The following is a 72,089-nucleotide window of genomic DNA, read 5'->3' as shown; positions in this document are numbered from 1 at the left end:
AGCTCTGGACCAAAACATACCTGAACGAACAGAAGGGACTCAAGCAACCACATCAAGGTCAAATTAGATAGGGGCTTGGGCAACCTTGAGTGGAGGAATCTGTTCCCAGAGGCTAATGTCATGGCTATGTCATCCTATGGGTCTGACCATCTCCCAATCTGTCTTGACACTAACCCCATTAGCTTTAAAATCAAAAGACCTTTTCAGGTTTAAAGAGGTGTGGCTCTCTCACCATAAATGTGCAGATCTAATCAAGGATATTTGGAGTGGTAATAATGAGTCCTCTCCTTTATTTATAACTAGGAAATGTGAAAAACTGAAAAAAAAAAAAAAAAAAAAAAACTTGAGGAAATGGAATAAAGAGGATTTTGGAAAGGTTCAGGTGTGGATTGAGAAATTGAAACAGGATTTGGAGGTAGAGTAGCAGAAAAAAGGGTTTAACTATGACCAAAACAAGGTGGAAGAGATTGAATCCGAGCTTGATGGTTGGCTAAAAAGGGAAGAGAATTTGTGGGCCCAAAAATCTAGGGTTAATTAGCTAAACTATGGGGATAGAAATACCAAATGCTTCCATAATTCTACAATCAAAAGAAGGGCAAAAATAGGACCCTAAAGCTAAAAATGAGAATGGTGATGGATAGAAGGTCATGGAGCAAATTAAAAATATTTTGGTGAATCATTTCCATGGCATTTTCACCACCTCATCCCCCTCTGGAATCCCTCAAGCTCTAGAGGGTGTCATTAGACAAATTAACGAGGAAGACAAGGAGATACAACGGCAAGTATCCGAAGAGGAAATCAAACAAGCCCTCTTCCAAATGGTTCCCACAAAGGCTCCAGGCCTCCTCGATGGCTTTTCCAACCTGTTCTTTTAGAAATTCTGGAAAGTCACTAAAGAGGATGTGGTGAGAGAGATTTCCCTCTTTTATAATGAAAGGATCCTTAACAAGTCATTGAATTCAACCTTCATTGCCCTGATCCCCAAAGTCAAGAACCCTGAAGATGCCTCGCACTTCAAACCAATTAGTTTATGCAACACTATGTATAAGATAATAGCAAAAATCTTGGCCAATAGATTAAAGTCAATCTTGGAAAGCTAATCTCAAAGACCAAAGTGCTTTCCTATCACATAGAGCCATTTCAAATAATATTCTAATATCCCATGAACTACTGCACTTCATGTCCAATACTATAGACAAAAAGTGTTTCATGGCTGTGAAGTTAGATATGAGTAAGGCTTATGACAGAGTACAATGGGAATTTTTAAAAGCAACAATGGAAAAAGTGGGCTTTGGAAGTAAGTGGGTTTCTTGTGTCATAACCTTTGTATCCACAATGTCTTACCAAATTCTGATAAATGGTTCCCCCTCAAAAATATTCTCTCCCCAAAGGGGCCTAAGGCAAGGTGATCCTTTATCACCCAACCTATACCTGCTCTACTCTACTCTGCTCTGCTCTACTCTGCTATGATGTTTTCTCAACCATAATGAGCCAAAAAGTGGTTAGAAAAGAGTTTATAGGGATACAAATTTGCATAAGGGCTCCAACCATTTTTCACCTGTTCTTTGCAGATGACAACTATTTTTTCTCTAAAGATGATCTTAGAAAGGCAAGCTCTTTGTTGGAGGCCATCTTTGTCTATGAAAGAGCTTTAGATCAATAGGTAAACTATAAAAGATCTGAACTTTTTTTAGTAAGAATCTGCACTTTAAATTCAAGAGGATGGTTTCAATTTGCTTACATAATAAAAAAGTGGGTAGTCCGTCAATCTATTTGGGAGCCCACCCTTTCTTGGGGAGGAAAAAACTCCAGGCCTTTGAATACTTAGTTGAGAGGGTCTCAAAGAGAGCCAAAGGCTGGAGGGGTTCCCTTTTATCTCAAGGGAGTAAAGAGGTACTCCTCAAATCTGTCCTTACAACAATCTCAACTTATTCTATGTCCTATTTCTTGCTCCCAAGAAAAACCTGCAATTCTATAGTTAAAAGTCACAAAGCTTTTTGGCGGGGGACAATGAAGAATAGAAAAAAGTGAGATGGGTAAGTTGGGATCAAATCAGCAAAAATAAGTCTAATGGCAGCTTGGGTTTAGAGACCCCCTAGCTTTCAATATGGCTCTTTTAGCTATGTTAGCTTGGAGATTGTGCTCTGATACTTCTAGTCTTTGGGCTAGTCTTCTAAAAGCTAAGTATTTCCAAGACTCAAAGTTTCTTCAAGCAAAACTGAGGAGCAGACCCTCTTGGGGATGGAGAAGCATCTTGGCAGGGAGAGAGATCATTAAAAAGGGTATTTGTTGGGGAATTTGTAGGGGCACGGAGGTAAGCTTCTGGGATGACCCCTGGATTGGTAGCCTAGAGGGGTTTAAATTAACAGGTTCTAGAGATAAAATCAACTAAAATTTAAGGGTAGACGAGTTTATTGATCCAGAAAGCAGGACTTGGAATGCAAGGAAAATAAACAAGCTGGGCCTAGCCCGTGTTAGGCTGGGCTACAAGTTGGGCCTTAGGCTTGGGCCAAACCGAACCAAATTATTTTTTTATTGGCACTTTGATTTTTTTTATTTTTTTGTTAAGTAAATACTAAAACTAAAATATTTCACTTTCCTTAATTACTTTAAGCTTTGGGAAGAAATTGGAAAAATAAAAAATCTAATAAAGAAATGAAAAAAATACTTAAATACTTAACAAAATACAAAATGGACAACAAATTGGAAAAAAAATGGGAATTTTATTTCTTGAATTTGAACAATATAATGTTTAATGGATGAATGAAATATAGAAAATGGAATAAAATATAAAAAATATAATGCAATTATAAACTGAAAATAAAAAATTACATTATTGAAAAAATAACAACTAATTTAAATAAAATTGAAAAAAAAAACTTACAGTAATTTTAAAAATTGAAAAAAAAAATACAACAATTGAAATATTGAGTATACAAAAATAAAAAATAAAAAATATTGACTTCATCATTTTTCTTCAAGTTCCACCTCCACTTGCATCTTCATTTAATCATCTCCTTGATTTTCATCATCTGTTTCAGGTGTAATGCCATGCCCTCCTTTGTCTTGTAATCTATCATTGGCATCCAACCAATCTTTAAGACAAATGCACATCTCCAAACTTTCATCATTCATGTAACTTCTCTTGTCGTCTAGCACCCTACTACTTGCACTAAAACAAAACTCTGATGGAACTATAGCACCCTATTACCTGCACTAAAACAAAACTCTGGTGCAACTGTAGACACCAAAGGGGTTAGTAGATCACGTGCCATGGCGGTAAGGACTACATAGTTTTTTCATGTCCTCTCCAATAAGCTAAAATATCAAAATTATCCCATCCCTCCAAGTCAAAGAAATCAACTAAAGTAGAAATATTTGCATGTAAATAAAAATTAAATTCAATAAATGAACTTATTGATGAAGTGGTAGTAGATTTTTGCCTCTTATTTATTAGAGACCGAATTTTGTCTTTTCCACTACTGGAACTAGCTATTTCAAAAGTGGAACTTGCATCCATACAAGATTTCCTATGCCCTACCATTTGAGAATCATATAAACTATACATTTCAAGCAATAAACTATTAACTTCTTTTTTATTTCCAATTTTTGTATTCATATTTTCACAATATGATTCAAGTAAAACTTTTAAACCATCTTTCCTAATCCTAGGATCTAATGTTATAACTAAGCAATAAAAGGGAGAAATTTTCTCCTAATACTTTTTAAATTTATTTTCCATTATTTCAATAATATTTTAAAATTATGAATTTTTCTATATTTTGCAAAACATTCATTAATTATAAATAATTGGTCAACTAAAAGACAACTAGTTGAGTGATAAACACCAAAAAATTCATAAGTTGCATCATAAAAAAATTGTAAAAAGTCTTTTATATAAATTATCATTTCCAAATCTTCCTCAAGTACAATATTGTGTGGCATTTTTGCATTATAAAAATTAGTAAGAATTTGTTTGTAAGCAATACAACTTTGTAACATAGAATAAGTAGAATTTCATATATGTTGAACATCTAATACAAAATGTTTATATTTTAAACCATAATTTTTATATAAATATTTAAATTCTTGTTTTCTTGTTCCAAAACTTTTAATATGTATTATACAAATTCTAATTTTAGAAATATGATGAGAAATAATATTTAAAACCTCTTGAATACATAAATTTAACATGTGACATGCACATCTAATATGAAATAATTTACCATCTAAACATGGTTTTAATTGAACTTTTCAAATATTTATTATTGAATCATTATTATTAGCATTATCAAAACTAATAAAATAATTATTTTCAATTCCATAAATATATAAAGTATTTAAAATACTTATAGCAATAATTGGGCCAATATGTGGCCATTCAAGCCTAGTAAAACTTAAAATTCTTTTTATGTAAAAATTAATTTTTATCAATAAAATGGCATGTAACATAAATATAACTTATATTAAATCTTGATGTCCAAATATCAAAAGTAATTGCAACTGAATTAAGATTTGATAGCATAGAAATTAAATTTTGTTTATATGAATAAAAAAATTAAAGCATATGTTCTAATAGTCTAGTAGCAGTACTAGGGGTGAGAACGTTAGCAATATTAGCAACATCCATATTAGTGCTAACACTATCATATTGTGACTAAACATCAACATCGTTAACGTTGACCATGTTGGGAAATTGGTGTCGAGTGCAAGAGGAGGATTCAGCCATTTTTTTAATTATAAAAAAATAAAAACTAATTTAACTGCACTTATCCGGATTGCCGTTTTGGAATCTCAACTTGATTTCAATGGTTGAAGCCTCCAAGTCTCCCAAAATGCCAACTCGAGATACAAACAAGCCTTTTTCTTATTGAAACTTGAATCAAGTTGAGAATTGGTGAGTAGAGAGAGTATGTGAGTAAATGTGAGAGTGATGTATGAGGGATTGAGATTTAAGAGAGTCTAAGAGAGTATGAGAATGGTGGAGGATAAGGCTATTTCCCAAAATAGTCGTTTTTTAGTTGTTGGGAAGGGTATTTTGGTCATTATAAAGCCATTTATCACTTTACCTAAATACCCCCTAAACTAGTTGTTATATAGTTGTTGGGGGCCATTATTGTTATTTTATCTCCCCCCAAAGCCAAAATACATAAATACCCCCATATAGTTGTTGGGGGGTATTTCTGTAAACACCCCCCCCCCAAAAAAATTTGAAACTAGCCATTGGGGGTCTCAAACAGCTAGTTCTTCAGGTGGGCTGTGCTCAGCCCACTACAGACCTATGGGTTGGGCCATGCTAACCGCGGGCCACGAGTGGCATGGCATGATAGTGCAGGCATGCCAACCCAGCCCACAAACCTAAAACCTCAAGCCCGACACGACCCATACAATTGTGCCATGCCGCGACATAACCCGTCAACCATTGGGTCAGGCCAGCTCAAAATCATGCAGGCTGTGAGCAGCACGGCTCAATTTACACCTCTACCCCTACCCCCAACACTGTGTGATAGTGGAACTTGATCATAATGCTACAACCAACTAGAGATTTTACCAAGCAAGCAAGAGTGGAATCCCGATTTTTTAGGGTCCAAAAGCTAAAACACATGGATGGGGTGGGGAAGGGGGCAGGGGTAAATTGTTCTATTATGTTAATAGTATAAATGGGGATTCTGCAGAATTTTGAGGCATAAGGGGACCCATAAGGATTGGTCCCTACAACCAAACCACCATCATATCGATGTTTGGAGAACACTGGTGTGCCCATTCGTGATTGTTTACATCAGATAAGCTATGCACATAGCATATCCTATTTCTTAGTGTGTCTATCTCATAGTATAAGCATTCAGTGTATATACATGTAATAGGGCACTTGTCATAGACTGAATAGTAAGTGCAAGAAAAAAAAGTGTTTTCAATCTGTTGGTGATTTAGGTTAAATTTGGCATTCCTTATTTTTAAGGACTTGTCTCTTTTTTGTAGTTAAAATTCCCCTACGAACACTGAATTTTTAACAGCCAAAATGAGATAAGTGCTTAAAATAAGGAATGACAAATGCAGTCTTAACCGGTCAGACCCAAGGTTCAAAATTTAGATATGTATTGGGTTGTATCAAGGGCTGCTCCTACATGGGGTGTTTCAGGGTTTAACCTAGTTCAAGGGGTAGATAGGTCTTAAACCGACCCCTATGAATCGGATAAAAAAAAAAAAAACTATAAAAAAAAGGGGAATGAGCCCCAATACAGTCTAATACGTTACTACTGACCATATATTTTGAACCTTGGTCAGACCATAGATTTTGATCACAATTCCAATTTGGATCAATCTTTAACCCACTATATTACAAAAAACAAAGTGCCTTGATCAACAAAACCCAAACGGTTGAACCATCAATCCATGAGTACATAGTAGGATAATCAACTTGAATAAAAAGGCTTGGAGCCAAGGATGGCTGCCACTAGTGGATACAAAAGAGTCAAAAAAAACAAAAAACAAAAAACCGAGTATCTTAATTGACGAGCTAACTCATGAATCACCTTATTCGCTTTTCTGATAGCAAGGTTCAAATAGATACGATATCATATCATATTGGTGGGGTTTTCGATACAAGAAATAAAGGAATTCAAATTGGCACCCCACAGAGTTTGCCCCACACGTACCCCACAAGGATATCTCACCATGCATTGAAAATATCTCTTATACTTGTCATAGGAATATGTTTCCAATACATAGTTGGGATGTGTCGTGGGAAGTTGATGTAAATTCTAAGGAGGTAAGACAAATCCCTAACCAAATTAAAAGAAAAAAAAAGCTAAAACACTCGATATGTCTGTTGGTACATATCAAGTGTATCGACACTTTAAATGTTGTCTGATAGTACGAGTGTACTGACCACTGAGCATGGAAACAATTAACCAAAAACTTAGGGTCATAAACTAAGACATATTCCACATTGTATTCATTTAATTCATTCTAGATTAGCCTATTTACAAGACTCTATCCACACAGAAGAAAGTATTACAGGGGAGAGATATCTCTTAATGGAATTGGAAAACTTGCTTGAAATGGAAGAAACCCATTGGAGGCAGCGCTTGAAATGTCATTGGTTGAGCTCGGGTGACAAAAATACTAAATTTTTTCACTCAGTTGCTTCTAATAGAATGCGTAAGAATAATATCGAGTGGTTACAGTTAGGGGTGTCCATGGTTTGGTGAATCAAATCATGGGTAATTTTTGTAAACTAAACCGGCACCATAGGTTTTTACATTTCTCCAAACCGATACATTGGTTAACCGGTCCAACTGTTTTGGTTTTTTACCGGTTTGACTCTTCAGTTTTTTGGTTTTTATATTTATAATATATATTATAAATAATAAATGATATATAATATATGTATATATTGATATATATATATATATATATATATATAATGAATATATACCGATCAATTCAATTAACTGCCGGGTTTTTTTGTAGGTTAACCAAAAACTGAACCTGTCCTTTACTTTTTCAAAAATACCAAACCGAAATGACCGGTTCGGTTAACCACATTTTACGATTTAGTTTCTTGGTTCGGTTCGCTTTTGCATGGACACCCTTGGTTACAGTTTCTAGATGGAACCTGGACTGATGGCATGGCTTCAATAGAAAGGTTGATATGTGATTATTACTCTAATTTATTCTCCTCCACAAATCCTTATCTTTCTTTCTTAACAGATGAAGTGGTGTCGAGTGACATTTTTTATTCAGATAATTCCTTGTTGTCTGTAATTCCAATAACTAATGAAATCCGTGTAGCTTTATTTGACATCAGCCCTATGAAAGCACCAGGCCCTTATGGAATTTCCTCTCTTTTCTACCAAAATCGAGTCGTGTAGCATTGTCCTATGGCATATTTGGACTGCAAGGTGTAAAGTCGTTTTCAAATATGTCAATCCAGAAGTTCATAGAAGCATTAATCTCATCTTAATGTGCTCAACTTAATGACTTGGAAGCTCATCTTTTAAACTCTGAGTCAAGTTCTTCCCTTCCCTCCTCTTTGGACACTCCAGTTGAGACTATTCCTCTTGTTTGGAAATGTCTCTTTCTAATCATACAAAAATTAATTTTGATGGAGCTACAAATGCAAATTTTGTACAGGTGCGGGAATTATAGAACGTGATTCCTCTGGTAATTTGATAGTGGCTAGATCAATTAAACATGGCCCCTGCGCTTCTCTGGAGATAGAAGTTTTGGCCCTTCTAGATTCAATTATCTATTGAATTCCAGTTTCATCATGTTTCTTTTGAAGGAGATGCTCTACAAGTTTTAAACTCCCTACACTGTTGGGGTCTTCCTCGCTAGTCCATTGGTGGATTCTCTCAATCATTGTAGATTGCAGGGTAATACTTCAGCAAAACTCCCATTCCTCAGTTCATTTCGTTGGCCGTTCAGATAACCATGTGCCTCATTTGATAGCAAAACATGCTCTTTCTATTTCTTCTGTTTACACTTGGGAGGCATTCTTTTTTTTGGATTTTGAGAGGGGGAAAGTTGGTCAATGGGTTTTTGGTTCCCATTGACCAAGAATCCCATGTTCGTTTTTTGGATTTATGTGGGGATCATGGAAAGTTTATTTTATGAGTATCACTTACCCAGATAAGTAGTATCCATCTCCTAAGTGGGTAAATAACTTTCTCACCTAGGGGGACAGTTGTTAATACTTGAATGGGACAAAAATGTCCCTTTTAATAATGGATTTTTATAGCTAAAATGGTTATCACCTTATTTACCTAGGAAATAAAAGAACATGGGTAAATGCACTTACCTGGGTAAGTGTTTCCCAGCAAGTACCTGGACAAGTAACTTACCAAAAAGCGAATGAGGCCTTGGCCTACTCCACCTTACTTCATTACTAATGCTTTATATTTTGATTGTATTTTGAATTGAGGATGATTGCTAGCTTTGCCTTTTTAGCGTAAAAAATAAAAGGATATGGCGAGAAAGAGGAAGTTGCATCAGGCCTAGAGATAGCAAGTTCTTGATTCAGGTCTGAGAGTCCGATTCAAAAATCACCTTGATGAGACTCACCTCGCTACTACTGATGCTTCCAGCTTTAACGCCAAAGCTTTGAACATCTCCGCAGATTTACATCAAACCTTTTCCCCTCCTTATATCACAAGTAAAATGTCTCCATTCTCTTCACCAAAAAATACAGCTAAGGGTCGCATAATGGTCTTAGCTTTAAAAGCTGCATCACCGTCACCGTTATCGGTGATGACATTATAGATTAACTTAAAACAACTGCTATTAGAGATCATATTCCACCGGATTCCCATTTGAAGGAATGGCCATTCTCTCTCCCTCCCTTGGGAATAAAATTCCATTCCAATTGATTCTAATTCTCATTCTAATTCCTATTTGAACCAAACAAATTATGAGAATAGATTATTCTAATTTTAATTGCAACTATGGACCAAACGACCCTAAAACTCTTTTTTTTTGTGTCCTGATCAATGGTTTCTCTTAATATTTTACATAGCAACACTGGAGAATTCTTTGGGCTTAAAGGAGCAGACGTGATCAATATCAATCCAGCCCTCAAGGCCCGATTCTTCAGGCCTACACAATAGCCTGAGTCTAAAACTTTTATGCCCAACAAACCCAGCCTGGCCCAGTCAAAAATAATATGATAAAATATGAATTTTAAGAAAATAAGATATTATATAATATCTATATTATATAGTGCTCATACTTGTCTTAATTTGCATGGGAGACATAAAAATTAAATATTTTAATAGTACAATATCATATAATATGCATACTTTGGTATCAATAGCAGCAACCCCTTTTACCAAAGGCGAGCCTTCTCTACTAGAAGAAATCTCTATTTTTCCTTGGATTCATTTATAAAGCAATGTTTAGAAAATCGGACCGAATATCTACCCAAAAAAGGGGAGAGGTTCATGGGTCAAAGGTTCAATAGGGTCCAACCAGAGGTTATATATAATATATAATGTGCACAATTATGATATATAATTATGTATATAATAATATTAATTATATGCATATATTCAAAATATGTAATTATATTCTTCTATAACACATTTTTTATTTTAGTTTCAATTTTTATATTAAAAAATAATATTTGAAGAAAAAAGGCATTCTTTAGCAAAAATAATGGGGCAAAACACCTTTTTCACCTTCGGAAAATGTAGATCTTGAAAAGTTACCCAAAATAAAATAAATAAATAAAAAGATCACCCCAATCAGACATCTGAGCATAAAGTTATGGCCTTTAGAAATTTGCATTTATGTGTTAAAAAAATTATCAAAAAATCGGCCAGTTTTCTAAAACTAGGACTAGGTCACTAGTTTTCCGGTTTGACCATCAAGGTCACCAGTTTTGACCAATTTTTAACAAAATACAGTTTTGGGTGTATGATCGAACTGGCCAAAGGCACGAGTCACGGTTCAACCAGTCCAATTGAATGGTCCTCTCTGGTTTTCTGAACACTAAACATAAGATAAAACGTGACATAGCATCATAGGCTACATTCGCATTCACGTATGAACCATTTTTTTTTTCAAAGGGAAAATCTATGATGCGAAAAATATATGGTATGGGAAGAGTTTTAACCAATCAAAACCCACCCATGAACTTTGATAAATAACACCTAATTAGCTACCACGCTTATGATTCCAATTGACTAGCCAGAAGTTTTTCTGATATCATATCTTTTCCATATCATAGTTGAACCCTTTTTCAAAAGGAGGGATGCCAATTTACCAACTGAATTACTCAACAAGCACAAACATAAAAGGTTAATCATCATCATCTAAGCGTTGTCCCAATTATATAGGGTTGACTATATAAATCTTGTTTCACCATTTTGTTTTGTTTTTTGCCATATCCATTGTTAAATTAAATTCACCCAGGTCATTTCAATATATGCCTGAATTGCCCCTAATTCTTCTAATCCTTCAACTTGTAAATGATGTTGTATATGGTTTTTCATGCATGTGACCAAATCATCTCAATCCTTTTTTTTTTTGCACAAAATATAATGGAGAATATTCTTGTGATCTTAAATAATAAGCAGCACTTGGCTTGTTTTGTGACCTTCCTACACAAATGTTGTATTTCCCAATCCCATAATTGTTAACAAATAGAGCAACTAATGCAACAGCTCAAGCCTGATGTGAGACCAAATATCCTACACTCATTTTTCTTGCACTTCCTACAATAACCGGTTTATTCCCCAGCTTGAAATTTTACATGTGTTGGGCTTGGATTTTTGGTCCTCGGGTCGAGTTTGTGCCCAAACTCTGGACTTTTTTTATTTTTTGGGTTAGGCCCGGACCTAGATCTTAGGTAGCCTAAACCTGGCCTGAGCCCAACCCAAACTTGTCCCAACCCAAGCCTGGCCCAAATACACACACACAAATAAATAAATATATACATACATATAGATAGAGAGAGAGTGAGTGAGTGAATTCAAAAATACATACATACATGGATAATTTTAGAGTGAATTTATTAGCCAACCTGAGACCAGTCTTGACCAAAGCCCAACCCGAATACATCAAATTACAATGCAGATTAGACTCGGAGGATTGAGAAGAGCAGTATTATCCTTGGGCTCGGTCTGGGCTTGGGCCTTAGGCCCAAATCTTAGGGTTGGGCTGGGTTGACCAAAATCCTGGCCCAGCCCGCCCAATTTGCACCCCTAGCCACAGCCAGTTGGGGAGTAGGTCAAACTGGTGGCCGTTACACCATCTTAGAACACATATATTATCAAATCAATAGACCAGAAGTTTTATATTCATTAATTTCTTGGTTTCAGCTCTTAAGATTGGCAAATATGAGAAATTGAATGATTAATCCCAAGTTCACATTTGACTGTATTATCGATGGTAATCAAGCATTCATGGGTGAAGCAGCTTAATTATTAGGAGATTACACACTAATAAATTTAATCTCTGCTGTGGCTACATTATAACCCATAAGATTACATAACCAACATGGCTTAGTCTAAAGAGAAAGGACAAAGAAATTTAAAAAGATATATATACTTTATTTCTAAAATAATCAACATCTAAGATCACCCTTATAATCTGAATCCACCTTCACATGCAGTAGAAGAGAAGCTGCATTTTCCACTGCTTTAATTTACTAAATTAAAATCCCCTCTCAATCTCTACTTGTCAATATGAAGAACTCTCCTTAATACACCCAACAGCAAATGATAAGCTGTTAGATGAGGAAAATGGCCTTCTGAATCCAAAATCTTTACATTGGTGGTACCACCAAGCATTTTTGCCATGTAAAATGCAACCCATTTTGGAACAACAATGTCCTTCTCAGATTGAATGATGGTGCAAGGTACCCCAACTTTTCTCAGAACCTGTCTGTAGTCACTCAAGAACACAGTTTTTGCTGCATCATAGGCAACAGTAGGTTTCATTCTTCCCAAAGTGGATTCAAACGCTTTTATAGCAGCCTTGTCATTCACCCCAATAGCCTTTGGAGCAAAATTTGTGACCCAGTTTGAGTAATTCTGTTTTATGCTTTCTAAGGTTGCCTCAATATCTGATCTCTCAAAGCCCCCATAATATCCTTTGGCGTTGAGGTACCTGTGGACATAAACATAAATCAGTGACAACAGAAGCTCAAAAGAGAGAGATCTAGAGAGAGAGAGAGAGAGACCTTGGAGAGCCACCCAGTAAGATGAGTTGTTTGAAGAGGTCTGGCCTCTGTGTTGCAGCTATGCATCCTATCATGGCAGACATGGAATGACCCAAGAAGATAGACCTGGTCACGTTGAGCTCATCCAGAAGACACTGTAGATCTTGTGCATAGGAATAGTAACTTGAATATCTTCTGGGACTGTAGAGATGAGGATTGACGCTCCCTGAGAAGACCATATCAAAGACCACCACCTTGAAGTAGCATGCAAGGTAAGGGAGAATGTAGTGCCATGCAGTCTGGTCTGAACCAAACCCATGAGACAGAACCAGGGTTTCTGTGCCATTCCCATACACTCTAGCATTCAGAGCTTCCACAAGGCCTCCACGTTCATATAGTAGATCCATTTATACCCACAGAAAATCTTAAATGAGAAATTGTATACACTGTAGACATGTCTGTCCAGCTGCAGTGAAGCCATTTATATAGCCTCTGAACAACCCAAAATGCAGTGTGTCCACTTGTTCTCCTGTAATTTTCTCTCTTTTTAAACTTAAAAAGTATGAAAAATTAAAGCTGTTCATCATCTCTGAAACCCACAAATTCTTATTAACTCAGCTTTGTTGTAAGCTTTATCAAGATAAGATATTCACTTTTTGGTTTCTCTTCTTGATGGATACCTTGGACCAAACTGTTTGTAATTGAGTTATAACTAGAAATTTCTTTTTGCATCTGAATCCATTATTGCGCAATGAAAATGAAAAGGCACACAAACATCTTTCCATAAAAAAGAGTTGGGAATTATGATCATTTCATCCGTTTGGACAATGACTAATTAGCATCTATTTTCTGTTAATTTGTTACTAGACAATTCACTATCTGGAAGTAGCTTGTCCTCAACAGTCTTCAAATGCTGTTCTTTCTAATCAATGTTTTTTCCAATCTGGTTCATCTAATGCATCTAGACCAAGCTGTTGGCCTTTAACTTATGTGCTAAGTCAAAGCAAAATTGCTTGATTTTTTTTTTTTTGAGGATATGAGAAATGACTCTGCATCTCTTCTAATAGCACGATAAATCTTATATTTTTAGTGACCAAGAGCAATTTAATGTAGAGAAACTTCCTTAATTCACATTTCTTTCCTTCTGTAACCAACGCCACAAAAGACACATAATAAGCATCCCAAAACTTTTATGTATGACAGCTTCATGAATAATCTTCTAGTTTAAATGTTTAGGCTGCGTTTTTTTAGGGATGGTTCATATAAATTTTGATCTGAATGGTTCATATAAATTTCATGTATAAAATGGTTATAACTCAATAAAGTTGGTTTAGTTTGTATTGACAAAGTTTCATGAATAATCTTCATGTATAAAATTTAGTTTGTATTGACAAGGTTCATATAAATTTCATGAATAATCTTCATGTATAAAATGGTTCATATAAATTTCAAAGTTGGTTTAGTTTGTATTGACAAATTTACCTTCTTACCAAAGAGACTTTTAGCTGTAATGGATGCAAACACGAATTCCAATAAAGCATAGTTTTTTTTAGGGATTTTTGGACTGCAATCCCCCTCGGAGATATTTTTTGCAGCCTATAAACCACATCCTGCCTGTGAATTTGACATCAATCCATGGGCAGGATTCAGTCCACCCCTAGGACATCCTAGCTCCACCTAGGGGAGAACTGAATCATAAAAGCCCCTTTTTTTTTTATCAAAAGCCCACTTGAATGCAAATTTACTTCTTTTTTATTAATATACTTTTACATCTTATTATCTATGTAAATATGCATTGGTATGTAATTTGTCAATGCAAAAATGTAATATTGTCAAACACAGTCAAAAATGAACCAGAGTGCAGATTTACCCTGAATTGGGATTTACACTCTATTTACATCGTTTCCAAACGCAGCATTAATGAATGTTTAACTGAACAAATGCTTTCATTGATTTTTTAAGAGAAATTTTGATTGAGTTTCTTAATACCCATCTGACATAAATAGATCCTATATGCACTTCCTTATCCAAAGTTAGAACTAGCAAAAATGTAGAGTTAGACTATTGTAACTCCACTTTTTGCTATTGCGAGGATACTTTTAGTAAATTTGATGTTTCTACCATGACTTTAAAACCGAACCGGTCAGGGGTCCAGTTACTGGTTCAAACGGTCCTACCGTTTGATCTGAATGGTCATCTCGTTTTGACAAAAAAAAAATTGAAAAACGGTCAAAACCGTTCGAACGATTCAAACAATTAACCAGTCGGTTCAGCGATTTACTGACCAAAATCAACGACTTTGAGGAAAAAAGTGGTTTTGGGGGAAAACGGAATTGGTCAGGTGACCAGTTCCCGGTTTTTCCGGTTCGATTTTGAAAACCATGGTTTCTACAATAGGATTCATGCAAGAACTTTTGAGCATAAAATAAATAAATAAATATAGTTTTTGGCCACAATGTTGACCTGGCCAATTATTTCAACCCAATAATAGATAAACACCCCCTTACAATTAACATGGAGGAGCAGCAATAGAAACACCCAAAATATATTTGTTCTCACAAGGCACAGCCAAACCAAACAGGGAGGCAGTGAAAGGGGCTGCTTGCTAGACATCATAAATGGCAGCTTAACTGGTGAAAAAGCTAAATCTAGCTTTTAACTTACCAGTTCAACACTGACATTGTTCAGGGCAGTCCCCAGAAAACCTACACTTGCTTAGTCATATGGTTCCCTAACCCTTGGGTCCAGCCGGTTGTTTAGTCATAGGTTGGAGTTACTTCTGCTGGAAATACAAAGGCCTCGTTCGTTTGCAGATATCTCACCGAAGTAAATTGATCAATCGGGTAATTGATCAATTTCACCACATTTGAGTGCTAATATAATGGGTTTCACCGAAAAATTATTTGTTTCATCCTAGGAGTGGATAAATTGCTGCCCAAAACCTAAAAATCTTCCATCAAAGTTTTTACCTCAGTAAACATCACTGAAATTTACCTGACTAACTCTTGCCTGGGAATCATTTTCCCGGGTACCAAAAAACGAATAAGACCAAACTATGAAGGTGTGAACGGGGTCAATCAGGTGTGGAATATATTATACTGAGAAGGAGAGTGAAGTTGATTGGCAGAGTAGAGTTGTGGTCCTGTGGAGGATTTTGACATCACTGTACATCAACTTTTCTACTTTTGGGCATCAATGGCGATAAAAGCATCTCAACCAAATTGCCGTGCCAGAGTTTAATGCGGTAAGCTTTACGAATTCAATGTTTCTATCAATGATGAAGGCTTGGTTTTGCTTTGGTGACTCACATGTAGTTGTGATAAAGTTAAAAAGGCTCCATTTAATTGCTAGCTCCAAGTTCCAACTACTCCACACCAACCAACCATTGAGTTTGCATCCTTCCTACACCCCTTGCATGGGCTGACATCTTAACACTTCATTATTGGTGGGTCCATGCTCTCAACCAGAAAACCTGAAGAAAAATTAGAATGGTATAGAATACTAGAAGTAGGGGTTAACATGACATGGGTTGGTTCGGTTCAGTTGCAAGGCGGAACCTAGAACCTACCTTATAGAGAGTTTCAGATTGTTGGAACTGGAGCCTATCCTGTTAAGATTGGTTCTAGGATTGGTTTTGGCTTTGGTGGTTCTAAGGCCAGTTCCAGGGTCTATCTATGGAATCTGTTCTTTCTTTACCTCCTTCAAAAAAAAAGATTATTCTTTGAAAACTTGATTTCCAATAATAATAATAATACATAATTCAAAACTTATATCACCTTTATTGATTAAATTGAGCAATTTAATCTATAAATTATCATAATATATTAATACTTAGTTCAAATTTATCATTATAATTTAAATTTTGTAAATTTTACCTTTTACATTATTTATTATATACATTCAAATATTAAAGTGAGGAAAAATTATCAAATCACTTCAATGACTCATGGTCTACTAAGACTGATCTTTGAAACCATGAATGCTTGGGTTCAAATTTTTACAATCTCATATTTCGAGATTTATTTCAAGGCAAGTTTATTTTCCCAACTTGGCCCACATTGCACCTTTAATGATAAATTTTGAACCACATATTAATATATTATGATACTCTATATATTAAATTACACAATTTAATCAATAAAGATAATATAAGTTTTTAACTATTATTATTATTATCATCATCATTATTTATTATTTTTATTTTTATTATTGACCAGAACCAACCAACAAGGGTAGGTTTCGATTCCATGAACCTACAACAAATCCCTACAGGGTAGGATCCAAGTTTTGCATTGGAAATGAACCAAACAAACCTTATGTTCACCCTTAAACAGGGATGGCAACAAGGCAGCTTCTTGGAGAGTTTTATAAATTCTAGACCCTCTTTGTCTCCCCAAACCTCCCAATCTGTACCCTCCCCCAAATGCATAGCGGCGGGTTGGATTTTTAGAATCCAAACCCTCTCTACACACAAAAATGCAACCCTTTCCCAACTCTACCCTCCCCATATTTGCAGGTGGGGTGGGGTGGATTGGCAAGTCAGGTCCAAACCCACATCTAATTTCCCGTTATTCACCATGCATTATATATAAGCAACAAAGAAGCAAAATAACATCAACAAACATAAAAAATTCCAATGATTGAAGCATATAAGAAAAACGAATTGGGATATGCTCCTCACAGCTACACCCAACCATGTATTGGGAACATCTCCCATGAATAATGACATACAAGTATTGGAGATATTCCCGATGTACAGCTGATACATGTTGTGAGGTCAATGTAAGGGGCAGATCCTGACTAAAGAAAAACATAAGCCATAAATTGTTCAGGAGAGTCAAATTTAGCCTAATTGACACACCCTACCCATATCCATACAAGTTGTAAAATCCCAAAACCAATCTCTACCCTAAAATCTACTTTTCAAACAATAAAACCCGTCTTGACGGGGTAGGTAGGGCAGATATCCATAGGATAGTGTGGAAATTGTTGTTCCTACTCTCAAGACCTTTATTATATTTTATAATATACAATGTGTAACATTTACTTATACATATATTATATATCATATAGCATAAAATAAGGTCCTTTACAAAACACCCCCTATAGTTTCATGAATTTACTTAAACCTACCTTATAGTTTTCACTTTACTAAAACATTGCCTATAATTTGCAACCTATTTATTTAATCGACCTTTCATTATATAACAGTGGAAAATAACAGTTTTGACCGAAATATCCATTTTAATAAATTTAATCAAAATAAAATAAAAATACCACTTTAGCCCCTAGTTGACACAAGCAGTCATTCAATTTGGCTCTATTTGGTCAATTTTGTTTTTTGAATGAAGAAATGTTAAAGATACTTTTGAAATAAACAATCATTTCTCCATGCCTTTGAACATTTTCCATTTAGTTTAGGTGATTACGTTACTATTTGCTTTTTATTTTAATACTATGGGAAAGTTAACACCAACAGGTGATCATGTTACTATTTTCAGATGGCAAAAGAAACACTTATTGGTGAAAGGTCAATTAAGTAAAAAGGTTACAAACTATAGAAAATGCTTTAGTAAAATGAAAACTATAAAATAGGTTTAAGTAAATCCATGAAAACTATAAAATGAAACCATAAGAGGTGTTCTAGTAAATGATCCCATAAAATATTACATATGCTTAGCATTCTGCCTTTTTTTTTATTTGATATTTGATAATACTACAAATGCTTAGTATTCAACTTCAGGGTTGGAACCCGGGACTAGAGTCCTTAGCAAAGGTGCTAAGCGCAGGTTTGGCTAAACCACTTTCTTAAGCCCAGGCAAGAACTTGGATTTGCTAAGGATTCCCAATCATTACCGCTGTCGGAAAGCCAAACACTACAATCCCCAACAATAATGTGTCCCTACCAACATCAACACTGGTATTTAGAGGTTCTACAAAGGATGTGAAAATTACCATTCTCAGAATTTTTTGGGTCCGTTTTGTACAGCTTTTACAGATGATGGATTCTCAAAGGATGGTTCAAGTGGCTTTGGTTTTATAGTACAAGATTGATTCTGGTTCTCTTTTAACTGCAAACTGTGGCCCCTAAAGCAAAATCTGCTATATATGCTGAACTAGTAGCTATCTGTGAATAGTATGTGGGCCACCAGCAGAGGTTTCTCAAACCTGTTGATTTACTGTGACTCCAGGACTCTAGCATCTATCCTAAATCAGAGAACTTTTGAAAGCCCTCCAGAGGCTTGGCCTCTTATCAGATTATTATAACATAGCAGGTTTGAATTGCAGGTTCATCTGGATTAACAGGACTGCTAACAAGTCCGCTCATATTCTTGCTTCAAAAGGAAAGGATGGAGTTTCAGGTTCTTGGAACTCTCCCCCGAACTGGCTGATAGGGCCTCTAGCAGAAGATTCTGCAGTTTTTTCCTCTTTTTCTTAATCTGTTTTTTTCTTGTTTGTTAGTTTTTTTTCTGTTTTCTGTTATTCTTTCTCAGCTTTCTACCAAAAGAAATAATGGGGAGAGATGAAAGGGCATCTTGTAATGTGATAATTGACAAATAACAAGAAAATGTCATCTTCAAAGTTCAAACTGCAATGCAGCCTATGGGGTTGACAAAAATGCAACATGAATGCTGCTGGTTCAGCTGCCGCATACAGGATACCTGTCCATTCAAATTGCATGGGATGTCCACAGTATAACATTCCAACAAATATGGCAAATGGCCCATTTTTGTTATTCCTTCCTATAGATTTATTACATTGGTTGGCTAAGTCTCTCCTATATACCAAGAAATTTCAAGCATAAGGCATATCCGGAGATGCTGCAACTGGTAGAAATGAGAGAAATCTGAGGTCCCCATTGGTAGGCGTAAGAAATCTGCTTATGTCAAACCCACAAGATCTCTTAAAAGCACAGCCTCATATATACTGATTTGTGCTAGTGGCCATCCAAGGTCCCAAGTGACTCCTTAAGCAGCCTTTGAGCTTCTTCTCTTCTTCTAAAGAAGCAAAAGAACAATCAAAGGTTATTACTCATAAATGACAACATAATTATAGGTGCTTGCGTTGCACACACTCGATAATAAAGCAACAAAGGCAATTCTAGCACTAGTGGGGAGGGGTCTATTAGGATTTAGGATAGGGGGACTTTCCTATCATCCCCACCCCCATCCTCCACCCCTCCAAAAAGACATATAAATATACAAAATAACAACCCCAATACGCAGAGGATTTTTTTTTTCAAAATATATTTAGATGCAATAGCATCCATACATGTACTTCTCATCTAAGTCATCAATTTTGTTAGCTGTCCAGTGAACTAAAAGGCAAAAGTCAACCTCAGTATGATGGGGTGATGAGAAAGTAACCAAGAAGGATGTCTACATTGGTTGCTAAATGCTATAAGCTCATGGACAAGGCCAGTATTGAGATTATTAGATCTGTGGTTGAAAGGACTTGATATTTCCAACAAAACATTGAATCAAGATACCTTCTGATGTCTTCCACTGCTTGTTTTCGACGTTGTATCTGTAGTTCTAGTATGTGAATCAGCGTTGCCCTGGCCTGTGAAGAAAACAAAAGGCAAATTAAAAGAAGTAGAATTAAAAAAAAATTGTTAGACAATTAAAGGGAAAATTTCTACCTGGTGAGGACGCAATGAATTAAGAAGGTGGTGTAAGTTTTTAAATATAAGAGATATGTCCTCCACTCTCCTTGCATATTGAGATGGCCTCTCAACAAGAACATCTGCAAGCTCCAAAATATGTAGCTGCAATTCTCTGTTCAGTGATCTTAGTTCTTTCTTGAAGTCTGGGAAAAAAGAGAAGTTAGTCACATAACAATTAACAAGCACTGTTTGAATTTCATTATTGAAGACGGTTATACAAGTGATCTACCATGTCCAAGTTATTAAATAAAAGAAATGCCAATAATAACAAATTTCCTTTATTTTCCCTTTTCTTTTCTAGGTGACACCAACACAATAAAAAATGCCCCAGGAAGTTTTCATGCACAGCACACAACATGCTCAAGTTCAAAGCAAGTGAAACTTGGATTTGCTTGTCCATATTTATTTATTGTTTTGTTTGTTCACATTGATAAATACTGGAAAAATACATAATTAATGATAACAAAAAACTCCTATTATGGCCATGTGTTAGAGGTGAAGAACAAAGTTAGACTGAAAGCATCTATCTGCAGGAGAGGGTTGAGGGATTCAAAAGGAGGGCTTGCAGATGAACTTTTTTTTCTTCTAAACTCGGTGTTTTTGGACCAATCTTGTCTTGATAGTAGAATTTGGTTAGAAGTCTCCTCAAGTTGTTTTTCTTGCTTTTCATTTTTCAATGATTTGTTGCAATCTTCCAACTTGGTTTCCTTTTTTCCTGTAAAAGAAGTGAGGTGTGCTCCGTACCTCCAAAGGTGAGGGCCTTTTTGTTGGGAAGTGGTTCTCCTAAAAATTAACACTTAAGATATGCTTCGAAGAAAATGACCAAATTGGTGCTTATCCCCAAGTTTGTAACCCTGTGCTTGAAGAGTGGTGAGACAGTAAATCATCTACTAATCTCCTGTCCTCTTGTTACTCTTATTTAGGATTGGTTCTCCTCTCTCTTTGGGTGCAGGTGGAATCCTCTTACAAGCATGGCGGATCTTTTTGAATCTAACTTTTTTTCTGACAACCAATGAAAGAGGAAGGGTGATGGGGAGAACAACAAGGGCAGCAATCATTTGGGCAGTGTGGGAAGAGAGAAATAACAGAGTTTTCCAAGGACAATAAAAAACAGCACATGAACTCATAAAAGGGATCACCATCAAGGTTATACATTGGCTGAAATCGTTGGACCTGTTCAAAGACTTCTCCGTAGATGATATGGTTAGAGGTTGGAGAACAGTAGCGAGCTCTTCCTGTTCTATAACTCTTAAAGAGGATTGGTACCCCCTCCTTTACTTTTCGGTGTGAAGTTGAATTTTGACGGCAGCTCTACAGGTAATCCTGGCCCCTCTGGAATTGGGGGCATATTTAGAGATGGGGAAGGAAGAGTCATGGCCCTGTTTTCTGGCCCGGTAGGTTTGGGGGACTCTCTTAGAGTAGAAGTTTTGGCACTCCTACAGGGGCCCAAATTGGCTAAACAACTGGGTTTTTAACAATTGGAGGTGGAGGGAGATTTTAAATTGGTAGTAGGTTGGATGCAAACAAACAGTTTGGGCACTTGGTCTCTTAGACAACCTATAAGGGAAATTATGCACCTAACAACGGAGCTTGAAGTACATTTTAAATGGACTAGGCCAATGCAATGGCCGGTACCTTAGCAAAGCAAGGAGTTAGTAGGGAAAACCTTTTCTGGGCATGTTTGTAAACTGTTTTTATGTTGAGGATCACCTTGCCTATGAAGGTTGACAGTTGTACTAAGTTTCCTTAAAGATTAGTGAAAGTTACCGTTTCCCATAAAAACCATATATACGGATACATATTTTTTTAGGATGGCCTGAATTGTTCAGACTCTACATTCCGCCAGCCACAAACATAGTTTTTATTTAGATGGAACAAATCTGGGAAAGAAAAAGAAATTAAGCCAATTTGTCTTCAAATAGTATTACAAATAAGAAGAAATGAACTGAAATGTACCGATATTGGGCCCTTTTGGATAAAGTTGACGAACTCCTTGCTCTTCCAAGCTAGGAAGTACATCATCAGTCTGTGGTGACAATGCAACAAGTCCAAACAATCTGAAGTAAATGAAGTATATATAGCACACAAAGATACAAATGCAATTTACAAAAAGATAACTTGCAAATCTGATCCAACAAGGAAAGAAGTTAACATCAAAAGAAACCTACTAAATCTGAGTCACTCAGTATATCGATGAAAGTTCAAATACAAAATGCCTCTAAATTTATGGAATGATTAGAAATTTCTAAAAGACTGAGCTTAGCGGAGTAAGCATGCACAAAGAGTTCAAAAACAAGAAATAATTAACCAATACATCAATGCACATCTAAATAACATAGAATTTCAAAATGAAATGCAAGGTATTCATATAAAATTAAAATTAAAGAAAAATAACAAAAAAATCAAAACTAAAGCTCAGTAACAGCATTAAGTAAACAGAACCCACATATTTACATCTAAATAAACCCTAATCATTACTCTGAAATGAGAGAGACCCAAGAAGAAAGTAAACAATAAAAATATGATAACAAAGTTTAAGAAGAAAAACAGAGAACAGACCGTGTAGGTGCCACCATAGAGCATGTAGGTGCCTTGAATTGGAGGGGGGGGCTCAGAAGCCAATTTAGGGTTTTGGAGGTAATCCTTGTAGAGCCTGTAGTATGGTGGTGGTGGTGGGTATGTCGCTGATGTTGCTGCCATTACTTCGTACTTCCCCTGTTTCGAGTTTTAGGAAGAAAAAAGAGTTGTTAAATACCAAAATTTGTTCTCTTTTCCTTTGAAAATCCAGATAATTTCATGATTAGGACTGCCAAAAGTAGGCATGACTGGTTGTCCGAACTGAATCCAAAATCAAATCCCATTTAGCTGGGTTTGAAACTTAAAGGTGGGGATTCACCCTGGTTCAATCTGATCCAATTAGAACCAAAACCATAATATTACTATATGTTTATATGAAGTTAGTAGAAATCTGCTGAATTAAAAAAAAATATGAAAGAAAAGTAGTTTCTTGAAGAGAGAAGGAGAAGAGAAGTTGAAAGAAAAGAGAGCAATAATCTGGCCACCCCCTTCACTTATTATTTATACTAAAAATAATAGAGTAGTACAAAAACAACTATGCCCTTATAGGGCGGCAAGACATAAAACAGCATATATAAGACACAAAAATATAATAAAATTTGGACTCACATAACTACTAACATAAAACATCTACTCATAAAAAACATCATAAAACTGATTAATCTTCAACACTCCCCCTCAAGTTGGGAGTAAATGTCACACATTCCCAACTTGCATAGATCATGTTCAAGCTTGTTCTTTGCCACCCCTTTAGTAAGAACATCAACCAGCTGCAACTCTGAAGAGACATAAGACAAACAGACTTCTGCAGTTGTTACCCTTTCTCTTATAAAGTGTCTATCAACTTCAATGTGTTTTGTCCTATCATGCTGAATTGGATTGTGGATAATATTGATTGCAGCCTAATTGTCATAGTATAACATCATAGGTTCCTCTGCTTTCACCCCAATCTCACTCAAGAGAGATATAACCCAAAGAAGTTCTGAGACACCATGAGCCATGGATCTACTCAGCCTCTGCACTTGACCTTGCCACAACCGCTTGCTTCTTACTCTTCCAGGAGATCAAGTTTCCCCCTACAAAGGTACACACTCCTGATGTAGACCTCCTGTCATCTAAGCATCCTGCCCAATCTACATTTGTACAAGACTATAGCTTCAAATTCTCATGATTTGAGAAAATAATGCCTCTGCTAGGGTGCTTCTTCAAATATGCAAGTATCCTCTCAATACCTTCCCAGTGCTGAACCCGAGGTGCATGCATGTACTGACTCACAACACTGACAACATAAGAAATATCTGGTCATGTCATACACAAATACAGCAATCGGCCCACCATTCTTTGATATCTCCCTGCATCCTTTACCAACTCACCATCCACACCATTAATTCTATGATTTGGATCAATAGGAGTGTCTATTGGATTGGTCCCCAGCTTCCCAGTCTCCCACGATAGGTCAAATACATACTTCCTTTGTGAAAAGAAGATCCCATGCTTGGATCTTGCAACTTCAATCCCCAAGAAGTATTTGAGCTCACCAAGATCTTTGATCTCAAATTCTTGTTGCAATGATTTTTTGAGATTATCAATCTCCTCCAAATCATTTCCTATCACCACTATATCATCCACATACACAATCAGAATTGACACCTGAACATCTCTCCTCTTCACAAAGTGAGTATGATCAAGTTGTGTCTGTGTGTATCCAAAACAAATGAGTGCCCCTCTGAACCTGTCAAACCAAGCCCTAGGTGACTGTTTCAGTCCATACAGAGATTTTCCGAGTCTGCACACCTTTCCCTTATCAACAGTCTCATAAAAGCCTGCTAGAATGTCCATATATACCTCCTCCTGTAAATCACCATTGAAGAAGACATTTTTGACATCAAACTACAACAAAGGCCATGAATAGGTGGCTGCTAAAGATAAAAGGATACGAACTAAACTCATCTTAGCTACTAGTGCAAAAGTTCCCAGATAATCAACACCATAGGTCTGAGTATACCCTTTTTAATACCAACCTTGCCTTGTATCTCTCTATCTTGCCATCAGCCCTATACTTCACTGCAAATACCCATCTACATCCAACTATCTCCTTGTCTGGGGGAGATCAACTATTTCCCAAGTTTGGTTTTTAACCAAAGCATCCATCTAATCTTGCATGGCTATTTTCCACTTAGGTTTGAAGAGAGCCTCAATAACATTCCTAGGTATAGACAAAGAACCCAAGGAAGAAAGAAAAGCACAATAGGAGAGTGATAAGGCACTATAGGAAAGATGGTGTGAAATGCAATGGGCTGTACACTTTCTCTTCCCCTTACGAAGTGCAATGGGAAAATTAAGGTCAGTGGGATCAGCTACAACAATGGTGTTAGAGACAAGAACATTATCATCAGAAAACATAGCAGGCTCAGGCTCAGGCTCAAGAGGAATACCTAGAACTGTATCTACCGAATCTGGAGTTTCAGAAGGAGTGATAGATAGCGGTGTGGGTTGAGGATGTTTAGAGTCAACTATCATCCGTCGACGTTGATATTTTTGTGAGGTTGCCCGTAGTGGCTCGGGTAATGAAACTGGAGGTGCATGTGCTAGCTGAACTAATGAAGGTGTTGGATAAACTAATAAAGGCACCAAAAAAACAGGAAGATGAACAAATTGTGAGTTCTCCTCGAACCAAAAATGTACTAGTGTAAATTCAAAATTTGCATTGAAATGGAGATAGACCTAAGACAAAAAAAAATAAAAAATCACTTTAAGAGAATAAGAGGGGAATATTGTCATGTCCATGGCCTCAGTGCAACCTCCTAGCTTCCCTTTCGGATTCGAGCAAGGTGAGGATATCACCCTCCCTGACAGGCCCTTTGGCGTTCCTCATGATAAGCCTGTTCTGGTCATCCATAAACTTGACTCTAACCTGAGTCACCTGCCCCCTTGACCCTGTTCGTCCCATTACCTTCACCACGATGGCAAGTTTCACCTGAGAATCCATCCTGTGTTGTGGGTGGTGGGCAAAATGAAGTCAAACAAAGGAATTGGTTGTTAGCCGTAAGTCGTTCAAATACAAACCAAAAATAGCACAATTAAAGTTGCAGAGTCAATGAAGCATAATCAGAGTTGTATCATTTTAGCAAGGTTGAATATGAGGAGAAAGTCGACCATTAGAAAAGTAATGTGGCAGTGCAATCTCAAATATGAAATGAGCAGCACTTTGGAACCAAATTTTGAAATTAAGCCAGTCGATATGAAACAAAAAAAGTAAACTATAAAGGCATCATAACCATATTTGAAATTTGATTAAAGGTCTTTGTTTCTGTTTGTGTTAGAAGATGCCCACTTCAAGAAACAATAAGAGCACAAGCATCATTTAGTTTATTTTTCTGCACATCTATAACATGTGATGCCACTTTCTGGCTCATCTAGGTTGCACCTACTAGCCTCTACTTTCAGGATATAGCTAATGCTAAAATAAAATGAGAAGTGAAGCAAGTACTAGCGTAAAGCTCAACCAGTGTTTTAGGACTCAGATCAGACTGGACAATTGGACCATGAGAACCAAGACCTAGAACCAGAAGTTAATTAGTTCTATTGCTAGTAAACATATTCAACCATTGGTACAACCAATCTCCAAATGAGATATCCGCTTGATACATATCAAACACATACCCTAATAGGATAGCAAGCTAAAGGCATTCCCAATCAACCATGGTTCATTAGGGCAGCAAAATTCTTTAAACAGCAAGACAACACAAATAGCATCTTCATGATGCACTTCAAGCTAGGAGTCCATGCATCGAAGCAACCATAATGACATTAAACAGCCTCAGTGAAGAGCACTTTAGACAGAAAATTCAAAAGTTGTTGAGCATGGGCTAAACCCATGGGCATGGACGGTTTTACATTCTCTAAGATAATAGCACAGAGTCATGGCCATACATAAAAATTTAACTATTTTAATGATCTCATACATAATAATTCTGGATGCAAACTTTTCCACTGCTTTTGATACAAATAGAGCCTTCACAGTTCACAAAGCTTTTGGGAAATCAAAGCATTTGCACATTATTCATTAAAAAAAAGTATGTAAATGAGATGATGCACTAAAAGGGCTCTACAACAAAATTAAATATATAAATAAACAAAGGCCCAAACAAGCAATAGGTAAATATTTGCACGATACAAAAAATAACCTTCCCCAATCAAGATTTAGCCAAAGAGTCAGCCAACTGGTTCAGTTCTCTTGGGATCCATCTGTAACTACACCCAAGGGATGCAGATATCTCACTAATTTCATGGAGAAGATGAGTTACCCTCCAAGGACCTTACTGCACGTATTTTTTCTAGGGATAGATTGTCAATGAATCCTAAATGCCGATATTTTTTATTGACTTGTACTCAATTAATTGTCAACATGCGGGTCCAATTAGCGTTCATGGCAGACCTTTTAGTCTTGAGGTGCCCACATAACGCCAGAACACGCATAAGGCTCAAAACTTCTCCCATACATGTTGAAAATTGCCACTAGATAACCAAGCAATTACCATCTGTACGCCATTATCACAAGAATTATCGTTCAATTAAATTTCCTAAGGAAAACGATTGGCACCATGTTTGCGCATATTCACGTAGACAAGGAAACTGGCAATGTACTGATCTAAGTTAACCCAAACAAGATTTAATTCTAATTATCAAGAAGATAAAGGAGTTGTCTCAATCTTCAATATGCAAGGAGAACTATTGAAAATCATAAAAGTGAGGCCTTCAAACAAGAACAGAACATATATCCATAGCACAAAACCAGATTCACCATTATCTATGTAATCGAAACACCAGAAAAAGGAATCGTCTGTCAAGAAACACCATATACGTATACAGTACACGCAAGTAAACAAGCGAATGAAATATATGGACTGATTTCTGAGACAAAGGAAAGCCTTCAAGAGACAAGATATGAGCCAGAAGAGATAACTGTGCATCCAAATAGAGATCTCATGGGAAACGCAGATTAGGGTACCTGCGTAGAGATCGGAGAGCGCGAGTGAGAGAAGAAAGAAGACGTTGAGGCCGCTTGCTCGCAACTCGCACTCCGTGTCCGGGGGGAAGGACCGTAAAACCCTAGTTTTGATTCTTATATAGAGAGAGGCATTGAATAGGTTAACTCTGAAATTACAAGGACATCCTCCGAATTTACTCTCACATAGGTATACTGTAAAGGGTATGATGGTCATTTCTAATTTTGAATTCCTCTAACCTTGTTTCTATCTTGTATGTGAGGGGCGGATTTGAACTCCTGCGGCTGCCAGGCTGGGAAATCAAGAGGTGCATCAACTCGTTTACGAATTACGAGTGAGTATTCATGTGAGTTGGAACCATCTACCGATCTACGGTTCAACTCATAATACTAAGCCAATCCATGCACCGGAACAGCTCTACATACACGTCCTAATCCTACATGTAAAGCTGTCTTTCTAAGAATCATGACTACTAATGAGCAATGAGAAGCAGAAGTTTGGTTGAATTCCTATCAAGCCCAAGTGCCCAACCACAGCCTCATCGTCACTGGCTGGAAGATGATTAACTAGGCCTAAGCCTACAAGCCCAATAGTGTGACTAATTTTATTCAGTGCCCACTGGACCTGAATATTAAGCAAAGCATTACCCAAGCGGCCAAGCTCATTAAAATCAGTTCCAAATCTAAAGCAGTTGATTTTCTGTCTAAGTAGGCAATGTTCAAAGTATGGAAAACGTTAAATGTATCGGAAAGGCAATTTTAAGAGATACATCGAGATACACCTTTGATACGTATGTGCATCGGAGAAAAACTAAGATATGCATAGATATGCTTGGAAACAATATAAATATTTTAATAAATAAAAAAATACATCAACAACACTAAATATAAGACCTCAATGAGGTGTATATACAATTAATTAATATAATTTGATGGTTTTATGAAGAAATATATTGTAGTTAATTATAATTTCATTAAAAATCATATGGTTAATTATAATTTATAAATTATAATTCTTAAGTTTTAATGTTTTATGGGATGGAAAAAACCCAACTCTTCTATCCAACCATAAAACATGCATTGGCACAACTTCTAAATGAAAATATAAATAAGAATTATTTATTTCCAAAAATTATAAAAAATAAATAAACATTATATAATATATTCAAAAAATAGTTATTAAAGAAGAAAGTTCAATTGCTTTGTGGATATGATAGATCATCTATAGAATTATAATACATTCAATCATTGTAATCAAATGATAAAATATAATATTTATTTTTTAATTCTAAAAATATAAAAATAAAAAATAATTATTAAACAAGAAATTTCAATTGGTCTATATATATGATAGATTATCCATAGAATTATAATATTTTCAATTTTTGTGATCAAATGATAAAATATAATTAATTATTATTTATTTTTTTAATTCTAAAAATATAAAAAATAAAAAATATATATATATTAAAGAAGAAATTTCAATTGCTCTATGGATATGATAGATAAAACATATTTAGTCTTTATAGGCAGAGAAAAAATTATATTTTCAAATTTTTTGTTAATTTATATTTTCCCAAATATTTTCATGAAATTTCCATAAATCTACTAATAACACAAAAAATTATGATTTTGAATGTAAGAAATGTAGATCAACATAAATTTAAACATTCAAGAAAAAAAATCACAATATATTAAAAAATTGAAAGAAAAAAAACCTATTTTTGCAATATTTTTTCAAAATTTGAAAAATCTTCAAAAAATTTAATGATTCACACTTTCTTGCAAATCTAGCACTCTGGGAATGAGGTTTGGAGTTTTAGAGTCATTTGGGGGTGAGAAAAAACATTATTTCAGGGAAAAGAAGCTTGCTTTTCCCCTTTTTTTTCAAGTTTTGGTATTATCCTTTTCATCGATCACTACCAATACGCCCTGATACACCCCCTATACAATCTGATATGCATGAAAAATACGAGACTCCCGATTTCCATGCATATCCCATAAATGTTTTTCAAAGATACGATACGATACACCACGTATCGGGAGTATCGTATCGAAAATTTAAACTTTGTAACTAGGAGCATCCAGAATAATGCGATACAAATTTTCCTACATGTAATATTTACATTGCTTAATTTGTCAACAAGATCATCTGGTTAAACCAACGAACAAACAAGTAGGACTAAAACAAAATATATATATCAATGCAAAATCAGTAATGATAAGAATAGAAATAAGGGGATATTAAAGATTTGATGCCAAGAGATATATCAGTGTGATGTTTGTTTATTACCTTGATTTGATAATCAACAACAAGGGAGATACTTGAGGAAGAAGTCACCTATAGAATTAAGCATGATGGGCAAAAATGAAGGCGTGTATCCAAAATCCTACATTAGAAGATAGTATTGTTCAGGTCAAAACAAAAAAAAAAAAATTCATAATGATTATTGATGATGCACGGTCTGGCAACTCCTTGCTAGAGGGCAACTCGGATGCCGAGCTGGAGAGTTCGCCAGGTCGACCTGCGAAAAGACAGTATCTGAGTGTCTAAGTTGCTTTACTTGGGTGGGCACTCCAATGCTTAAGTCAGCAAACAGGAAATTTTTGAGAGAGCTAAAGAGTGAAAGATCTAGAGAGCTGCGAGAGCTAAGTCGCCACGTACCTTCTCGGAGGGAGGGGACGCCTTTATATAGGCATAAGAAACTAGGAGCTTCTAGTAACACGTCCGACATTCCCGAGAAGCTGTGTTCGCCATGTTCAAAGGAGATCTCTCAGCTGGATACGTGATCCACACAGAGGGATAAGGTCCATCCGATCAACTCCAATGCAGTCGATACGGAAAGATGGGTCTAACAGTCGAACATCATGATCTCGGAGAAGTCGGAGACAGTAACCCTCTTAAGGAAGAGGTCACCCGATAGGTCACTAGCTAAACTCAGGTTAGGTCGGCAAAAGCGGGTTGCCTCTCATGCCGACCTAACGTCTTGACAAGACTAGGGTAGTCCGGTGGAAGCAGGTTGCATCATACACTAACCTGAAATCCCATTTATTTGCTTGTAGTTCGGTCTACCGGGGTGGCCCCGAGGTCACTGATGCAGTTTGTTAAGTGTCTGAGATGATCTGCTTATGTGATGCCTAGGTGTCACCCAACTATTCTATGATGCCATGTGTCATGATGTCATTGGAGGACTAAATTACCCCTCATCAATTATAAAGCCAACAATGTGCAATAGAGTGTTGGACAGTTAAGAAACATGTCAAAATATTAGTGTAGCAAAAATGTGAATATTGAGATAGGTGAGTGGAGCAACTAGAAATGATAGGATAAAGAATAAATATATACTATTATAAAAAGTACGAATAGCCTCTAAAATTGTTGAACTTTTCTTGACTAAAATACCCCCTTTTTTGAAATAAGGTCCCTTTATTTTGAGGGTAAAAAATGTAAATTTAATACTATTATTCAATGCATTCAATTCCCTCATTAAATCCCATATTTAAGGTATTAACTCCCATTCACCCTCATTGAACCATATATTTAAAGTATTTTTATTTATTATCATCACTAAATTCCACTAATTAAAAGTCATACATTATAAATTAATAATTCCAATAAAATAAAAACTTATACTTTTAAAATATACATGGAAAAATAATGTTATCATCTAGGTGGTGGTAAGAAATTAAACCATGTTGGGTTAAATGGGTCAACTCATGTTGCCACAATTAAATAATAAAAAGTCAAAAAATAGATAAAAATTCAAAAATAATTTAGAAATTAAAGAATAATTTAGGAACGTTTTTAATATCATATATTCAACATATTAAACAATAATAATTATGATAAATAATAAATATTTTTATGAATTATGGAAACGGAAATGGAATATAAAATTTAAAACCAATTAGAAATAAAACCATTTTCCTATTCTCTTCTCTCTCATTAAATCTCATATCTAAGTTATATTCTCTCATTAAATCCTATATTTGAGATTCATTTTCTCATCATTAAATTCTACGAATTAAATCAACAACACTAATTTTAATAGTATAAAAATAAATATTTTGAAAAATAATTTGAAAACAAAACCATTTTCTTCCCTCTCAGTGGTGGGTAAGCAATTCAACCATTTGGAGTTAAATGATTTAATCAACACTATCATAATGTAATAATAATAAATTAAAATAAATAAAATATAAAATATAGAAAAAATGAAAATATTTGGGCATATCTCTAATATTGTATATTCATTATACTAAACAAAACAAGTGTAAAATATAAGAAGTGTTTTTATTAATGATGAAAATGGAATGTCAAATCTAAAATCAACATAGAAATGAAATGATGTCATAGTCAAATAATAAAATTTTAAAAATAGAAAATAAAAAGAATCACAAAAATAAAAAAAAAACTATAGAAAATCTAAAAGCCAAACTATTTTCCTTTTTGGGTCGTGGGTTGGGTCAAATGGAATAACTGATGATGGCATAGTTAAATAATAAATCTTTAAAAAGTAAAAAAGTACAAATAATCAAAATAATATAAAAATTATAAAAAAAATTGTACACATCTCTAAAATATTAATTATACCAAACAAAGGTTGTGTAATAAGTAAAAATTATTTATATAATGTAGATGACATATATAATTAGAATTGATCTAAAAGCAAAGCTATTTTCTTACCTAGATGGTGGGTCAATTATCCATATTTTCAAATAAACTCATGGTGTCATAATTGAATAATAAATAATTAAAAAATAGATAAAACACAAAAAATTGTAAAGTATAGAATTTTGTGTAAAAAGTTTGGAAATATTTCTAATGTTATGTATTCATTATATTAAATAAAAATAATTGTTAAAATAAAATTTAATTTTATTTATGATGAAAATAGAATACAAAATTTAATAATAATAATAATGATAATAATAATAATAGTAATAATAATAATAATAATAATAATAATAATAATAATAATAATAATAATAATAATAATAATTCTTATTGTGATTTAAAATTTCCACATAAAGTCAGAATGTTTTGTGTTTATTTATGTTTATTTCATACATACATACATACATACATGTAGTATATTAATTTATACTTTTAAAAGTACCAATGAGGGTGTAGAACTTTACTAAACTACCCCTATTTTTTAATTTAGTCCCTCTTTAATTCTAAGAGCTAATAATGTAGTATCGCTTATAATTTTCACCTTATTTAATTCCCTCTCATTATGTCTTATATTTAAGGTATTAACTCACATTCTCTCCATTAAATCTTGTACTTGAGGTATTTTTCATTTAATAATTCTAATAATTAGATCTTTATCAAATACAAAAATAATTTTAACAATATAAAACCCATGTTTTTAAAGGGTAAAATGCTAAAATGTCCTCTGAAGTTTCTAACCATTGCTGAAAACCTCCCCTGAAGTTGGTAATTGCAATCACCTCTCTTGAACTTTAACATAATTGCAAGTATAACCTTTCTTGAACTTTCTCTTATAATCCTCTAACAAGAGGCATAAAAATGTTCAAAATAACCATGTAATTACTTTGACTAAAATGTTTATTTCCCAAGTTTTCCCTTCATATCAATCAATACCCCAAACTAAGGGTGGATTAAAGCCGAATATCTGGTTATTCGAGCTCAACTCACTCATAAACTATCAAGCTTGAGCTTGAGCTAGATTCGAATTAGAGACTTGAGCTCGAGCTTAGCTCGAATCAAAAGCTCAGAAGTTCAAGCTCGGCTCCCTTTGATTGCAAGTCTCCCTCAGTTGTTGAAGTGCCAAGCTGAGGTCTCCCTAACAGTCGAGGTCTCCCTCAGCTGCTGAAGTGTCGAGTTGAGGCTTCCCTAGCAGTCGAGGTGTCGAGCTGAGATCTCCCTTAGTTGTCGAGGTGCTGAGCTGAGGTCTCCCTCAATTGTTAAGGTGTTGAGCCGAGGTCTCCCTCAGTGGCCGAGGTGCCGAGGTGCCGAGCCGAGGTCTCCCTTAGTAGTTGAGGTGACACCCTATGTACACATAATCAATTAGGCTCGTGAGCCTCACGATCCAAGCTTTATTAAGCTCAAGCTCAGCTCGATTAGCAAACGAGCCTATATATTAAGCTCGAGCTCGGCTTGTGGCCTCCCCTACCACAAACCCTTCCAATCTTTTCTAAAACTGATTTATTTTATAAAATTTCCTTTCATATGAACCCCTCAAAGGTAAAGTTGCAATTTTAAACTTTTTTTTGTTGTTTAAAGTTTGTATTGTTTGTTATGCAAAAACTAGCCTCAATAATAACTATATGGGTATTTTGGACATTTGTGTGCCTCTTATTAGAGGATTCTAAGAGGGGTGGGGTCTACTTGCAACTATATTAGAAAATTCAAGGGAGGCAATCACTAAACTTCAGTGGAGATTTCGGCAATGGTTAGAAACTTCAAGGGAAGTTTTAGTAATTTACCTTTTATTAAAATTAACAAAAAAAAAAAAAAACGAAACCATTCTTCCATTCGAGTGGTGAGTAAGCCAATTCAACCATTTGGGCCAATTGGATGAATCCATGATGTCATAGTTAAATAAAATATGTAGAAAAAATGGGCCATTTCTCTAATATTTTATATTAATCATATTAAAGAAAAAAAATGACATAAACAAAAATTGTTTTCATTGATAATGCAAATGAAATACAAATTTTAAAACCAACAAAAAGAAATGAAATTGATTTCCTATTTGGTCTAGGTCAATAGTTCAACTTTTAGGTCAAATGTGTCAATATTTGATGTCATAATTAAATAATAAAAATTCAAAACATGATAAAAATGGAAAAAATGAAAAAAATACATAAATTTTGCAAAAAAAAAATGTTTTGGGTGCATCTCTAATATTGTATATTCATCATATTAAACAAAAACAAGTGTCATAAATAAGAATTATTTTTATACAAATGGAAATATAAAAATGTAAAAAATGTAATTTGAATTTATCCCTTTTTAATTGCGAGGGTAAAAAATATAATTTAAACTATTATTTTTCACCTCATTCAAATTCCTCTCATTAAGTCATATATTTGAGGTACTAATGTCCATTTGCTCTCATTAAATGATATAAGATATTTTCTCACCGATAAATTATGTTATTAGATCTATATCCAATACTTTTAACAATATAAATTACATTTTTTTTTAATTGAACCAAAAAATGAAATTGTCCTGTTGTCTAGGTGGTGGGTAAGGTCAACCATCTAGGTTAAATGGGTCAATCCATGATGTCATAATTAAATAATAAAAATTAAAAAAGATAATAATACAAAATATTTGTAAAAAACATTTGGGACACCTATAATATAGAATTATTTTATACACATATAAATATATACAAAATTTAAAATAATTTGGATGCAGATTACTATTTTCATCATCTAAACTTGCTACGTGCAAAGCACGTGCAAATTTACTAGTGTGTTGAAAGGAGTTTAATAGGTGATAAAATGAGGAAAAATAGACTAAGATGGTTTGGTCATATACCAAGAAGACCATCTACAACACAAATAAGAAAAAGTGATTTCTTACAAGTTCAAAGGGCCCAGAAGAACTAAGGACAGACCAAAAAGGGCATGGTTTGAGATAGTGAAAAATGATTTAAGGGACCATCATTCAACAATGACTTGACATTCAACAGAGTGGAATGGCACAAGGCTTAATTGAGTTGCTCGTTTGGTTGAACCACTTCACTAAGTGTTCACTTCTAGAAGAGTTTTAGTGTCATACATTGCTTAAAACTGAGAGACCTGTTCATGGGCCAGGCTTCGGGCTGGCTTCAGGCCAGGCCCACTCAAAGTTTGGCAAAATCTAAGCTCGAGCCCAGCCCATGAACACATCTTAATTGACATACAAACAACAAAAGACGTTTTTAGAATAAAACAAAATATTACTGCCATTGAACTGGGTGGTTTGCATCCTTTCATAGATTTTTTTTCTTATCAGACTGATTCAATGATTAAACCATACCAAAGGCCAGTTCCAGTCAAACCTGGTCCAACCATCCAGTCCAGTCAGATTTTTGAAACACAGTCTGAACTTCCTCAACACATTCAAACTTACTATACAAATTTGCAAGGCTGGCAACCACGGAATTACCAGTGTAGCCACTTTTGATTGCTAGGTCTCGTATCACTTCCCTTCAAAAACAACACACATGTAGAAGTGTGAGGCCCGAGAAAGAACAAATGAACCTTAAACCAGAAACCAATATTTTTGTCATCTTCACCTCCTTAAAAGGCAGATAAATGAACCTTAATATTGACCAAGTGAAGTAGATAATTAATTACTCTGCGCAAAGAACTGAGTTCATCCTTACATGAATCTTTAACTCCATTAATGTCTTATACAGATCTCATTGGATCAGCTGATAAAACATTTTTTTTACCTAAATTATACTTATTACTTTTATCAATTTCTCTATCTTGAAGCTTATGATTTAGACCTCCATAGCCACCACATCCAAAGCTCGAGATTTAATATCATTTATTGCATATAACCCCAAGCTCTGTATCACCTATTCTACAGATGTATGACTATGGATTAATGGCAATATAGTAATATATTAAAATAAGAAGAATTAAGAACATAAATATAAGATTATGCAGTTCAGTAAGATGTGTACGTCCATAGGTGAATGCAATAAAAATGTGTAAGTCCAAAAAAAACTACTGATAAACTAAAAGGTTGCAAGAATCATCTAAACACAAAATGTCAAATGATATTGCATTCCACTTGTCAATCAAGCAGCCAAACAGTCTACTCTTTAAATCCTAAGAAAGCAGCAAATAGCAAACCATGTTAATCAATACAATATGAAGAAAGATTAAGCTACACAAAACAATCCTGGTCCATTGTGATGGTAGACTTCTAGAACTATACATAAACTAAACAAATTCAACTTTGAGGTGGGATACTCTGAAGGGTGTTATGGTAGTTGCTGAAGCTGCCATGCTTGTGTCCCTGAAGCCCAGGTAAGGAGCATGCGCCAGGTGTTACAATGTATTACACTAGCACTGAGAATTCTATTCTAAGGGTTGGAGAGTTCTACTTCCAATATCCATGGAAAATGAAGAAAAAGAAGGCAATTATCAGCAGATGAAGCCATACACCAGAAGTTATGCGACCTTCCGACACTCAGTGTACAGCTTTACAAGTTTAGCATCAAGAGAATCATCACATAGGTCATAACCAGTTTTGATTGCTCGACCATGTATCTGCTTTCCTTCCTCCAAACCCATGATACTTGTACATGCATCAAGGGCACAAGAAAGAACAAATGAATTTTGTTCAACGTCTCCAGCCACCATGTCAAGGTAAAGCTCCAATGCTTCCTGATTCAACCCATTTCGGACGTAACCTGAAATCATTCTCCCCCATAATTTAACATTCTTTACTAGCAATTCATCAAAGAGGCGCCGTGCAAGCACCATCTTATTGCATTTCTCGTACAACAGAATAAGCTCATTTACAGTCAGCAGCCCTGGCTTGTACTCAAATTTAATCATGTGAGCATGGATTTCCTGCCCTTGTCTAAGAGTAGCTTCCATGGTGCAAGACCGTATCATACAGGTAAAACCCAACTCTTTTGCAACCTTTAAATCTAACCCAGATTGCAAGATCCTTCGAATAAATCTCATGGCGTTGTCAGCTTGATTGTTTGTGTTATAACCTTCTATCATTGCAGTGCAAGCAGCAACTGTTGGTTCATCTATCTTATCAAATACTTGGCGTGCTTCATCAATGCTGCCGCACTTGGCATACATATCAATCAGTGCTGTGACAATAAAATCATCACTTTCACACCTATCCATCTTGATATCCTTGTGAATTTCAGTACCCATTGCTAAATAACCCAACTTTGCGCAAGAATTCAAAGCTATAGTATAAGTAAACACGGTAGGCTTGACATTACCATCTGACGTCATCATATTGTAGAGTCTAAGTGCTTCCTCATGAAAACCCGATTGACTATACATGGAAATGATGCTAGTCCAAGAGACAGCATTTTTAACAGGCATTTTCTCGAATAACTTCCGAGCAGTTCTGTAACACCTACATTTGGCATATAAATTAATGAGATTATTCACCACGAAAACATCATTCTCCAGTTCGGTTCCAACGATTTTGCTGTGAATTGTTTTTCCGAATTCGAGATTCTCTGCATCAGCACAGCTTTTGAGAAGGATGCAAAACAAGCTGGGCTCCGGCTCAATGCCTTGGGCTTCCATGAGCTCCAAGACATTGAGGGCCTCTTGTATTCTTTGTTCGAAAGACCATTCATTTGTTGCCACGGGTGGGGTATACTCCGACCGCCGGTCGGTTCTCCGGTGGAGGGGAGCCGAGGCTGTTCGAGCCACCGATAGGCGTTGCCGGTGGCAGCATTTTGAGAGTGGAAGTGAAAATGCTCTTCGATTGTGCAGCGCGTGAGGAGTTGGAGCCAACACGGCCGCCATTGGACGGGCTGCCACCGAAATACGATCATGATAAGATATATCTTTGGACTTTGCTAAAAGTTGTGGTCAACGGTCATAGACCAGTCCAAACTCTTGGACGGCTGAGATTAGACACCCTTCGCCTATATATGTATGATAAAACTAAAATTTAATTTTTCACAATATAGCCTTAATAAAAATGACAATAAAATTCTAAATTATTTAAATGTTAATAAATCAACTTTTTTTAACTAAAATTATCTTATGCATTATATATTAAATTTGCACTTTGGACATAAAATATAATAAAAATTATAAGAAAACTAGAAAAGCTTTATATATTATTATCAAAATAATCGGCTCAAAACAAACAAGAACTAGAATCGATCCAATTATTAATGAGTACAAAACCCAAAAACCAAAACTGGCATAATCAGTTTGGTTCTATTGGGTAGACCCAATCCATTGACAGCCCTAATTTGAATCGCTTTATATATATATATATATATATATACTTGAAATTTATAATTCAGCTATTAGTAAAATTGATTTAATTTGTTGTATTTTTATTAGATTCAATGGTTTAAGGTTCATAAAATTTATTTTTAATATATTTTCTTCGTAGTAAACAATATTAAAATCATTTTAGTTCATTTGTTAAATAATACATAAAATGTTGATCATTTTGTTAATATATTAATACTATTCAATATTCTATTACAGCCCAAATTCCACTATAATCCATATAAACCAGATACGCAATAATTTGATGGATCCGAATATATAAACAAATCAGTTTTGATGGACTATATTTCATATTTGCAGCTCTAATAAATTGAGCTGATGCCCACTTTGTTGTGTATCTAGTGGGGTGGGTTTGGACCAAGCCCAGCTATGAGAGTATGAGCTGGGCCTTGTTTTGGTTTCAGAAAGGCAAAAAGCTCCATCTCAAACTCAAAGTTAAAGCCTTGGCCCAATGAGCCCAGAGCAAAAAGTCTGTAGCCCTAGGGACTAGGGACATTTCAAACTTGTATGTTATAATTAATCATTTGTTATCTGCTGTAACTGGACCACTCTGTTGTATTTTCTGGAACCCCATATCATGTGTTGTGTTTTATGAAAACATTGAATCATAGATTATGATGGTGTATGGTCCCGTGCTGTTTATTTGAAAAAAATGCCATCAGCTCATTGCTACATAGGGGTTTATTTTAAATTGCTATTTACTAAAACTTGTAATTATATTATATAAATTTTTGTCTCAATTTGTGTGAGAGTTAATGTTTTCCCAATATTAATGTATTTATTTACTGTTGAGCTTATGTGGTGTCTAATGGCATTTAATAATGTTTAATTGTCAAACAAACAAAAAAAAAGTTTATCAATCATTTTTTTCGTTTTTTCAAGATAAATTCTATACAAAACGATTTTTAAATAAATGACCACAGTACCAAACAGCCATGGTGTGATCAATTATGTGTTGATAAATGCATGTCAAAATCCATGATATTTTGCATTTCAAAACCACCACTTAAAGAAAAGACATTTTCACCATGGCGCCTTTATAAGAACCAATTAAAACAAGTAAAAACTATATAGCACTCCACCTCAGAATTCCAAATTCAACTGAGACCTACAACAATTCAAAATTTAAAATATCCCCACTTATAATACCAATACCTGCCCGTGTATTGGCATCAATTTCGAACTGGCACCTACCCCAACTGTACGGTAGAACTAGGATTTGTTGGAGTGGACTAAACAATAAAAACCCCTTAAAACAAGATTCTACCATGGTACCAAACACTCAAGTGGGTATCTGTGCATATGGATATGATATGCCGGATCATATCTATAATTTGATCTTAACTCATTTTATCACCTTTTTCTTTTTTTTTATGGGTTTTCTTCTTCTTCTTCTTCTTTTTTTTTTTTTTTTGCTTCATGGGGCTATACAATGCAGGTAGCCCATCCCCTCCCTTAACCCCCCCCCCCAACTTTGATGGCAGCAGAACTTGATCGCAGGTCTTTACTTGGACGAATCAGAGAACCTACCAACTGAGCCACCATCTGTTGGTGGGCTTTCTTTGTTAATTTGGGCCTTATTTATTTATTTGAGTTTGAATCTGCTACCCACAAAACGCTACAGCCGCACACGGCACATCTCATGTACAACCCCATCAAAGGCAACAAACAAGATGAGATGTGCGGCTCCTGGCTGTAGCGTCTGAGAAATGGGTTACTTAGTTCCCAAGTTTGCCGTTCTCTTCACCTTTAAGTAAGAAAGCTATTTATATATCAGCATTCTCAGATGCTCTCATCTTGTCCTGTGAAGGTTGACGCGGTGCCAGTTTTGGTGCAAAGATGGTTATCACCAAATTTCGATGTGGTGAGTTGGTTGTTTAGTTTCGTTCATTCGCTTTAACTAATGAAGAAAACAACTAAACCAAGTAAATCTTTAAACCCATCTTGGTTCCTTGCTTGTTTATTCATGAACCCTGTCGTTGATAATTTGGATTTGAAACTATAGAATATCAAGGAATCATTCATAAAAAGCATTAATGACTGATTGTTTGTGACTTTGTTTCTTTGTGTTCTACTTGAAGAAGCTGAACTGAATAACTTATTGATTTCAGTCTTTAATAATAGGGCAAGGAGCTCACAAGCTATTTGATCACTTAATGACTTGTTCACAAAAGGAAAAGCAATTAATCATTCAGTTAGCTCACTTCAGCTGTTACTGAACTAAATGGCTTGTTGCTTTATCTTTTAGTGGGCTGGTCTCTTATTGCTAATGGTAGCCAATTACATGTTCAATATGCATTGTTTTCAGGGTGGACGATGTGTGAAATACTGAGAATTTGGAAGAATGATTATGTTCAAAGTTCTTAAATATTTTTGTTTTCAGAGAATATTGATGTTCAAAATTGGGTGATAACACAATTTTTGTGTATCACCAGTATGTAGGGGTGTCAATTGGGCCAAGTCCAATCCAATCTGATGAATATTCTGGACCATTTTGGGCCAGTCCAATTCAATGTCTAGGACGTCCATTCTGTTCAAATTGGTTTTAATTTAGATTGATTCCAGCTCAAACCTGGTCCATTGACGCATATATTCTTAGTTTCTGGTCTGGATATTGGTTTAATCTGACCCAATTCAATATAAATCCATTATGGATGGACCAGGTCTAATCCAATCCAATCATTTTGGACCATTAAGTCTAGACTAAAGAGTAATCCATCCAAATTGATTTTGATTTGAATGGGTTTCAATCCGAAACTGGTCCATTAACATCCCTACCAATATGGATACTTTGAACCTTGCTAGAGTCACGGTTAGAACAAGAAGATACAAAAGAGATCAAAGGAAAAAAAGAAAAGCTCATGAATCCAACAATCTCTCTCTCAATGCATAAACTACAAACCCCAATTTTTTGAACTTTGTTTTCAGATTGCAATTGTTATGCATATCAAAAAGCATAACATCTCTAAAATATTCATGCTTTCTTGAATCTTGATTAATTGATACTTCAGCAATGCTGCCAAGCTCAAACTGGACTAAATAGTTTTTTTTTTTTTTTTTCTTAGAGAAAAGTTATAATATTTCATTAATAAGAAAAACAAATCAAATAGAAGTCCTGCACGATAAGGCCCTGAGCAGAGTTTAGAAATTTCATTTCAATCAAGTAGATACAAATAAGGTTCAAAGTATCCATATGATATACCCCTTATATATTTTGGTCCTCAATACATCTGTTTACAGTGTTTTTGGAAACACATTTTTTAAATAATATATAAAAATATGTGTAGAACTGAAACTTGAAAAAAAACTAAAAAAAATAGGAGTATCGTTTTTAAGTATTGATACATCTCTGCCGATACACATACGTGTATAGATATTTTGAACCTTGGATACAAGAAGATTACTGATACCTAAAACATAGCTGTTTGGTATTTTCTTGAACAGTCTATGTGATGCCACCCAAGATTATATTTTGCTACAAAAACCCTTCATTAGCGAATCTATTATGTTGTATTTGCCTTAAAAAATTCTCCTGTTTCTATCTATCTAGTATTGACCATAACATAGCTGGTGGAATAACTCCCCAAATAGCTTTCCCTTTCTTAGACAGACCAGCTAGATTCCAGCACCATAGTTGGACCACCAGAACCGGCAATGGCAGCCAAAATGGGTTTTCAGTTGTCCAGTTCTTAGAAATGTTGATACAGTCAAACTTACCCCATTTACATGTATTAGTATGTATCATACTCTGTAGTACTTATTGTTTTAAAGTTTATTTTGATTTGAAGTAGATTTCAAAACTAATCTAGAACCATGTTCAATTTTTCTGAATGAATTGAATGGTTGAACCAAAGGATGAAACCATTCAACCTGTGATCCAGTAACCAAAACAGTTCTCTATCAGATCGGAGTCGACAACATTCAACATTGATTTTTAGTGTTTCCTATAAGAGGTACACGAATATTGATGTAGGCGCATATGGTGCGGCCCCGGATTGTGCCATGTGGCATCAGCTGGATGTGATTCTGGCCATTCATCTCTAACTGCCTCCGACCACTCCATGGCAAGGTCAGCTATAAAAGGGGGGGTGCCCAGTTCAAGGTAAATCCGTCTTGTTCAGTCTTACTCTCTTGCATTCTTATTCGAGAGAGACCTCGTCTGAGCTCTTAAGGACTAAGCTTTGAGCCCTTGTCTCAAGTCTAGTCTAACCCCTCTTTAAGCACCTGGCTAATTTGACCGTCAGAGTCTCCGCCCCTGGGATCACACCTGGGGCGTCTGACGTGTTCTCTTCGCCTACTCATAGGTTGGACCCATCAGCATCGGATGTCAGTGAATTTACTTAGTGAATTTACTTTATTGCCCTCAGTCCCATCTTTGACAGCAACAAATATGTTTATCTTCTTGAGCTTCTTCAATGTTTCTTGCGCAAGGAATTCATCTCTACGCAAAAAAGGCATAGAGGGAGTAGTTGGTGCTTTAAGAGTTTCTTTAATGCTTTCTAATGAACCTGGTCTCAGGATTCGGTGACTTGATTGATTAAAATACAGAAGAATCTTTCTCAACCGATGATATGAAATCTGCTTTCCTCCCCAAGATGTGGATGCCAAACATCACCATCAAGAACTTATCTACGTCGACTTGTTCTTTACCACCTCCGTCCCAAAAAGACCTCTCCAAAAGGATACGAAAATAGACCAAGTAAAAGTCCTTTCGGCATTATCTCATTTATTTTACTGTCATTTTCAGGTATTCCATGTTTTGATGTGGACATGAATAAGCAACTAAGCAAGTAAATTTCTTTGAATTCTTGCTTGACGCGGAAAGATTAGAAAAATTTGATTCCCTGCACTTTCTCACACGGTTTCTGTTAATCTATACTTGCTCCTCAAACAAAGTTACTCCTGTTACAAGTGAAGGATTTAATACTACCCCACACTTGAAATGAAGTCAACTGTATTTAATTCAAATCGAACTTATGGGTATGTAGTCCAAGCTTATAATTACCAAGAAAATCACTATTTGAACATTGTTTTCGTTTCAGAAGTTCTATACTGGTGTAGAATGCAAAGTAGTTTCTTTGAGTTCTTACTGTACACGGAAAGAAATGGTTTCCAATTTCCATTATCCTACCACAGACAGAATACTACATACTTTTCTAAAGCCCAAAATGAAGTCAAATTTATCAAAGTCAGCTCTGTTCATGGTTGAAGATCATACTCAGAAAATGCCCTTTTTAGGAACATAAAACTGCAGTTCTTGAATAAGTTGACAGGAGGAAGTAGTTTCAGAACTGAGGCTCATCATTTGATGATCCTCAGATATCCCATGGCCAAGGTTGACAAGGATAAAATTATAAACGGTTAAAGTAGACAGAAAGTTCAGGACACAGGCATGAGAAGCACTTCCATGATATCATCATACCAAGTGTTGATAAAAAGAATCTAAGTCATTTCTTTGTTAGAGGGAACTAAAGCCCAAAAGACTCTACAATTTTGAAATTCACAACAGGATCTACAAAAGAATTAAAAAAAAAAATTAATGGTACAAAAAGAATTCTTGTATAATCTTGTCTACAAACAAAAGAATAGATCATTAGGGAGTTGTCCCTCCTCATCTAAGATTAGTTCTTATGGTTGGTGTTGTTTCTCTCCACAAAGAAGTTGGTGTTGATACCCTTGGGCTCAGTCCTTTTAAGCTTCTAGGAGAGGAGTAAGCTCTAGAACACCCATCACTTCTTGGAGACAAGTTTGCTTGCTCCAGAGCTCGGAATTGGAGCTCAGATGGGTAATCCCTCAAGCAGCCAATACGGGGTCCAGCCCCCGTTGTCCATTTGCAAGACAACTGCTTCCCCAGTTGATATGACTTTGTTCCCTTCTTTGAATTTATCCTCTGGAGGATTGATTCTTTTGGAATAATTTCATCTTCATTTTTTTCTTGATCTTCCTCAAACAAATTCCTCTTGGGAACCATATAATCTTGCTCTGGCATAATCAAATCTTCTGCGGTTTCACAGCCATTAGATGAAGTTTCCCCTGAGAGACTGTTGCAACTTGGTCCATCCAATAGACATTGGTTCACTGACGTCTCAAACAGATCATTTCTTTTTGGTATTTTAAGGTTACTCAATTTGCTTTTCAGGTTATGAGTCTTCATCGACTCCTCTGGTTCTGGTTCAGAATCGCTAACTAATTTAGCAGAATCAGTTGGTTCTTGAATCAAGTCATCGGAATTGATGTCTTCTGCCTCAAAATCCGTCACTTCCTGAGTCAAGTCTTGTTCGGAGGAGTTCTCTCTAAGACCAATGCTGCTCCTCTGCTTTCTTAATGAGTCTTCTTCCTCGTCAGTTGGACTTCTCTGGAAAAAAAGAATTAAAAGAAAACATAGAATTCCATCAGACTGTGCCCAATTGACTATGTTTTCCTTCTGAGTAGATTATGAAATTACTAAAAGTGAAGGCAAAACTTTTATACCTTAACATCAGTGAGATCCACATTATGTTCCTTGAGGTAGGTCATAAATTCCTGAAAGTTTTCTTCCGTTGGACGATAATGTCCACTATGTGGCCAGACTGCCTGTTTAGAAGTCGAGAGAAAATCCTGGTTAAACAACCTTATCTGTGCATAAGATAAAAGCCACAATAAAGCATTGGATCTTGAAGATAAGAAGAAAATTGAATCAGAAATTGCTTTATACCTTCAATACACCATTTTGCACAACTAGTCTCCCGGCTGCAGAAGTGGCGCCTCCAGCCAAGAAACTGGAGTGTTGGAACGTTCCTTTCTTCTTCTGCCCAACATACAAGTTCTTGGATGTGCTCAGGACAAAAATCCATTTACCATCCTTGGGTCCTTCAGATGTGTCGAGAACTTTTCCAGTCTGCTTGTAGAAGAACTTCCCATTCTCCACTACAACTTCATAAGCCTTTCTTTCAATCTGAAAATCAAGCATATAACTGTAAGAAACTAATTCCCAGCCTTGTGAAACATGCACTCTACAGAAACAAATTGAGGCTTACCGGACCAAGGTACTTGATGCATTGTTGTTGAAGCTTTGATCGAGGGCATTTGTCAACAAGATTGACCTCTTTTCCCTCTCCTATGTCCAGCCTGCATTTTCAAATTCATGCAATTGTTTCATGAATTAGATCTGATTCTGCAACTAAATTCTTGTTATCAAAGGGAAGAAGAAGAAGAATGTTTATAGAAATTTACCAGTAGAAGAAGGGCTGTCTGCTCTCACAATGGAGCCATTTGACATAATAGAAGTGGAGATTATGTCCATAACGATGTCGTGGATCAATCTGTCAAGGACACAACATAAGATTCAGATCAGTACAAGCTTATGGACATCAGCTAAAGGTTTCATTTGTAGGAACCATTCTAAGTCCAGGGCTTACTGCTTCAAGCCAATGCTGTAAAGCAAGTTTTTGAGCCTTATTATCCTTTGATAAGCCTTTCCCAACCTGCAAAAGAAGAGAATTACTTAAGTTTCAGCCTTTGTTAAAGGAAGCATTATCAGATGCACCTCTGAATTCATTCCGAACTTACCTTGGCAGCCCTTGTTCTTGCTCTTGACCATCGGGATATGGCAGTCTCATGCTTCTCAATGTCAAAGAATGACACAGAACTCCGCTTGAGCTCTGCAAAGTCTAGCAACTTCCACCTGCAATACACATTAAGCATAGAAAACAAATTAGGATTTTTCAACAAGTACAGGCTACAGAGAGAGGGAAATAGTTACAGATGAAGTTGAAGACTAACCATCGTTGCTCCACTAGAACTGCACAGTCTGCGAGCTTTCTTCTGGTTCTGAAGCTTTTGTACACTTTCTGCAACCTCAATGCCGCTTCATGCTTCGGGCTGCCTGAATCTAACGAGGGCTGTGGAGAGACCTTCCCAATACAGTTATCCGGCTCAGGAAATACCTTGGCAGTTTCTCTGTTCTTGTTCTTAAAACTGACTGATCTGCCAGCCACATTCTTTTCCATGTCTGTGGAAGGAGTTGTTATTGAGATCGTGGTCTCCATTTCGCTCTTTTTAAAGCTGACAGAACCTTCTAAGACCATCTTCCCAGAGCCAGAGGATTTCATTATTGTAGGTTCTGAATTCCGGCCATTGAAACTGACGGATCGCAGTGTCGTCCGGGCATCCTCGCCGTCTAAACTGATGGGTTTAACGACAACAGCTTGGCGCCCATCATCGTCATCCAGATCATCGTAATCAGCAAAGGGACAGGACAAAGATATACCCATTTCGATTATAAAGCCTGGGAGATCTTACTGAAAACCTTGTCTGCAGAAAAAAACAGATCTTGCCTGTTAGAACAAACCAAAAGCAATCGACTTTTTTTCCCTCTTTTCATTGGTTGCAATAAAAACCAGTAAAGCTCGTCGTTGAAGATGGTCAAAACGAAGAAAACAAGAACGACCTTCAACCCAGAAAACCCATTTCGATTTGTTTCTACAAATAACATAAAAACAAGAACCCAGTTGCAGAATTTGATCAAACGAGATACAGAACCACCATTTCATGAACTACCCAGAAAACCCGTTTGTATGTTTCCATCTTTATTTGCGAAATCCTCATTGAAAGAACGCACGAGTTTTAAAAGAGCATGAACGAAAATGGATTGAACCTGTCAAACTATTAAAAAATGTACATAAAAATCTTACCTTTGGCGGTGAAGACTTGTTACTAGAAGAGATGAAATTGGTTTTGGGTTGATTGAAGAAACAATGAGAGACAAGACGGAGAGAGAAAGTAGAAGAACCCAATTGAAGAATGAAGAGATTGGAAACTGGTAGATATCGGAGGGGGGTTGGTGTCTTGGGTCGTGGATATTACAGAGTGGCTTTTCTTCTTGCTTCCTTTTTCACAACTCACAAGCTTATGCTTTACAATCTAAGAGAACGTTATAGCTCTCCATGCTATCTCATCCGATGAAATTTATAGGGGATGGAGGAGATGGAAAGGGAGGGAGCAAATCAAGAGCTGCTAAATTCCAACCACGTGTTCTTGACCATACAAAAGAGAAAACTCGCCGTTTCTCCTCAACTCGTTTTATGTTTTCATCGTTTTCACTTTTGATGTTTATTTATTATCATCTGAATTCCTTTTTGGTTGCTAATTAATTTGGCTGGTCAAAATGAAAGAAAAAAACACTCAATCCATCTCATCTTGCTTGTCATCTTCCTATTATTTATTTTGTTTTGTTTTATCATTCCTGTGTGTGTGTGGTTGGATAGAGGCAGGGACTGGTGCCTGTGAAATTTCTAGTCCTTTGCTATAGTGTGAGGCTCAATTAGTTAATTGTTCTATTGAGATTCTATGCATCTACAGAAGAGACCATGGGAGAAAGGGTGATGGGGTCATAGGGTCATGGCTCTGTTAAGTTTCTGATTATGTGCAGAGCAGACTAGACCAAGCCTATTAATCAGATTTCCTTTAGTGATCCAATCAATCTGATGCTTTGATGGAAAGACCCATTTTTTAATTAGTTCAAAGGAAAAACCTATGATACGGAAAAGATATGATATGGAAAGAGTTTTGATCAATCAAAAACCACTTATGAATTTTGATAAATCACACTTGATTCGTTATCATGTTTATGATTCGAATGTATTGATCAATTATTTTTCGGATATTATATATTTTCTATATCATAATCGAAGCCTATTTCAAAATATCGATACAAATTGATATTTAAGATGAAATGTATCAATATGTATCAGTCGATACGTTGCAAAATTTTGATCCTTCACTATAAAAAGACACATGAAATAATGGCCCTGATAAGTCAGGCCACATAATCATCATGAATTCTTGATTTGGGTCTAAGCACTGATTTGGTCAGTAAGTTCTCCCTTGGTTAGTATTGTATGTATTTGATGAGCTAAGTAGGGGTCAAGCATGGGGATCGCAATTGCTTATGTCACTCGAGTTTTCGCGTAGTTTTACATGGCTTAACTCTCAAGCATCCAACACTTAGTTTTCAATTTTTGTGGGGGAGGGGATATAAAGCTGGACCAAACAAACTCTTCCTGAGTCAGAGAGGTCTAAATCAACTGCTGTGAACCTCAACAGTTTATTATCAAAATTGTAGTGTTTTCCTAATTTATAAAATATTAGGAGCCAAACAGGCTGTAGTTGAACTAATTGTATGTATGATGTACAGGGTACAGCAAGACTTAAAATAATCCATGAATCTATCTAATCTGCAGAGCGGGGGGGGGGGGTTGAAGCATAAAAATTCTGGATGTGGTAGTAATGGTCTCTTGTGTTGGGATAAGCTTCAAAATTTGTGATTTCAAGGCTCAGAAACACAAAACCCTAATTTTAGGTTTTGTATTTTGGGTATTAGAAGGAATGTTTCAAAAATCAATCCAAAGATTGAACCGCTTTTACCTCTAGTTTGCAGGTCACCTTGTGATAAGCATATATATATATATAATGTTAAAAATTGGGGCTTGAGGGTAAAAATGTTATTTTGGGCAAAAAGAGTGGGGAGAGAAGCTTTTGGGGCACCATGAGATTTGTAGATCACGAAAAACTATCCAAAATCGACACAAAGATCACTCCAATCAAACAGCCAAGTCGATCGAGCTTTAACCGTGTATAGCCCATGGCCCAATGATCAAGTCAAATGGATCGATAATTCAAATACCCAAATCAAGCAGGTTTTGACCAAATCAACGGTTTTTTTTATCAAACCCCAGGTTTTAGGAAAAATCAGACACAAAATCTTGAGTGGGTGATGGCTCAACTATTAGGGTCAGTGGCAGGTTGAAAAACACTGTTTAAAAATGTTTTTACCTCAAAAATCAACTCTTACCAAACATTAAAAACACGTTATGACTCAATTTTAATTTCCACATCCCAAAAAGCTCAAAAGCAAAAGTTTATCCAAACAAAAGTGATGCATTATGGAAGTAGTTTTTCAAGATTGTTGTTTCTACAATTTGAAAACGGTGAAAACCAATATTTTCTTTGTTGTCTCTTTTCATTTTCAAAGGATAGGTAGATAGAAAAACTAGTTCCATTAAGGAGTTATTGACAAATATGTACAAAATACAATTTTGTTTCTTAAAACAAAAGAAAGCCGTCATATTAGTAAAATCATATTATTTTTGCATTTTATGGAAATCTCTTAAGAAAAGAAATTCTGGGTACAAGAAATCGTCCAAAGGAAATCTCTCTCTCTCTCTCTCTCTTTCTCTTTCTCTTTCTCTCTCTCTATTTTTGAAATCAAGGCTGTGTTTGGAAACGATGCAAATAAGTGTGAATGCAAATATGTAGAGTGTAAAACGGTTCATATAAATTGTAAAATTATGTTAGTTTTGCAATGACAAATTTATATTTTTACCAAACAGATTTTTAGCTGTAATGGATGTAAACATGAATTCCAATAAAACATACTAACTTTTTTTTATCAAAAGCTCACTTGAATGCAAATTTACTTCTTTTTTATTGATGTATTTCACATCTTATTATCAATGTAAATATGCATTGGTCAGTCATTTGTCAATGCATAAATATAATATTACCAACTTACCAAATACAGACAAAAGTGAACCAGAGTGCAAATTTACCTTAAACCAGGATTTACACTCCATTTGTATGATTTCCAAACGCAGCCCAAAGTTTAATTTGAAAGAAATACAAATACAAAATATATACAATACAAATACATACAAAATAATACAAAATATAAAGCTTTACACTCTATAAACTAAGCCCAATCAATAATTTCTCCTTAAACTCCATTTGAAAAGAATGTAAATAGTATTTAGTGTAAATACAAATATGCACGGTTTTTACAAATAGGCACTATTTACATTTGTATAAATACATCTAATGCAAATACAAATATATGCACGGTTCATAAACATAGGCTCTCTTTGGATTTACATGGAAGATATCTGTATTTGTATTCTTCCCAAACAGAGTGCAAAATTTATTTCTGCATTTTGTGTGGGGACATTCTCTTATACACTTGCCTCTTTGACAAATGAAATATGGTGGTAGCCGGTAGGCCCCTACCCCAACCGACCCTCCACACACACACGCAGAATTGGATGTAGGGTCTCAATCACCGCCATACAGTGAAGATCAAACAATTAATAGTTCTCTCACCTGCTAAAAAATGGGTCCCATCCCATCAGCCATTAAACCCATTCTGATTGCATGATTGTGATTCAGACTCTCCACCCACTTAACGAGATTCAAAGATTTCATGTCGGGACACGAACAAACATAAAATATGAATCTTTCCGCCCAAAAGAAGGAATCAGTCGGAAAAAAAGCAAAGCACCGAATCATGCAAAAAGGCATTTCCACGTTGATCAAAACCATGCGTCACAAACGGTCCCGAGCCCTTTCCACTTCATCCATACGTAATTACGTACGCGTAAAATTACAAAACACCGCCCCTCAGTCGCCAATAACAAAATTATAAAAGGGTAAATTGCTGAATGAAACCTTCGAGAAATTTGATAATTGTAATCATTTTCCTAAATTTTCTGATATATTTGCAAGTATATCCTTTCTGGTAAAATACTTTAACAAGAAGTATTAAAATGTTTAAAATTAGAGGTGCCAATTAATCAATTTTGGGTTGATGAATTGGATGTTGGATTGCACCAATATCCAATCCATTAATAGAAGATAAGATTATAGATGCAGATGGACCAGGTTTGGGGTGGAACCAATCTAAATTAATTAAGATCAATTTGAATTAGACATTGAGTTGGACTGGTTCAAAATGGTCCTGAGTATTTATCAGATTGGATTGGACCTATTCCTTCTGTAACGGATTCATATTGGACTAGATTGGACCTACAAAATACCTATGCAGTTACTTTTTTTCCAAGAGAACCCATGCAATTACTATTGAGGCTGTGGTTTCTAAAAAAAACAAAATTTATGAGCAACAAAAAAAAAAGAGTTTAAAGCTTGCAGCTTTACCTATGAATGATTGATATAAAGGGTGAATTTGGAAATAAATCAAATTTGGAAAGGGATTGGAATGATTTGGGGTAGCGATTGATATGATGAGGAATTTTGGAAAATAAGCATTTTAGTCAAAAGTTGCTATATGGGTATTTTGGACACTTTTGTGGCTCTTGTTAAAGGATTTAACTAAGGATGTCAATTGACCGAATTTGGTCCAATCTGATCTATTCCAATATGAGTTCATTACAGATAGACCAAGTCCAATCAAATCCAATCTAATGAATACTTTGAACCAGTACAACTCAATGTTTGGATTAATTTTAATTAATTTAGATTAGTTTCAACCCAAATTTAGTCTTTTGACACCTATACTTTTATCTTCAATTTTCTATTAATGGACTGGATATTGGTTTCATTCCAACCCAATCCAACATAAATAAATTACGGGTGGGCCAAATCCAATAAATATTTTGGACTATTAAATCTTCCAATTCAATGTTTTTTTGCTCTATCCAATAATTTGAACGGTTCTAACCCAAAACCAATCCATCGATACCCTTAATTCTAACAAAAGGATAACTATATCAGAAAATTTATAATGAAAGGATCTATTTATAACTATGACAAAAGGATCCATCGACACCCTTAATTCCCCATCCCGACCCCAATCCCCATCAGCCGCATCCCCGACCCCATCGAGTCGAAAAAGTTGGATATCTATCGGGGATAAGATGATTACAATTAACAAGGTTGAAGAGAGATTTTAGCAACTGTAAGAAAATATGTGGGAGGTTTCATCAATTTAAACAACAACTAACAAGCTTGAAGGGAGATTTTAGCAACCGTAAGAAAATATGTGGGAGGTTTCATCAATTTAAACAACAACTAACAAGCTTGAAGGGAGATTTTAGCAACCGTAAGAAAATATGTGGGAGGTTTCATCAATTTAAACACCGCTCGCCACTCGCCAAGTCACCAGATATTATATAACAACAGAACTTTAAAAAGAAGACAAGAGGAGATTGTCGGAAAAGCGAAACTTCAAAATCCAGATAAAAAAGCAGCGATCGTGGCTGTACTTAGAGATGGGGGTCAGAAGGTCAACCCACGAGCGCCTTTTTGTAATTGATTATCTTTATGTAATTAGCTTTCTGTCTCTTTTCGGCAATTTTTTTAATATCGTCGACAATTCATCGTCACGTCCAACTGTCTTTTGGGATCTCCATGCAAAGTATTGGTACTTTTGTAGTCTGTACCGTACAAGAAGCTTCTCATCGTCTTCCACGTGTCCACATGAGCTGCAACCACGTATTTCTTGCTGGAGTTGTTGAAATGTTGATACATCCCCCCAACCATTATATTTATATATACATATGTTAAACAAACTGTGAACTTAACTCATTTGGAAGGTCGTCTGTAGTTTCCTCTGAAGTTGGCCCAGTTGCAACTTGGTCCGGGTTAGTTGGAGTCAAGCCGGCCCATCATAGAGTTGAGTTGGGTCAGGTTGAAGTTCGGATAAGAATTTCCAAAAATATGAATCTAATATATAACTTATTAGGTTAGTTTTTTTCTTTCCGGGATAAGGTTCAAAATTTTGTCATGTATCATATCGGCCTGATCGGCATGCTTGAAATATTAAGTTTTTCAAATTTTAATATAACCAATACTAGGCCTTAGCTAAATAATCTAAGACGGTTCCCTTAAAATTAGAAAAAAAAGAAAGTGTAAGGTTTGAAGCATGGATACACCCATTTTGGCATATTGGGTTTGGTGTATCGATATTTTGAACCATGATTAAGGTTCAGATTTCAGTTATGGAACTCAATTCAAACTCAACATGTTTATATATTTATATCTATAAAATATAAATATTATGGCCATCTGTCTCTATTATTATAAAGGGGATATTGCTTTGGTTTTGGTGTAGGTCATAAAAGTTAAATTTGATTTTATAATGTTAATTTATATTTTTATCCATTTACTTCAACATGTATATAGCATGTGCCCTTTATAATAGTATTATATAAAATCGATATTTTCCGGTTATAAAAGAAAAATCTAAATGCCATATATCATTTATCTATAAGAGATGTATATGACATTATAATCAATCAATGTATCATAAAGGTAATAAGCAATTAGTTGGTAGTCATCAAAATTTATTAGGGTTTTGATTAGTCAATGCTATTTTGGTATCATATCTTTATGACATCAAAGATTTAGCTTATGTGCAAGCGGCTCGTTCTGACAAAAAAATAAAAAATAAATAAATAATCTAAAAAATGGCCAACAACCGTTCTCGAGTCAAACGGTTCGACTACCTGAATCAATGGTTCACTAACCAAATCAATGTTTTTTTGGACAAATGACGGTTTTGCGATCGATTCCTGATTTTTTCCGATTCAACCGCCTGATCTGGTTCGATTTTGAAAATATTGTATGTATGTATAAATCCAAAATAAAATTTGAGCCAATTTAATCATCATCGAGGTGTAGGGTTGTTCACATGTCAGGTTGGGTCGGTTTATTGTTTTTCCAACTGACCCGACCTAGTCGGGTTGCCTGAAAATGAAACCAAAACTGACCTAGTCGGTTTGAGTGCTGGAGTTGAGGGGCTAAGGAAGTAAGGGCGGACCAAGTTAGAAGTTACCAAGAAAAGATAGTCAAATTGTGTTAGAAAAAGAAGACTGAAATTTGGAATTTTTAAGAAGCCTTCTAATTTAAGTAAAAATAACACCTAATTGTAATTACCTATTTGGTGTAAAGGACCTTAGAGAATAACATCATTTCTTTAAACCTTCCAAAAAAATGTAAGAAAATGTTAATGGCATTCCTTGTCTTGCAATGCTTGACATTAATGGCATTTCTAAAGAGAAGATTAGAAAGTAGAAACTATAAATAATTAGAAAGTAGGAACTAAGTTAAATACTAACTATTAAGTACTAACTAGGAACTAAGTCGATTCGGTTTCAATTTTCATGTGTGGAAATTGAAACCAAATTGACTCATCAGTTTATGCTTTTTAGTAACCCAAAATCGACCGACGCTAAAAAAAACTCAACTAATTCGAATTAGATCAGATTGAGTTGATCGATTTAGATCTTCTTATGAACAGCCCTATCGAGTTGCATTAGGGTTGATATGAAATCGACCGAATTTCCAAACCTACTTTTAAATAACAATTGGATTGGAAGATGTACAACAAGTACACCCGGATGCAATAACCCCAGATTGACAGCATCCTTTTTTCAGTACTCCCTGGATAAAAGATTCCAATTGAGTGACCATAAAGATGGATCTATAAAACCGGCCTCAGATCTACCCATGACCCATGAGATGCGTGACAGCGTTTTGGGCGGGATTTATAAAAATAAAAAGGGTCCACAACATGTCAACACCACTTCTGCTCCAGACTGACCCTTGCGATGCCCTAGGGCTGAAATTGGGTCGCTTTTAATTGGACAAATTCCATTTGTTTATATTTTGAATTCGGGTCGAATCATGTCATTCGGATTTGGATATTTACATCAAATTCGGATTATAACTGAATATTAAATAGTATTGATAAATTAACTGAAAAATGACCGACATATTATATATCAGCAATGAAATGAAATAAAATCGACTTTGGTAGTATATTTTATTAACAAAATAAATTTAGTAAAATACAACCTTTTAAGTCATAATTACTAATAGATAGTATCAATGTTTTAAAAACTGATACAGAACCAGAACCGTTTTGATCACCAATATTCGAATCAGCAGTTTAACAGTCCGATTTAAATGAACAATTCATTGTAATTTAAAAAATAAAAAAAATTAAAATAAATAAAGACAAAATTGTTGTCCGTATCAAATGGGTAAACGGGATCACTAATCAAGTGTTTGTTTGGGATTGATACCATTGCTCCAGAAAATGGTGACATATTAGCGTTATGTTGGAAAAATTAACATTACAGGAAATGTCAATATGTTTGAAACCATTTTTCATAAAAAACGATGCTTTAAATCATGTCTTAGAAATCGAAAATGTATGATTTAGAGCAACACCAAATTTGATGTTTTTTCAAATTGAAGCTCGTTGTTGCCGACAAGGATATGATGTGGTAGTGATGTGGACTTCTATAATGAGTGACAATGCTGAAAACAGATATAGAGCACTGGTATCAAATAGAAGGTGTTGTTGTTGCTCTATGAAACGTTCTAATTGACAGCAACGTTTACGAATAAAAAAAAATGACATCATTTTTTCAGAAAAACAATCCTTCCAACCCACACACATACAATGCAAAACATATACCAAGTCAATAGCTTTTGAGAAAGAATAAGTCTAAGAGTGAAATAGAACCGATTGCTTAAACAATATTTGGGTCGAATGGTCCAACCGTCTAAATAAAAAATGGTTCAAAAACCATGAATACAATATATTTAAATCAAATAGAATCGATACGGATTAGGTTTAATGGGACCGAAATCGAACTCAAATACGGATCGAAATGAGACCCGAAAGCCTGATGTTTGGACACGTATCCACGGGTACTCATTTATCTTTTAATTGGTGGGGGTGGGGAGTAGTAAGTAGTAACCGCCAAAGAGAGAGCAGCTGCCAGCTGGACTGCACTAGAGTGAGGTGTGGCACAAGGAACAGCTAGCACTCGAGAGAAAGAGGAGTCTTGTTTTTTATTTATTTTGACGAAATCCAAAAGTGAAGTCTGAAGTCTGAGCCAACCAAAAAATATCTCCCCATGCCCTGTTGATAACAACGCGTCTTCTGCGGCAGTGGCACCGACGCTAATCGGCTAATGTGGTTGTCGTTGAAACTCGAATGGAGTAGAGTCGTCAGTTTCTAAAGTAGTAGGAAGTCCTTAGTCCTTGCCCACCGTACCAAACAAGGTACGGTTCTGTGCCTTCAACGCATGGTTGGTTTTGTACGTACCTGACGTCAGCTTGGCATGACGTGGAAATCCAATGCTCCAGCCCCGACCACTGTTTGGGTATGTACTTACTGTGAACAAAACTCTCCAACATGTATTTTAATTAGGGCTAGACCGTATATTCCAATTTGGTAAAGTCGAATATCTAGTTACTCAAGCTTGATCCATTAAAGAATTATGAAACTTGAATTCGATTTGAGCCAGACATTTAAGCTAAAATTCGATTTCACTCCAAAAAAATAAAACTTATTTTTATACATATTAGTATTTTTTACATGGTTTTTAAAAACGAACCGATGATCGAACCGGTCAGGGGTTCGGTTATCGGTTCGAAATGACCGTTCGACCTGAATAGTCGGCCCATTCTGACAAAAAAAAATAAAAAAAGTTAAAAACATTAAAAAATTGGAAAACAGTTAAAACCGTTCGAACGGTTAATCGGTTAATTCAGCGATTTGCTTATCAAAATCAACGGTTTTAGGGGAAAAAGTGGTTTTGGAGGAAAACGGAACCGGTCAGGTTCCCGGTTTTTCCGGTCCGACCATCCGATCCGGTCCGGTTTTGAAAACAGTGATTTTTTATATAATATTATTTTTCGTATATAATAATATTTTTATATTATTATTTTTTAGGGAAAATTTCCAATTAGTACCCTGTACTTTGGGCCTATTGCTACTTTGGTCTCTGAACTTTAAAATGCTATAATTCAGTACTCAAACTTTTAAAACGTGACAATCCAATACTCGTCGTTAACTAGTTGTTAATCAGTCATTAAACAACATTTGAAAAAGACACAAATGCCCTTCAAGTGTTATTTAATGTTCTTTATCAACCATCTAAACGTTGACAAAAAATTAACACTCCCAAATCTTTGCCTTTTCCATTCAAGAACGTTGGGGTCACGTTTGAGTGGGTATTTTCTTGAATAGAAGAAGCAAGGATTTGAGACTGTCAATTTTTTTTGTCAATGTTTGGATGTTTGATAAAGAAAATTAGATGACACTCGAAGGGTATTTGTGTCTTTTTAAATACCACTTAATTGCTGGTTAACAATTACTTAACAACAGGTACTGGATTGTCATATTTTGAAAGTTCGGGTACTGAATTATCGCATTTTAAAGTCTGAGGACCAAAGTGACAATAGGCCCAAAATATATATATATATATATATATATATATATATATATATATATATATATATATAAAAAGCCTAAATCAAATAACTTGTGAAAAACTCAATTCGTGTCTATTTCTAAAATTTTCATTCATGGAGAGATGTTGAGTTCAATGACTTGTTGGGACAGTGTTGAGAGCGTTTTATTGTTAATAGATCTATACTCCCACTGTTTAGTGTTTACTGTTTACATGTAGAAAGGCATTAAAGACAAGCAGCAGATTACCCATGGGCCCATGGACCCATCTCCAATCCAAATCCAGACCCATCTTCATTGATTGAGGTTGGACGCTTTCCAGTTTCCAGATAAGACTGTGCAACCACCTGAGGAAGGATTGAAGGGATACTTTTAGATTGGTTGTTGGAGATGGTGATGGGGTCTACCTATGGCTATGAAACTGCAGATAGATTGAGGGAAGAGAAGAGGTTAGGATCGATGCGACTACTAGGGTTGCTTTTGGAAGGGTTCATAGGGTTCCATCTTGATGTTCAATCACACTTGCAGCTACCTCCACCGGACTCCAGCTAAGTTGTTTTGACTTCCCTTTCATTTCTTGATTTATCATCGGATTATATCATGGGTGAATGTGGGTCCTACTTATTTAAATAATTTCCTACTGCACCTCCATCTATGGCTGTGGTTTCATTTGGATAAGATTCGGGATGTGTGTATGTGTTTTTTTAGTTCAATATATAAAACTTTTTTTTTTCTTTTTGTGATTGATGTTTAAAAGACTTAAAAAGGCTGCGTTTGGAAACGATGAAAATGGAGTATAAATCTTGGTTAGGGTCAATTTACACTCTAATTCACTTTTGTAGTTTTGCCTATATTTGGCAATATTATATTTATGCATTGATAAATAATAAAAAAATATATTTTCTAATGTATATTTACATTGATAATAAGATATAAAAGTATATAAAAAAATGAAGTAAATTTGTATTCAAGTGGGTTTTTGATAAAAAGAGGCATATGTTTTATTGGAATTCGTATTTGCATTTATTTAAATTAAGGCTGCTTTTGGAATCAATGTAAAATGATGTTTTACACTAAACAGTGAAAGTGACCATTGCTTTTTAAAAAACACGATGGGTGAAAGAATGTAAAGTTTTTACATCGATAAAATTGATGTAGTTTTTACATTGATTATCGATGTAAAACTTTATACTTGATGAGATTTTACATTGATTATTAACATAAAACTCCACTCCATCCAAATGCACACAGAACTGAATCGGAGTGGAGTTTTACATTGATCATAATTACACGTTCATTCCAAATGCCTACAAAACCAAACCGATGTAAATGTTACATGGGTTCTTGATTTGCATCACTTCTAATTGAAACTTAAAATCTATTTGATAAGAAGGTAAATTTATCAATGCAAAACTAACCCAATTTTATAATTTATATAGACCGTTTTACACTCTACATATTTGCATTTACACTTATTTGTATCATTTCCAAACGCAGCTAAAAAATATATTTTTTTAATGGTGAAAACTCAAGGCAAAGAATTAGAACATACAAAAAGAAATAAAATCAAAACAAATTAACACCAAGTTTTAATGTAGTCCTATATTGGGTCTACACTGAGAATTGTAAATTTGTAATTAATGGATTTCAGTTTACTAATCTCAGATTTTTAATTAAATGATGTTTTAAATCTTAATAGTTAAATAACATTAAAAATATATTGTGAAATTTTAAAACAAAAAACTATTAAAATATATCATGCGATTTTGACATATCGGAGTGTATGAATATTTTGAACTCTCATCATAATACAAATTATTGAAATATCACTATTCATATCGAGATGGTTCGAACCCCACATCCCATCATTCCCCGGGACCCTTATCTAATCATAGCGTACAACACTTCGAGGGTTATTGGAAATGTTAGCCGGTTGTGCGCAAATCCCGATGTTCATGAGGGGAGTCTACCATCGCCAGCGGAAGTCTGGTTCTTTGGAATCTCACTGCAATTCTGTTCGATAAAATATTCATAAAATCTTTCATTTGAAAATATTTTGGGAAGAGTCCGGCTTCGGTCAGGGCAAACAGATTTTACAGCCTTACGAATATCTCCAGGGGATTTATTTCTTGGGAGATATTCACAATACAAGATTGCAAGAGGCTGTTCAACTTGCCCTGACAGAAGTTGAATTGTTTTGGGGACAAAGAAATCAGTATTTATTATCCTAAACCAGTTTTATCAGATTTAGATCCAAATCAGTTCTCAGACCATCATAATCAGGAATCTACATTAAAAAAAGGAATACTATATTGATTGTCCGTTGTTTTGTTTATGATTCATTTTATAAATCATAATATATGAACATTGATTGTATGATTTTAATTGATTACTAATGAAGGAAGACGTGGCCCGACCTCGCAATCATTCTACGTGGCAAAAGCAAATAGCTCGGTGCTTAAAACAACGTACCCAGTGCGTAAGCATCAAAGGGAAGAAACTAGTAGTCCAAACTCCCTTTAAGGAGCCCGAACTCCCTACGAGGAGCCCGACCTCCCTACGAGGAGCCCGACCTCCCTACGAGGAGCCTGACCTCCCTATTAAGAGCTCGAACTCCCTACGAGGAGCCCGACCTCCCTACGATGAGCCCGAACTCCCTACGAGGAGCCCGACCTCCCTACTAAGAGCTCGAACTCCCTACGAGGAGCCCGACCTCCCTATGAGGGGCCCGAACTCTCCCTTGGGCCCCGAGCCACACAAGGCAGTGACCCGAACTGGCCCTCCTCATGGCAGTTCGGGACACTCCCCTATCCGAACTCAAGATTTCACCTCGTTCGCCACTCCAACAGTTCGCCTGCGAGACGCCGAATTGAACAAACGTACCATACATGACACCGAGGAGGTCTGTATCCAAGGGGCGGCGCATCTGACTGACTTGGGATCTGACTCTTGACAGTCGCACTTCAACGGTCACCTACCACCACCACCTGCCACTGTCATCGCCAGTCGCAGAGATGGCTCCGACAAAAGGGTGTAGTGGCGGTTCTGATCAGCAGAGGGGATGACACCCGAACTGGCAGGAGACCAGAGGTAATCGTACCCGACCTGACAGAAGCTTAGGAGTGAGTGCACGAGGTGGCTATAAAAGGCCCCTACCCCCAAGAACAAGGTATGGAAACTTTGCGCTATCTGGTTTTATCTTGCCTTTGAAGGATTCTAACTTGAGCTTCGGAGCCTCCACACCGGGTTCCCCTCGGAGCTTCCTCATCTTCTCCATTTCAGGTTCCCTGCAATTCCGTTCAAAGGCAAGGTCATTGACAGCTAAGACCGGCCGGATTGCGCACCATCAATTGGCGCCGTCTGTGGGATCGCTTCAAAAAGCCTCCCTCCAAACTCTCATAACCTCTTTTCTTCAAAAAACCCAACACTCATGGCTTCTTCCAGCAACGCCAGATGTGGCACAGAGACAAACACCACCGGGGAACAACTTCAAGTCCCCGTGGTGTGCGTCGGACAGTTCACCATCCCCCTTTCGGTGGATGGGATCCCCAACTTGAATGTGCCACAAGCAGTGGCGCCCGTAAACCTTCCTACCATGAGCATCCCCTTTCCTCCCCCTATCGAGGAAACTTTTACTGAACCAACTGCCATCCCCCTGACAACCAGCCAAAACCGGTTGGACGACCTGATGCAGTGCATGTGGGCAATGCAAGCCCAAATGCAACAGTTCCAGCAACACCAGCTCCATCAGCACCAAGTACTGCACAACATCTCCTAGTATCACTATCGACAGCAATTCCCCCAACTGCCGCTGAACCAACCACTACTTCCACCTCGGCATCCTACTCCGAGGCCGGTTAAGGCCTCCCCACAGGATGAACGCCCCCACCAGGGAAAAGCCTCCTGGCCCCAGAACCCCCCTAATAGCCAGGCCTCGTCCCTAGGCCGAAGAGAGAGAAAAATCACCCCCCGCCTCGCAGCTCGCAGGCAGGTCAGGAACCTCGCCTGCAAGGTCGGCACCACGGCGAGGAACCTCGCCCGCAAGGTCGGCACCTCGGCGCTCCAGGCCCGAATTCCCGCTCACGAAAAACCGATTCGACACCCTAGCAGTAGACTATGAGCATTCCGGGCCCATTGAGCTTGGCAACACAGAGGCTAGCAGCGCTAGTACCAGGGCCACTCAACAACGAAGGCACCGGCGAAGTCGCCGAACTGCCACCTGTGTCCTGCCAAAGCTCAGAGGCAAGGAAGAGACGAGCTCGGACGAGGTAGGAGCTGCCTCGATTCTCTCAGTTCCTTCCCCCCTCGCATCAAAACTCCTGGCGGTCCCCTTGCTCAGAGATTTCAAGCTCCCACATTTGGACAAGTATATTGGGTCCTTCGACCCCAACGACCACGTTGACGCTTTTCAGTCCCAAATGCACCTCACCAGGGCCAGTGAATCGTGCATGTGCGTGGCCTTCACCACCACCTTCAGGGGGTAGCCCGCACTTGGTACAGGAACCTGGCCCCCGGGTCGATAAGATGCTGGCCCAGTTCGTGCAGGTCTTCACTGCACACTTTGTCACCAGCAAGCGGTGCCCCAGAACAGAGGAAAGCATCTTCGGAGTAGTCCAGAGGGAAGGAGAATCCATCCGGGGCTACATTAAGCGGTTCAATGAAGCATGCTTACAAATACCGCGGTTAGACCCCGTGGTGCAGCTCGCGGCGGCCAAGAGAGGAGTAATGCATAAAGAGTTCAAATGGCAAATGGTAGCTAACTAGCCCGCAACCATGGCCGAATTCCTCAAGCTCGCGGATAAGTTCATGAGAACAGAGGAAAAAATCAGCCAACGAACCGAAAGCGGGAACGAGAAAAGAAAGAGGGAAGGCGAGCCCTCCAACCCAGTCAACAGAAAAAACCCGGCCCGGGAGCCGAAGCCGAACCAGTCGTTCCGAGCTCCCCTAGCAGTTCGGACGGATTACACGCCATTAAACACAAGGCGGACCGAGATCTTAATGACAATCGAGGACGCCCCATACGTAAAGTGGCCACCTCGCCTAAAGGGAAATCCGAACGAGAGAAATAAGAATTTGTACTGTAGTTTCCATAGAGACCACGGTCATAGTACCGAACAGTGTAATAATCTCCGGGACGAGATAAAGAGACTCATCCGTCGCGGATACTTAAGGAATTTTGTACAGCATGACAATAATAACAATAAGGCAGGTCGGAAAGGGGAGCACGGAAAGGATAACCCCGAATCTAGCAGCAGACCAGTCGAACCGTTGCAGCGACAACCTCTGGAAGAGAGGCCAGTTCGGGGAACCATCCATGTAATTGTGGGAGGTTCGGTAGTAGCAGGGTGTACCTCAGCAGCGGCCCGAACGTCAGTTCGCGAAGCGACCCTCGAGGAACAGAACTCCCCAAAAAGACCAAAGACTGAAGAACCGATCTTCTTCACGGAAGACGATACGTGAGGGGTCTACTACCCCCACGGTGACGCACTTGTCATTAAAGTAAGGATCAACGACTTTGAGGTCAGGCGCGTACTCGTAGATTCGGGCAGCTCAGCGGACATCCTCTTCAAGTCAGCATTTGACCAGCTACAGTTACAGAGGAGCGAACTGAAGCCTGCGAACACTCCTCTGGTGGGTTTTAGTGGAGAGGAAGTCAGGCCCCTCAGAAAAATAACAGTACCTCACATGGCCTTGTGCGGTCAGATTCAACCATGATTTCCTGGTGGTCGCAACCCCCTCCCCATACAATGCCATAATAGGGCGACCAATCACGCATATCCTGCGGGCAGTGGTCTCCACATACTATTTGACAATGAAGTTCTCTACAGACTTCGGTGTGGGGGTAGCGCGGGGCGACCAGCTCGAGTCCCGCAAGTGTTATGTTGCCGCCCTGAAGGGAAAAACCAAGGTGGCCGGCGACCTTGAACTGGAGCGGCCTACGGAGCAAGGCGAGGAACGAGCATCGCCCACAGAGGAAACGGTCACAGTCCCGACTTCGGCTACAGACCCAGCTCGCACACTACAGATCGGTGCTTCCGTCGAGGAACCACTACGAACCGAACTGGTGAGTTTTTTACTTTAAAATTAGATATTTTTGCCTGGTCCGCGGCCGACATGCCCGGTATTAACCCCAGCTTGATAACTCACAAACTTAATTCTGACCCTGTAGTCAGACCCGTTAGATAGAAGAAACGCAACTTAGCCCCAGAGCGCTGGAGGGCGGTCGATGAGGAGGTCGAAAAGCTCATCGCAACAGATTTCATAAGGGAAGTCCATTACCCGAGCTGGGTAGCCAATCCAGTGCTAGTGAAAAAGGCAAACGGCAAGTGGCGCATGTGCGTCGACTACACCAACCTGAACCGAGCTTGCCCGAAAGATTGCTTCCCCCTCCCCAGAATTGATCGCCTAGTGGACACGACCTCGGGACATGAGTTGCTAAGCTTCCTGGATGCCTACTCGGGCTACAACCAAATCAGGATGGACCAGTCCGATGAGGAAAAAACCAGCTTCATAACCGAGTTCGGCCTGTACTGCTACAAGGTCATGCCCTTCGGATTAAAAAATGCTGGGGCAACCTTCCAAAGACTTGTAAATAGGCTGTTTCGGCCCTTAATTGACACGAAAATAGAATGTTATGTAGACGACATGGTCGTCAAGACGCGGTTTTCACTGGAATTAATACAAGACTTAGATTATGTCTTCCAAGTCCTGCGTCAATTTAGCCTGAAGCTGAACCCTAACAAGTGTGTCTTCGGTGTCACCTTGGGCAAGTTCCTAGGGTACATTGTCAACCGGTGTGGTATTGAGGCCAACCCGGACAAGATAAAAGCCATCCTAGATATGAGACCACCCCGGAAAGTAAAAGAAGTTCAGAGGCTAAACGGTCGCATAGCCGCTCTAAGCCGCTTCATGTCCAAATCAGCAGACTGCTGCCTGCCCTTCTTCAAAGCAGTCAAAGGCAAAGGGTTCGAATGGACCCGAGGCTGCCAGCTCGCGTTCGACGAGCTAAAAAGCTACCTCGCTAGTGTGCCAACCTTAGCCCGGCCCGAGGAGGGCGAGGTCTTAGAACTGTACCTCTCAGCAAGCGACGAGGTGGTCAGTTCGGTACTAATAAAAGAAGCAGACCGGGTCCAACGACCCATCTATTATGTTAGTAAAATTGTGTAGGGAGCAGAGACAAGGTACCCGCAGATAGAAAAGCTAGCATACGCACTGGTGATAGTAGCTCGGAAATTCCGCCCGTACTTCCAGGCTCACACTGTCATCGTCCTGACTGACAAACCTCTGAGGCATGTTTTACTCAAGCCCGAGGTTTCCGGTCGACTAACGAAATGGGCCATCGAACTCAGTGAGTACGACCTCCATTACATGCCAAGAACTGCTATTAAGGCCCAAGTCTTGGCAGATTTTATCGCCGAGTGCACGTTTAGCCTCGAAGACCCTGAGCCGGGCGAGCCCGAGATCTCCAATTCGAGCGAGCTCGGAGCTCCCAAGCCAATAGAGTTCGAACCCCGTGAAGTAGCAGCCAGTGTAGCATCTCTCCTGGTTAGGCCAAACGCAAACTGGGATGAGGAGCCTTGGATCCTTCTCGTAGATGGCTCCTCGAACCAGCAGGGCAGCGGGGCTGGAATAGTGCTACGCGGCCCGAACGGAACGAAATTGGAATACGCACTACGCTTTAAGTTTGCAGCATCCAATAACGAGGCGGAGTACGAGACAATGATAGCCGGGCTGAACCTAGCGCACAAGGTCGGAGCGAAGCACGTAGTTATCTGCATTGATTCCCAGCTCGTGGTCAACCAAGTTACAGGCGAGTACGAAGCACGCGAGCTCACTATGATTGCATACTTGGCAAAAGTAAAGGAGGCTCTGCTCAACTTCTAGTCACACTTCATCAGGCAAATCCCGAGGTCGGAGAACACTGAGGCTGACGCCCTGTCCCAGTTAGCCAGCACGAGTCACAACGCCATGAGAACCGTGTACATAGAGGACTTACCTCGGCCCAACATTCTCGATGGGGCAGAAGAGGTCGCTCCCATTCTTGAAGTAGAACCGAGCTGGATCGACCCACTCGCGAGCTTCCTGCTAGATGGAACCCTCCCTGCAGACCGCAATGCAGCTAAGAGGGTGCAGCGCCAGGCAGCCAAATATGTCATAATAGACAAACAGTTGTACTGACGATCCTACACGCTCCCCTACCTACGTTGCTTGCGACCTGCCAAAGTCGAGCTCGTACTCCGCGACACTCATGAAGGTCTGTGCGACGGACACCTGGGGGGCAGAGCCCTCGCTCAAAAGGCACTTCGACAAGGATACTATTGGCTAGTGATGAAGGCAGAAGCCGTCGAGCTCATCAGAAAATGCGACAAGTGTCAGATGCATGCCAATATCCACCATCAGCCTACTGCCGACCTCAAGTACCTCACGAGTCCATGGCCCTTTGCACAATGGGGCATTGACCTTCTGGGGCCATTCCCGCCAGCAACAGGTGGGAGAAAGTTCCTACTGGTGGCAGTAGATTACTTCACAATGTGGATAGAAGCTAAACCTCTAGCAACAGTTACAACCCGAAACATACAGAACTTTTTTGGAAGAACATAGTATGTCGCTTCGGGCTACCTCGAGTACTGATCTCTGACAACGACAAACAGTTCGAGGATATCAAGTTCCAAGAATGGTGCCAAAATATGGGAATTCGTCAGAACTTCACGTCGGTCGCTCACCCGCAGGCAAACGGTCAGATAGAAGTAATGAACAGAGTCATCCTCCGCGGACTGAAAGCACGACTAGACCGAGCTAAAGGGTTGTGGGCGGACGAGCTACCAAGTGTCCTGTGGGCTCACCGAACCACGAAAAAAACCGCTACGGGAGATACCCCTTTAACCTCACCTACGGCACCGAAGCGGTAATCCCGACGGAAATTGAAATACCCACACTGCGACTAGAAGCATACGACGACCAGACAAACGGAGACGAGTTACGCACCAACCTCGACCTACTGGATGAGTTAAGAGACCTTGCGCACATCCGAACAACGGCCTACCAGCAAAATGTAGCTTGGTACTATAATGCCAGAGTAAAGAAGAGGAGCTTCCGCGTCGGCGACCTGGTTCTCCGTAAGATCATGGTACCCGCACCCGGCGTGGGCAAACTCGGACCAAATTGGGAAGGGCCCTACAGAGTAAAGAAAGCACTCGGGGGGGGGGGGCATATGAACTCGAAACCTTAGAGGGTAAGCAAGTACCCCGAGCATGGAACATCGTCAACCTAAGGCGATACTATCTATAGACCACCAAGGAAAGTGGATAAAATCACCACCAAAACAGGCCGCGCGAGTGCGGTAACCCGGGCAGGAAACAGATCGGACGTATGGTTAGTTCGGCAAATATGCTCAGTTCGAGAGAAAGAACAACCAACACTTAACCAAAAAGTCATTCCATTTCAAAAGTAAGGTAGTACATTTCAAAAAAAAAAAATTTCACAAGCCCGGAGCTACTTCTTCATTATCGAAAGGCACTTCAACAATACCCGAAGGCCCCGCCTCGCCCTCGGAGTCTGGCTCACCATCAGCAGCATTGGCCATCTCATGAGTTATGCGCGAAGTGGATATGGCGCTAATATCGAGCTCGGGGTACGTATTCCGGATCATCCAACGGCTTAGTTTAAAACCCCTCCTGTATGAATCCACCATCAGATCATCATAGCCCGGCGAAGCAATGTACTCATCGACAGCCTTCTTCTTGGCATCTTCAATACCTTGAGAAAAGATCTGCGTCCTCTCCCTGATGTCCTCCTGAAGGTACTCAACCTGATGCTGCAAATCCAGCCTCAAGTCCGCCATGTGTTTCACCACCACTCCCATAGCCTCGGCATCTCTCTGAGACCTCGCCTGCCTGATCCGTGCAAAACGAGCAACCTCCTCGGCTGCACGAGCAGCAGCATCAGCAGCACGAGCAGCCCCATCAGCAGCTCGCGAAGTTGTCTCAGCAGCGCGAAGAGCCTCTTCGGCAGCTCGCGCCTGCCTTGAGCTCCTCTCCACCTGGGCCGCCAAGGTGTGAATAGAAGAGTTCACCTACCAAGAGGAACCGAGTGATCAAAAGAACCAACAAAACATAAGCCAAAGAGCTCTAAAAAAGGGAGATCACTTACCACCATGGCATGGGTAATAGCACGATAAGCCACTTGATGCAGAGGGAGATCAGTCCATGCCGTGACCTCCTCGGGGAAAATGGTCTCCTTACTCTTTTGAAGAGCATGGGTCGGCAACAGCACACTCCTGAAATCCCTTGGGGCCCCCAAGCCTGAGGGCCCAGCTCGCATATGAGCAGACCTGGAGTTAGCAGGAGCACCGGAGTATGTGGGAGCCCCTGTGTAAGTAGTCTCAGCAAAGGGACCCCTGCCGGCTCCTGCATTGGAGGAACCATCTTGGGCTCCTTGGGCAGATCTTCTGACAAATAGTCCGACACCTCGGGCTCTGCATCCCGGGGCAGCTCGACACGAGTTCGCTTGGCAACCCGCGTCCTCCTCTTCATTCCTTGGAACAAGTGCCCACCACGGGTCCCTCGAGAGTCCATCACACCTGCGAAAAGAAGTTTGCCATCAGTAAAAAGCAAGAAAGACAGCAAGACAGAATCTCCAAGTGAAGAACCTACCCGAGCTCAGGCCGACCGCAATGAGCTTGGCCTCCGTCAGATACTGTTGACACTTCATCCCAAGCCGCGCCCATTGCCGGAGGCCCTTCGCCGTCTCTTTGTCAAGCGTGACCCCGGAGTCAGGAGCGGCCATCCCCCACCCGGTCTGAAACGGCCACCACAGCACACTTCGCACCCCGAAATAGTCCCGCTTCCACGCCGGGACCTTGTTGGGGTGTTCATGTAAAAGCTTAAAGCCTGGGCGAGGAGACAGTTAATATGCCCGCCTACGCCCGGGGAGGGGACCCGCTTACTTCTTAAGCATTAAGATTGAAGAGAAGATCTCCAAGTCCAAAGGAAAGCTCTCTTCGCAAAATAAGGAGATTGTCCCCACCAAATTTTGAATGGAGTTCGGGTGAAGCTGGCCGACCGTCACGCTGAAGTGGTTCAAGACCTCGACAAGGAGGGGATGGAAAGGCAATCGCAGCCCCGCGGCGAGCTACTCCTGGAATATCACGATCTCATCGGGACCGTGTTCCCAAGGAAAGCTACCTGAAGGTATGAAATAAGCGTACTCCCCGGGCAAGTTATAGTAGGTAATAAGGGATTGGAGCCCCTCAGGCATCATGGTCGAAGGGCCAAACTTGTCTAACATCCGACCCCGACGAGAGGTGGACGCCAAACTACCCGAAGCGCCTCGGCCTACGAGTTCGAACTCTTCCTCGAGCTCTACCTCTGGCTCGCTAGAGCTATTAGGGGATGCAACTCGGTTCGTAGAACCTACATCAGACCCACTGGAAGGACTATCTGAGCTATCCAAGCTAGACATCGGGGAGTAAGATGGATTACAGGAAAGTACTCACCCGGAAAAAGGCTGTAGACCATGGGAGCTCGGATGAGCAAAAGACCTTGAACGCGAACTGAAAAAACCTGGACGCGAACTGAAAAAACCTGGATGCGAGCTGAAACTCAGACGCGAGTTCGAGAGAAATACAGAAGTGACAGCGATTGGGGTCCCCCCCCGCTATTTATACTCACAGTGATCAAAAAGCGACGGCTTAGATCAAAGCCAATCCGACGGCCCACAGTCGCACTGACCGCACGTCCCCTGAGACCAAGACGTGATTGGCGCACGTCTTTTTGAAATTGACAGAGTGCCGACGCACGTCTTCCTGAAACTGACAGAGCGCCGATGCACTTCTTTTCGAAACTAACGGAACGCCAGCGCACGTCTCCTCACAATAAAAGCGGCAGCGGCAAGTTTTCAAATTTGAAAAGACGCCTGCTGTCGTGTCTCCCAAGTGGCACGCTTTTTATTTTGAAATAAAGCGCGCGCCGTCGCATCTATCAGCGTTCAGGCAGGTCGGCACGTTTCCCACCTTTTGGGGCCCTCGAAGAAACCCAAGGAACCCTGACAACACACCTCGCGCCATCAGAACCAAGATTCAAAGTACAGGGCAAATCCACCTGACACCTTGCGAACTCCTCGCGCCTGGGCAAGACCCTTAGCGCGAGGAGTGGGGGGCAATTGATGAAGGAAGACTTGGCCCGACCTTGCAATCACTCCACGTGGCAAAAGCAAATAGCTCGGCGCTTAAAACAGCGTACCCAGGGCGCAAGCACCAAAGGGGAGAAACTAGCAGTCTGAACTCCCTTCAAGGAGCCCGAACTCCCTACGAGGAGCCCGAACTCCCTACGTGGTGCCCGACCTCCCTACGGGGAGCCCGACCTCCCTACTAAGAGCTCGAACTCCCTATGAGGAGCCCGACCTCCCTACAAGGGGCCTGAACTCTCTCTTGGGCCCCGAGCCACACAAGGTAGTGTTCGGAACTGGCCCGCCTCATGGCAGTTCGTGTTTGCTTTCATATTATCTAATGTCATTTAACGATTTTGGAGTAAACTGACAATTTTCTAAAATTCATAAAAATTCAGGCCAAACTATAAGGTACTAAAAAATTAGATTCGCCTCATCAACAAATTAAATGAAGAACAGCTTTTTCTTTTTTAATCCAAAAGCTAAATAATAAACTTTATTGAATAATGCAGCACAGTTAAAATACCAAAAATAGGAACCGGACAAGCAGAAGACTACAAAAGGCCGTTTGAAATTTATTAAGCATATCCAGCGAATCGTGTTTTACGGTGTTTGAATACGAATCTGGTTTTGGATGGTTCAGACTGAAAACCGGCAAAAAGATTATGTGGACCGGTTTAGCTGTGGACGGCTTGACCACTAACTTTGAATCGGTGAAGCCTGCTTAGCAATAGGGCTGGAAGCAGTAGGTTTGACCCTGTACACACAGAATTCAAATATGGAAGTAGAACCGGTCGGTCTAAAAGCGGACAAGGAAAATTTCTTCGTCAAACTGTCACAGTTGGACGGTGACTGAACGACCTGTCGGTCGGACCACGTAACGTTTTCACGTTTAGACCACGCGTCAACGAATCCATGAAAGAAATAGCAACACCCTTCCATTTATATTATTATGTCAACCATCTCTGGACTCTGGTCTGGTGGATAAGGAGGAAAAAAGAATGGGCTGAGCTTGCTTCACAAGCTTGAGCCCACTAGTAGATGGTAGCTGCAGCCGGTTGGTTTGAGCTAAAATTTTAGGCGAGTGCTTTTAAAAATAAGCAGTTATTCGAATAAGTAATTATTTTGAGTTGGGATTACAACACCAATAAGTACTTACAAGCTTTTTAAAACTGATTTGGACAACGAACCAGTTAGGGGTCCGGTTTTTCAGGTTGAATGGTCCGATCATTCGAATCAAATGGATGGCCCATTCTGACAAAAATAAAAAAAATAAAAACCGGACAAACCGTTGAACGGTTCAAATGATTTGACTGCCTGGGTCAGCAGTTTGTTGACCTAACTGGTTCCCAGTTTTTCTGATCCAACCGTCCAGTCTGGTCCGGGCGTCCAGTTTTGAAAATCTTGAGTGCTTATTTATATTTGGAAAATTATTTCAAATAAATGCTTATTTGAATGGTCCAAAAATTTGGACTTAATTTTAAGTGTTTATTTCATTTTTTGCCTATTTTGGCCTTCTACATCATTTCAAAAATACTTATACTATCCCTGTTTGAAATAAGTGCTTTTTCACTATATACTCACAAGTGCTTATTAAAATTAAGCACTTATTTTCTAAATAAGCACTCCTAAACTCTGCCTTATTGGGCTTCTTCTATATGTTGAGTTCAAGCTTGTCAAGGATTTAAGGTTGTATGTGGTTTGAAAGAAAGGCAGGGAATTCAGATGTCCTCCTTATAGAATTCATCCTTACACCTACCACACAGTCCTTGCAGCCGCACATCAGAAACATCTCTGTATTTGTATATTTTTATTATGGGGAGATGCTTCCAATGCATGCCTCTAATTTCTGTGAGGTAGGTGTGAGGACCACATCTGTGAGGAGGAAATCGAAACTCACAGTCTCCTCAACAAATAAGTTATGGTTAAGCCAATCCCAAGTGTGCACTCTGCTCTCTCAAACATGCGAACTTGGGAGGAA

General features: G+C 37.9%; 4 protein-coding genes, 1 long non-coding RNA gene and 1 pseudogene across 7 annotated transcripts; 1 reads left to right on the top strand and 5 right to left on the bottom strand.

Annotated features, from left to right (window-relative positions):
* Positions 1-11,948: 11,948 nt before the first annotated feature.
* On the bottom strand, positions 11,949-13,361 carry LOC104611115 (strigolactone esterase D14-like). The gene is made up of 2 exons (XM_010278041.3): positions 12,686-13,361; positions 11,949-12,612 (listed from the first exon to the last, which is right to left on the bottom strand). The coding sequence occupies exons 1-2, from the start codon at positions 13,069-13,071 to the stop codon at positions 12,177-12,179; spliced, it is 822 nt and encodes a 273-aa protein (XP_010276343.1). The 5' UTR covers positions 13,072-13,361; the 3' UTR covers positions 11,949-12,176.
* A 5,861-nt stretch (positions 13,362-19,222) lies between these two features.
* LOC104611116 (mediator of RNA polymerase II transcription subunit 7a-like) lies at positions 19,223-28,055 on the bottom strand. Its single transcript, XM_010278045.3, has 6 exons — positions 27,919-28,055; positions 22,890-23,045; positions 22,287-22,356; positions 20,307-20,473; positions 20,154-20,227; positions 19,223-19,662 (listed from the first exon to the last, which is right to left on the bottom strand). Exons 2-6 carry the CDS (start codon positions 23,028-23,030, stop codon positions 19,602-19,604), a joined length of 513 nt encoding a protein of 170 aa, XP_010276347.1. The 5' UTR covers positions 23,031-23,045; positions 27,919-28,055; the 3' UTR covers positions 19,223-19,601.
* On the bottom strand, positions 23,375-25,896 carry LOC148802630 (small ribosomal subunit protein eS28 pseudogene; annotated as a pseudogene). Its single transcript, XR_016082646.1, has one exon. The product of XR_016082646.1 is annotated as a small ribosomal subunit protein eS28 pseudogene (transcript).
* Positions 28,056-37,065: 9,010 nt separating the features above from the next.
* LOC104611202 (putative pentatricopeptide repeat-containing protein At3g13770, mitochondrial) lies at positions 37,066-38,403 on the bottom strand. The gene has a single exon (XM_010278173.1). The coding sequence runs from the start codon at positions 38,401-38,403 to the stop codon at positions 37,066-37,068; it is 1,338 nt and encodes a 445-aa protein (XP_010276475.1).
* Positions 38,404-40,698: 2,295 nt separating this feature from the next.
* LOC109115734 (uncharacterized) lies at positions 40,699-43,802 on the top strand. 2 transcript variants are annotated; one of them, XR_016083187.1, is made up of 2 exons: positions 40,699-40,771; positions 42,762-43,802. It is a non-coding gene; the product is annotated as an uncharacterized LOC109115734 (long non-coding RNA). The 2 variants fall into 2 exon arrangements; XR_016083186.1 differs by having other exon boundaries at positions 40,713-40,771; positions 41,216-43,802.
* A 537-nt stretch (positions 43,803-44,339) lies between these two features.
* Positions 44,340-48,159, bottom strand: LOC104611117 (IQ domain-containing protein IQM2-like). The gene is made up of 9 exons (XM_010278046.3): positions 47,580-48,159; positions 46,669-47,199; positions 46,456-46,570; positions 46,305-46,370; positions 46,120-46,208; positions 45,924-46,014; positions 45,602-45,841; positions 45,379-45,480; positions 44,340-45,262 (listed from the first exon to the last, which is right to left on the bottom strand). Exons 2-9 carry the CDS (start codon positions 47,157-47,159, stop codon positions 44,519-44,521), a joined length of 1,938 nt encoding a protein of 645 aa, XP_010276348.1. The 5' UTR covers positions 47,160-47,199; positions 47,580-48,159; the 3' UTR covers positions 44,340-44,518.
* Between the last annotated feature and the right edge of the window lie 23,930 nt (positions 48,160-72,089).

Source organism: Nelumbo nucifera, chromosome 2 (genome assembly GCF_055504915.1).
Source record: "Nelumbo nucifera cultivar China Antique chromosome 2, China Antique-T2T, whole genome shotgun sequence".
NCBI classification, from domain to species: domain Eukaryota; kingdom Viridiplantae; phylum Streptophyta; class Magnoliopsida; order Proteales; family Nelumbonaceae; genus Nelumbo; species Nelumbo nucifera.
The sequence above is the reverse complement of the archived record's forward strand: the minus strand, read 5'-3'. Positions and strand labels throughout refer to the sequence as shown.

Coding starts and splice junctions, on each gene's coding strand:
- LOC104611115 (XM_010278041.3), bottom strand. CDS start 13,071: ATGGATCTACTATATGAACGTGGAGGCCTTGTGGAAGCTCTGAATGCT. Junction 12,613..12,685: donor TTACTGGGTGGCTCTCCAAG/GTCTCTCTCTCT, acceptor TTATGTCCACAG/GTACCTCAACGCCAAAGGAT.
- LOC104611116 (XM_010278045.3), bottom strand. CDS start 23,030: ATGGCAGCAACATCAGCGACATACCCACCACCACCACCATACTACAGG. Junction 22,357..22,889: donor TCTATGGTGGCACCTACACG/GTCTGTTCTCTG, acceptor TTGTCACCACAG/ACTGATGATGTACTTCCTAG. Junction 20,228..20,306: donor ATTCATTGCGTCCTCACCAG/GTAGAAATTTTC, acceptor TTTTCTTCACAG/GCCAGGGCAACGCTGATTCA.
- LOC104611202 (XM_010278173.1), bottom strand. CDS start 38,403: ATGGCGGCCGTGTTGGCTCCAACTCCTCACGCGCTGCACAATCGAAGA.
- LOC104611117 (XM_010278046.3), bottom strand. CDS start 47,159: ATGGGTATATCTTTGTCCTGTCCCTTTGCTGATTACGATGATCTGGAT. Junction 46,209..46,304: donor TACAGCATTGGCTTGAAGCA/GTAAGCCCTGGA, acceptor TGTCCTTGACAG/ATTGATCCACGACATCGTTA. Junction 46,015..46,119: donor AGACAGCCCTTCTTCTACTG/GTAAATTTCTAT, acceptor TTGAAAATGCAG/GCTGGACATAGGAGAGGGAA.